Source organism: Phoenix dactylifera, unplaced genomic scaffold, assembly GCF_009389715.1.
Source record: "Phoenix dactylifera cultivar Barhee BC4 unplaced genomic scaffold, palm_55x_up_171113_PBpolish2nd_filt_p 000218F, whole genome shotgun sequence".
Taxonomy (NCBI): domain Eukaryota; kingdom Viridiplantae; phylum Streptophyta; class Magnoliopsida; order Arecales; family Arecaceae; genus Phoenix; species Phoenix dactylifera.
Genome location: NW_024067728.1, coordinates 578137 through 650225, shown reverse-complemented (window position 1 = coordinate 650225; position 72089 = coordinate 578137). Strand labels below are relative to the sequence as shown.

General features: G+C 42.7%; 1 non-coding gene and 1 pseudogene across 1 annotated transcript; one reads left to right on the top strand and one right to left on the bottom strand.

The window, feature by feature from the left end:
- Positions 1-19095: 19095 nt before the first annotated feature.
- LOC120105180 lies at positions 19096-19204 on the bottom strand. Its single transcript, XR_005507556.1, has one exon. It is a non-coding gene; the product is annotated as a small nucleolar RNA R71 (small nucleolar RNA).
- Positions 19205-27726: 8522 nt separating this feature from the next.
- On the top strand, positions 27727-27824 carry LOC120105181 (annotated as a pseudogene).
- The last annotated feature ends 44265 nt before the right edge of the window (positions 27825-72089 follow it).

The window sequence follows — 72089 nt, the reverse complement described above, 5'->3', positions numbered from 1 at the left end:
ATTTTCTGATTAATATTTCTATACATTTTCTCTAAGATTAAGAGAAAGCATAACTTGCTCTTGAAGGATTAGAAAGAGTAATTGCTACAAATTTTGAATAATACTAGATTACTCTACATTCTCGATATCATAGAATTTCAGTTTTATTCACGTTTATCATTAAAATCTGAAATTCAACAAAAGAAAAGAATGATTAAAGAAGAATGCATCTTTTGAGGGGGAGCTTTAGGTATTCAGTATCTTATCCAAAAGTTACTTTAATTTGATGCATACCTTGAATTTTATGGATTGATTTTGATGAACCTCATTGTGTTGCATGACTTCATGAATACATAATAAGCTTGTACCTTGAGATGAGTTGTATAAAGGTTGTTTTATCTCAAAATTTGAGCTTTATGGAAATAGAATATATTGAACATATATTTTCGAGTTTGACAATTTTATTGGACACTATCTTCAAATTTTAAACTCTTAAATGGAATGAATAATTAAGGGGGAGAAAGAAAATTTTAGAGGGAGAGATCATATGGAACTTAATCGCATAAATCCATAACTAAAGGAGAGAGAAAGAACACCGAATAAGAAGTGATCCTAATTGTAATTCAAACAGTTGATCTTAAGAGCCTCTAGCTTAAGAACACCGAATAATGTTGAACTTCATTGAGTAACTCTTAGAAAATCTATTTTGGAATTCACTAATGAGTTCTTATTGGCTTGCTCTTTAGAACTTCAATTTTGTGCCAATTCATTATTATATGTATCAAAATGTACTTATTTTTAAAGGAATAAAAGAACTTTGAAATCATACTTAATATATTGCTATTATACTCCAAAAAGAAAATTAGTTCAATTGCTCTCATGCTGCTAAAATACTTAATATATTGGGCAAAAGATCTTAAATGAACAAGCTTTCATACTTATTATTAAAGAATGATTAGATTTTCATTCGTGCTTTCTTTGAATATCATTCTTGGTACTTCTTAAATTAACTTGAGAAAGTTTCCACCTACACTTGATTTGAAAACTATCTTTGGAACCACATTCGATGTGTTCTCATTATAATTGGCTCTGATCTATGCTCATTAATCTTTTTCTAACATTATTGCCTTGAGTTATATTATTCATATTCTTGCAATAATTTGACATACAAATCAGAGTACAAAAAGAAAAAGAAATATTTGAGTATTCTTATCTTTGTGCTTAATGTTTCATTATCTTGCAACCTTTTTGATGTTGTCAAAAAGGGGGAGAAATATCTAAGTATATGCTCATAATGCTTTATGTTTTGAATTGAATACAAATCAGTTTAAATTGAAATATGTTGATTGTGTTAAGCTGATTAAATCTAAAGCATTATCATGAAGTATGTTTTAAATATATATGTTTTCTACTTCATGCAACTTAGCTATGCATTAGTTCTAGAACACAATATATTTTATATTGCACATACTCCAAGTTTTGTCATCATCAAAAAGGGGGAGACTGATGACCCAAAGATTGAGTTAAAGATTGATTTTGATGATCACAAAACCTTGAAGTATAATTACTAATATTTGTGTTGCAAGAAGAAAGATAATTTATTTTGCAAGGAACATAGCAAGTTGGAAAAATACAAAAAGGCCTCAAAAGCTCTCAAAAAAGTTGGAAGAAAGCTTCACTTCATTGGCCCAAGTTTCAAGTTCAAAGGATTCAAGTTGAAGGAGCAAATTCAAAGAAAGATTCAAAGGAATAGTCCTCGAGTCGACTCCGGAAAGTTTAGAGTCGACTCTGGCACTCTAGAGTTTCAAGAAACAGTGCTCGAGTCGACTCCGATACTCTACGAGTCGACTCCGACTGAGAACAAACAAAAAACAGAGAGTTGATTTTCAGCGCTACAGTGATCTCGAGTCGACTCCAACTTCAGCGCTACAGTGCGGAGCCGACTCCCAGCTACAGTGCCGACAGACTACTATTCACAAGTGACTCCTGTTTCAGCCGAGTCGACTCCAGCACGCTGGGAGGCATAACGGCTAGTTTTTTCTTGATTCCAACGGCTCTATTTTTGTCTCTAACGGCTAGATTTTTGTTTCCACTCCCTCTAAAGCTATAAAATCAAGAGGAGAGCTAGGGAAGAGGGTATGGAAGTGGGAGAGAATATTTAGGAAGGAGATTTCAAAGAGATTACAAGGAAAATCTTCCAAAAGCACAAAAGGGCCATTCAAAGCAAAATAGAGAGAAGAAGAGCATCCAAGCGAATCCCAAAGCTTCCTCTCCATCCGTGTGCTGCCTCGGTGATCCTCTACTTCGTGCAAAATCAGAAGAGGGTCAAGTAAAGAAGAAGCCGAGTTCCTCCATCTACAAATTTGTTTGAGGGCTTCTTCCCTTTACTTTACTTGTTTATATTTGCTATATTCGCTTATTTGAGAAGCTTGTACTTGATTTAAACTCTTGCTCTAAATATCTTGTAACTTGATTCAATCAAGGGATTGAATCAAGGGGTTAAGGTTTGTTGATGAGCCAAAGGGAAAAACCAACGTTGTAAGGTTGTGGTTGGTGAGCCTTTGGGAAAACCAACTGGGTTGATTGTGAACCCGAAAAACAATCGTTGTAAGGTTGTGGTTGGTGAGCCTTTGGAAAAACCAACTGGGTTGGATTGTGAGCCCGTGAAAACAATCGGTTGGTTCTAGTCGGTGAGCCTGTGAAAACCGACCGAGTTCGTTGTGATCTCGCAAAACAACAAGTTGGGTTGTGAGCTTGTAAAACAACCGACTGTAATCTGAGGGATTATAGTGAAATTTCCAAGAGGTCTTGGGGAGTGGATGTAGGTGCTGGGGTGCACCGAACCACTATACATCTTTGTGTTTGTGATGCCTTATTTCTTGCATTTCATGCCTTACATACATACTTGACTGTGTAATATCTCTTGCTTTATTTCCTAATTGAGTATAAGAGATTGTTTAGAACTTTCTTAGCTTTCACCCTATTCTTACAATTTACATAGATTAAATTGATCATACAACTATAAGTTAATTTAGGATCAATTGCGTTCTAAAGCCATAGTATAATTGCTCTAGCTTAGTTTGTCACTGCATTACTTATAATTACCTAGAGCTTAAGTAAGTAACATCTTATCATTCTGCTACATTCAATTTAAAGTAAAAAATTAGGAAACACAATTTTTAGAAAACCCAATTCACCCCCCCTCTTGGGTTGTCATCTTGGGCAACACCAGTGCATCGCCATGGGGAGCTCATGTCCTGTTTGTGAAAAAGAAAGACGGGAGTATGCGGCTATGCATCGATTACCGGAAATTGAACAAGATAACCATAAAGAACAAATATCCCCTACCTCGGATCGACGACCTGTTTGATCAGCTGCAGGGCGCCCAGGTCTTCTCCAAGATAGATTTGCGGTCAGGTTACCATTAGTTGAAGATTAAAGCTGATGATGTACCAAAAACGGCATTTCGAACCAGGTATGGGCACTATGAATTTCTGGTTATGCCTTTTGGACTGACCAATGCTCCGGCTGCATTTATGGACTTGATGAATAGAGTCTTTAGGCAATATTTGGATCAGTTTGTGATAGTTTTTATCGACGACATTCTAATCTACTCAAGGAGCAGAAAGGAGCATGAAGACCATTTGAGGATGGTGCTACAAACCCATCGAGAGAAAAGGCTGTACGCCAAGCTGAACAAGTGTGAGGTCTGGCTGGACAGTGTGGCATTTCTCGGCCATGTGGTCTCCAAGGAAGGAGTGGCAGTGGATCCCAAGAAGATAGAAGCGGTGGTGGATTGGCCTCGTCCTACCAACGCCAAAGAAATTAGAAGCTTCTTGGGATTAGCCGGGTATTACTGGCGGTTTCTAGAAGGATTCTCCAAAATAGCTACTCCCTTGACCCATTTGACTAAGAAGCGGGTCAAGTTTATCTGGGACGACAAGTGTGAAAGAAGCTTTCAGGAGCTTAAACAAATGTTAGTTTCTGCCCCAATTTTAACATTGCCGTCCTTAACTGGAGAATTTACCATCTACAGTGATGCTTCCAAGAACGGGCTAGGCTGTGTGCTGATGCAAGATGGCAAGGTGGTAGCCTATGCCTCGAGACAGCTGAAACCCTATGAACAGAATTACCCGACACATGACCTGGAGCTGGCTGCAGTGGTGTTCGCCTTGAAACTTTGGAGACATTATTTGTATGGCGAACACTGTGAGGTGTACACCGACCACAAGAGCCTAAAGTATATATTCACCCAGAAGGAATTGAATATGAGGCAAAGAAGGTGGTTGGAACTCCTGAAGGATTATGACCTGAGTATTAAGTACCACCCAGGAAAGGCCAACGTGGTGGCTGATGCCCTAAGCAGAAAGTCAGTAATGGGCTCCGCCGCATTACTCACCACTCAACCACAGATTCAGAAGGATCTCGATAAACTGCAGGTTGAGGTGGTTACCTGAACTACAAGAAGTCTGTTGGCCACTTTGAGTATACGACCAACATTGATCGACAGAATAAAAGTTGCCCAGCAGTCTGATGAGCATACCTGTCAGCTCAAGGATGAAGTGGAGAAGGGGTTACGACCCGAACTCCAAATCCACCCAGATGGCACCCTGAGGTTTGGCCACCGATTGTGTGTTCCGGCAGATGTTGACCTAAAGAGGGAAATCATGGAAGAGGCCCACCAATCCCGTTTCTCTATTCACCCGGGCAGCACTAAAATGTACCGGGACCTTCGGGAACATTACTGGTGGAAGGGGATGAAGAGAGAGATAGCTGAGTTTGTGGCCCGATGTTTGACCTGCCAGCTAGTAAAAGCAGAGCACCAGAGGCCAGCAGGGTTACTAGAACCAATAGAAATTCCAGAATGGAAGTGGGAGCACATCACGATGGATTTTGTTACAGGACTCTCCAAAACGGTAAGAAAGAATGATGCAGTGTGGGTGATTGTTGACCGCCTCACAAAATCGGCTCATTTCCTACCTTTTAGAATTGGAACCCCTTTGGACAAGCTGGCCCAATTATACATCGACGAGATTGTATGCCTGCACGGAGTACCAGTGAGCATCATCTCCGATCGCGACCCCCGATTCGTATCCAGATTCTGGAGAAGCTTTCAGAAGGCTATGGGTACCGGACTGAGGCTCAGTACAGCATACCACCCCCAGACTGACGGCCAGTCAGAGCGGACAATCCAAACTCTGGAAGACATGTTGAGGGCATGCACTGTGGACCTAGGTGGAAATTGGGATAGTCATATACCACTGGTGGAATTTGCTTATAACAATAGTTACCATTCCAGCATCCAGATGGCTCCATACGAAGCTCTCTATGGGAGAAAATGCCGATCCCCCTTACATTGGGATGATGTCGGGGAGCGAAAAATGTTGAGCCCCGAACTGGTCCAGCACACTAGAGACAAAGTGCTCCTGATTAAGCAAAGGCTTCAGGCTACCCAAGACAGACAGAAAAGATGGGCTGACAGAGGAAGAAGGGCCTTGGAATTTTTGGAGGGAAACTTTGTCTTCCTAAAAATTTCTCCATCGAAGGGTATCATCCGATTCGGAAGACACGGCAAGCTAAGTCCTCGCTACATCGGCCCATTCGAGATTCTTGCCAGGATAGGCAAGGTTGCCTACAAATTAGCCCTACCCCCAGAGCTATCAGGCGTACACGACGTCTTCCATGTCTCACTACTGTGGAGGTACGTCTCGGATCCCAGCCATGTGGTGCCACATGAGCCTCTGCAATTAAATAAAGATTTAACCTATGAGGAGGCTCCCCTGCGCATCATAGACAGAAAAGAGCAAATCCTCCGAAGGCGCACCATTCCCTACGTTAAAGTCCAATGGACCAACCACACTGAAAGGGAAGCTACCTGGGAATTGGAGGAAGAGATGCGACAATGCTACCCTCAGCTCTTCGAGAACCGAGGTATGCTTAATTTCGAGGATGAAATTTATTTAAGGGGGGAAGGATGTAATGTCCGGGCCCAATACAGACCGGGCCCAATACTGTAGGGCCCAGTTGAAGGGATTGGGCCAGGGTGAGGGGTTAACAGCCTTGCAGGCCCAGGAAGAACAGAATGCCATCTTCCCCGATGGCTGAAAAGACAGGACCACCAGATGGCCAGCGAAGAGACCCCCACAAGCATGCACAACCAGAGCCCGCCACCTCCTCCTCCTCGGCAGCTGAACCCTGAGCTGGCCTGAAGGGAGGGGCAGATGGTGGCTCCCGGGGCACTGAGGAAGGAGAGAATGCCACCTCTCCTTGTGGTCAAATCCTAAGCCAAGCTTTTATAGCCCAAAGCCTGCAAACCCCCCAACCTTGCATCTACCCTCCCTAACCTCTAACCCCCTGGAATTGCTGTACCAGGAAGCTAGGCCCAGGAGCTGGAGGTAGAAGGTACCCGCAGCCCCAGGAGAGGAAGGAGGGACTGTGAACCGAGGTGATACCCCACAGCTTCAACCGACCACAAAAAGGTAAGGCTCTGTAAGTAGGTCTCTAGGCAAGGACAGGGTGGAGGTACCCCTCTGTGGGGTATTCTCCCCTCTGTTTCACTGATGAAACAGAGGGGAGGAGACCGGCACAGAGAGGAGGAGACCGGCACGGGAGAGAGAGACAGGAGGAGGGCCGCGGGCCGGACGCACGGGCTGCAGGCCGGACCTACAGGCCGCGGGCCGGCCTGAGAACGGCCCAAGCCGAGCCCAACGCCACCCGGGCCGAGCCCAGCCGGACTCGGCCTGCGGGTGACAGGCCCCGGCCATGGCTGCCCTAGGGCTGAGGGGCAGCCAAGGGCCGCCGGGTCTGCCGTGCCGGCGACCAACGCGGCTTCAAGGCCGCCAGCCCCAGCCGAGCCCCACCTCTCCGCCGGCCGAGAGGTGGTGGCGCGACTTCCACAAGAAAAAGGGGGAAAAAGGGAGAAAAAGAAAACGGAAGAGAAAGAAGAACAAAAAAAAAAGAACAAGTACTTACCTCGGACCACGGCCTTACCTCGCCGTGGTCAGAGCCGGTGAAGACCCCCGGAGAAGGTCCAGCCTCGACCTCACCTCCCGGCCTTCCCCCTCTTCTCCGGCATTACTTCGGAGAAGGGGAGAAAGGGGACCAGCCTCCCGCCGCCGCTGCCCCGAGGGAGGAGCCCCGCTTCGGCCGGTGGATCGGAGGGCGCTCCATCTCTCCGGTTGCCGGCGAAGGAGGGGGATGAGCTGGAAGACGAAAGGGAGCCGGAGGAAGGGGGAGATGGGGAGGCACGGGCGAAGAAGGGGGCCGAAGCCTCTGGAAGCTCCCAGAAAGGGAGAAAAACAAACGAAAAAAAAGGGGCCTTAACGGGCTAGCGGGTCGGATCCAAGCCCAGATCCGAAACCCGTTAGGCCCAAATGGTTCAAATCGGTTTGGGTGAGCCCAATGTAGGGTTGATCCAAGCCCAATCGAATTAAACGAGTCAATTAAGCCTAATTGATGTTGGGTCTGAACCCAACCAAGCCTGAATGAACCCAAATTAAGCAAATTGGGCTAAATTTGAACCCAATTAAACTGGGTCCGAACCATGTTCATAACAGGTTGACCCCAGCAGGCCCAATTAGCCCTAAATCAGGCCCAGACCAGGCCCAATTGAATTGGCAGAAGGCCAAACTGGCTAGGAAAAGTGGACTTAACCACAAATCAGGCCCAACCTCTCCCATAGAGACCCAATTAGGCCTGGTAGACTCAAAGTTACTTTAATTGGGTTAAAATTTATGATAAATAGAGGATAATGTGAGTCTTATAATATGGTCCTAGGAATTAAAGACTCGTCCTCCGGACTCAAAGGATTGATAACAACTTATTGTAAGTAACCTGTTCTAATCCTGTTATGGATCATGTCATGTTATTAATGTTTCCTAAGCATTTATTTTAAGTATATATGTTTCATGCATGATATGTTACAATGCATAAGTAACTTGCATGATCTCAGAAGCTATGGCTATGTATGCAACATGATGATGCTGATATTTTAATCATGCATGTAAGTTTATAAAGTCTTAGCTAGCCAAGAGGCACTATAATGGGCTCAAAGATGCTACTGATCGAATGCAACTGAGCTGGCCTTGCTAGTAGCCGAGAATAACTTCGCTGGCCTTGCTAGTGGCCGAGAATGACTAGCTGGCCCCGCCAGTGGCCGAATGGACTTCGCAGTAGCATCCGAGAGAATGGACCACGGCATGCCGAGGGCACGGTTTCATATGCATGTTTTATGAAAATTTTTGTAACTTGCAATACTGCTTTGTTTAATTTGCATACATATTATGCCATGATGATTATCAGATAAACATGCATGTCAGCTTCTCAAACCCTATTATACATGTTTAGCCTACTAGTTGATCCGGTAGGATTATGCAGGATTACTTACTGAGCCGTGTAGCTCACATCTGTTTATGTTCCATTTTCTTTCAGATCCTAACCAATGATCACCATCAGATATATTTTTATTTTGTTACAGAGCTTCGTTATTTTTTGGAGAAGCTTATACATTTTGTACATTTGAATAGCATAGAAGTTCTGTATTTTTGGTATCAATCTTCAAGGTTGTAATGCACATATTTTAATATATGAAAGTTTGAAATCTATTGGCTACCTATTACCCCTGTATGAGGCTGCGTGCTATTGTGGGCGGTAGTCGGCAATAGTACAGCCGTGTCACGGATCCGGGTCCGGGGCGTGACAACAGCAGTCTTTGTCAAATGTAAAAACATGACCTTCCTGTGCTAGACATGAAACAGAAATCAAATTTCTGCTAGCAGCAGGTACATAATAGCAGTCTCTAAGTAATAAACTAAAACCAGACGGTAGTCGCAGAGAGTAGGTGTCCATAGCCACAGCAGCAACTTTTGCCCCGTTGCCAATCCGAAGGGTTACCGCACCTTCCGCCAGCCTTCAACTTTCCTTTAGACCCTACATGGTAGTGCACAAATGAGCACTAGAACCAGAATCTATAACCCAACTAGAAGTAGAAGAAACCGTTAGATTAGTTTCAATTATGAGCAAGTCTATACCTTCTGAAGGTATGTCACCTTTCTTGTTTTTCAGGCTCTCGAGGTATGAAGGACAGTTTCTCTTCCAGTGGCCGTCGACATTGCAGTGGAAACATTTTCCTTTGTCATTAGCCTTTTTCTTTTGAACTTCCTTCTTTGGCTTCTTGTCTTTCTTTTGCTTCTTAGCAGGCTTCTTTTTCTTCCAAGTAAACTTTCTCTTGGAACCATAAGTCAACTCAGCAGCAAGGACATTGCCCCTTGAACCTTTCAAGGCTCCCCCAGCAGTTACCAACATATTTATCAGTTCAGTCTTAGTGCATTCAATCTTATTCATATGGTTGTTTACTATAAACTGACCAAATGAATCAGGTAGGGATTGAAGGATCAGATCTACTTGCAATTCCTTGTGCATGTTCATACCGAGCTTCTCAAGCTCCTCTAGGTCCTTGATCATAGTCAGACCGTGATCATGGACAGACTGCCCCTCGCACATCTTTGCTTTGAAGAGCCTCTTGGACACTTCAAAACGAGCTGTGCGACTCTGCTCACCATACAACTCTTGCAGGTGTGCTAGTATGTCCCTAGCAGTCTTCATATTCTCATGCTGGCATTGGAGTTCATTTGACATGGATGCCATCATATAGCACTTGACTCTAATGTCATCATCCATCCACTTTTGATGCATCTCACGCTGAACATCAGTAGCACGTGTTGGTAGTGTGGGGATATCTGAATCGAGTATATAGCCTATTTTCTCACAGTTCAAAATAATTTTGAGGTTTCTTAGCCAGTCCTTGTAATTGGTTCCAGTCAATCGGTTGGTCTCAAGAATACGGGTCAAAGGGTTTGAGGCTGACATTATGATCTGCAGAGAGTAAAGATTCTAGTTAGACTTTTGTACTTGATCCTTAATCTGTTCTAAGGTCTTTTAGAACAAATGTACCTTCTACTATTTTCTCGAATTCCTCACACTCCCTTGGTAGGAAAACGGAAATCCTACACGACTAGGATTTCTAGTGGGTACTGCGGTCCCACCGATTTACATGCCACCTCACCTAACAGTTATTAGGGACACATAAACAGATGAGTGTACAACTCTTGTACAATGTTTCTTAAGCATGTTGCAGTGCTACTTGGTCTCTAAGTCATGAAGACCTCACCTAACAGTTATTGGTCCTATTTCTTAGTTAAGTCAGACCCACCGTATAACCGTAGAAATAAAGTCGTCATTGGGTCCTCACCTAACAGTTATTGGTGCCCAACCCCACCTTTACCCTACAACATCTCATATCTATAGAGAGGTCCAGTCCCCCGATGCAACTTGCCCACTGTATCCAGCGGAGACAAATCAACATCAGAAAGACCTTAGCAGCTCTACTACAGTGGAAGACCTATTGACTTAATATTGGTTAATCAGGTCTTAGTGTTTGCAACTTGAGCTCTTCATAAAAGATAATCGAACAATTGGCCAGGTAAGCAGGTGGGAGGCTTCCCTTACTCAGAGAGTAAGGTCCTAATTAAGTAACCATCTTTCATGCTTTCCTAGACACCAATTAGATCAATTAATCTAATATGACTTGCTCATGTTGGTTCACTCTCGACTTGATTGAGGAGATTTTAATTTAGGTCTCAATTGGGTTTACTACATCACATGTAAACCTATCTACCCCGCTCTCATTCATATCACATGCAAACGGCACATCACAGGCAGTTATAATTGCAGCATCAAATAAAGCCAAACTTTAAATAGGTGGCGATCATGGATTCTAATTAGATCGTATTACAAGCACATGCACGTCAATCGATCAATTGGTCTTCAACTCTTGAATTGGTTCCAAGCCTCCTTGATTCGATCTTTGATCAACTCTTGATCCCATCGCCATCAACCGCTTGGATCGCCGTTCATCTCATGCCTTGTCTTCAACTTGATCGTTGACGTACATCACATCACAGAAATACAATCAGATATAAAATAAAAATAATAATAAATTATATCTCCTTTTAGGAGGCACGCAGGCCTCTCAAAACATCAAATAAGATGCATGCAAGCATCTGAAAAATTACATGACATTACAGATCACATCGCAGGTCATTATATTTGATACCAAAAGGGTTTGAATCCTATGATCATCACCACATGCAGCAATTATAATTTTCAGATCTGAAATCTAATTGATTATCTCATGACATAGGTTGCTGATCATACTAATCATGATTCTAAATTTTGTAATCCTATTAACAATGCAATTAGAATCATCTTTTTATTACATAAAAATCAGCATGCAAAAATTAGCACCCTAGAAAAAATCTGCATGCAGAAAATTTTCAGCATGCATAATCATTTAAATTTCAGATCTAATAAGCCTATTAATAATTAATCCTTACCTTAATCTACGATGCCTAGGCTCTGATACCACTGTTAGTAACCCGCCCATGCCGCAGAAAAACTTCAAAAATTTCAGATGCAGTGGAAGAGGCATGCGCGGGATCAACTGTTCATCGCATGAACGTTGTTTAAAACTGTTCGTAGATAGATAAGGATTAAAAACTTTTTAAAAACATTAGAAGATCAGATCTTCACCTTGTGCGGGTAGATGATCACCGCAAACTGATGATCGTGGTTTTTGGATGAAGGTTCGCTTGAAGCCGTTCAAGTGTCGGGCCTCTACGGGTATCCACACAAAGCAGGAACCGATCAAGCTTCTTTGTCTCCCCGGGGTGCTAGCTCCCTTGTAGAGATAACTTTTAATGGCTGATCTCCTCTCTTTCATTCAACTCTTGAATGTGCTTGAGAGGAGGAAGAAGAAGGATGAAGAATAGTAAAGGAACAAAACCCCTGCAGCCTTCTTTCTTTTCCTTGCGTTGGAAGGAGGAAGGGAGGATGAAGAGGCCACCTTTCTTTTTCTTCCTTTGCTTGCGGCTGAACAAGGAAAGGGGAGGAGAGGGGGCCACGAATTGGAGAGGGAGAGGGCTTCAATGATACCCTAGGTCAGCCCCCACGCCTCCTCTTAAATAGCATGTGGAGCTCCTACAAGTAGGAGCTCCTTGATAAACTTCCAAGAGGGGCGCCGGCCACTCTTCTTTGCCGCACGAAGCAAGGAAAAGGAGGAGGGGCGTGTGCCCCTCCTTCATGGTTAACCTAATCCTCCTTTAAGGAGGATTAGGAAGGTCACTCATGGTTAGATCCTAATCTAATTAGGCTTGGACCAAGGGTGAACCAATTTGGGTTTAATCTAGGTAAGTCCTAATCCAAATAGAACTTAATGAACCATGACTCAATTGAACCCTTCAATCCTAATCCAATTAGGAGTCTTGTTGATTCATTAGATTAATAATTAATTAGGACCTAAGAAATCCTAATCCAATTAGGACTTATTTAATTTTGGTCCTAATCCAATTAGGACTCTGATAGGATTTCCAGTCCTAATCCAATTAGGACTCTAGGAATCCTACTCTAAGTAGGAATCCTAGTCCTACTCCAAATAGGATTTCCAGTCCTAATCCAATTAGGACTCTAGGAATCCTATTCTAAGTAAGAATCCCAGTCCTACTCCAAATAGGATTTTCAGTCCTAATCCAATTAGGACTCTAGGAATCCTATTCCAAGTAGGAATCATATTTAAGTCCAATTAATTAATTTTCTTTATTCCTTCTTCAACTGTTTATCAATCGAATTGATTATTTGTGATTCCTAATCATGATTCAACCATCGGATCGGTCAGTGCTTCTAATATGTGTGACCCCATAGGTTCTATTCTGACTGGTAGTGAGATATAATGTGATCTCTATCACAATACCATTGAAAACTCCTTTTCAATGGGTTGGAATGATTCCAACTCTACTCATCAGGATTTATCGATCATCAAGATAATCTCTATGAGTCCCACCATCCACCAGTGACACCTAGCAGCATGTAGTGGCTACCCAGCAGAATAGAATGATGAACCTCTAGGTGCAGTTATCATGTGATACAGTCCTTCTATCGTGGATCCCTACAAGACGGAGGTCATGGATAACTCGTCAAACTCCTTCGTCTGTCATATGTCAAGATTTATTCGACTTAAGTTCGAGAGCGGAGAACTCTTTCTCCACTATGCAATCTGCCCCGGCCGAGGTCTTACGAACTCAGTCTTATAAATCACATAGGATCTCTTCTTATCTATCAAGGTCGATAGATTTCTTATAGGTGCATACCCTATTCCTACAGTGAACCTACTGCAGCCAATCTACACTGCATGGACCCATATGGCTAGAGACCATGTATATGTGCAGTCAAACTACAATAACCTCACTGTGAGTAGCCGAAGCATCGCAGGTCAAAGGACCAGTCACACTACTGCAACATCAAGCTAGTCACTGACGAGTGGATAGACATCCAAGTGACTTCTTATCTTGGTCACGCTCAGTACCCTTATTCTTAACAAGCACCTACACTATTACTTCAATGTCGCCACACTGTGGACTCGAGTCTCGTCCATCCATAAGGAAAGCAATGTGTGCACTGATCGGATCGATCACCGTCCTTGTGATGATCCATTGATCAGGAGCATTCAGAAATTAATCACCAATGATGCATGGCTCAAATTCTTAACTCTTAAGAATATGCATCATCATCGTATTAATTCTTGGACGATTCATAGACACATAAACAATATGAATAAAAAGATGCCTTTTATTTATTCAATAATCAATAGTCAAGTACAAAATTATGTCCCTAGAATTAACAATGTGTCAGCCAGATTGGCTTATAGGGCATACATCTAACAAATAGCCATCGAGAAAATAATAGAATTTGTCCTGCAACTCTTTCCAAAACTTGGTCTAGGAAGGATAGGAAAAAGTGATATTTCCTAGTGACCAAATTCAATTTTTGGTAGTCAACACACATGCGCCAACTCGTCGAAACACGAGTTGGGACTAGTTCATCCTGCTCATTTTTGACTACCGTAAGATCCGACTTCTTAGGAACGACTTGAGTAGCACTTACCCACTTGCTGTCGGAAATTGGGTAAATAATATCCACGTCAAGCAACTTGAGGACTTCTTCTTTAACCACATCTCTCATCGTAGGATTCAACCTGCGTTGCATTTGCCTTGTGGTTTTGGTGTTGTCCTCCAAATATATTCGGTGCATGCAAATTAAAGGGCTAATCCCCTTCAAGTCGGCAATAGACCACCCTAAAGCTCCTTTATGATTCTTTAGAACATAAAGTAATTTTCTTTCTTGGGCATGATCAAGATCAGATGAGATGATTATAGGAAAAGTGCCCTCGGGTCCAAGAAAGGCATACTTGAGTTCCTTTGGTAAAGGTTTCAACTCGAGCTTAGGTGCTTGTTCATGGGATGGTACTATCTTTGCTTCTCGAGGTGACAACTGTTCAAATTTCTCTATTCTCGGTCTCCACCCATTGACCATCATAACATTCGAATTATCTAAAACAGGTGGGACCACATCATCAGCAGTACCTTCGGAACACCAATCTATTAAACCATTATCGGCCGATTCAGTAAATGTTTCTTTTAACAGATATTCTTCCGCAATGGTTTCAACCCATTCAACTTCCTTACTTTGTTCATGATCACTGGGTTGTTTGCCTACACTAAAGACGTTCAGTTCCAAGGTCATATTGCCAAAAGAAAGCTTCATGACACCATTCCTACAATTAATCAATGCATTAGAAGTTGCAAGAAATGGACGTCCTAAGATGACCGGAATCTGAGATGGTGAATTGGAAGCCGGATGTATGTCCAGTACGATAAAGTCGATAGGAAAATAGAACTTATCTACTTGGACCAACACATCTTCGATAATTCCTCTAGGAACCTTCACTGACCTATCAGCTAATTGTAAGGTCACAGTTGTTGGCTTCAACTCACCCAAACCGAGTTGCTCATATACCGTATATGGCAACAAGTTCACACTCACTCCTAAATCTAGCAATGCTCGCTCAATCCTAAAATTGCCAATGATGCACGAGATAGTTGGGCAACCTGGATCCTTATATTTAGGAAGAATGTTATGCTGTAAAATTGCACTCACATTTTCAGCCAGAAATGCCTTCTTCTTGACATTTAAACGACGCTTAACAGTGCACAAATACTTCAAAAATTTTGCATATGAAGGCACTTGTTTGATTGCATCAAGAAGAGGTACATAGATTTTTACTTGCTTAAAAAGCTCAAGAATTTCAGAGTTTGGTTCAAGCTTTTGCAAGGGCTTTAATCTTTGTGGAAATGGTGCTAGAAAAGGACATTTAATTTTTTCAGTAGATGTTGGTACTTCAGTTTCTTCGTTATCCTTTTCTTTTATCTTGGGAGGGTCAGAATCAGGTATGACTTGAGTTTGTTCTGGGACTGGTCGGTCAATAACCTTTCCACTTTGCAAAGTTATTATACTCTTCGCTTGTTCTTTATGCGAAGTTGAAGATGATGCATTGCTACCGCCATAGACTTGAGGGTTAGGTTGTGGTTGAGCTGGTAGCTTATCCTTCTCTTGAGCACTTAAAGCAGTGGTCAGCGTTGTCAGTTGATTCTTAATTCATCATTGATTTTAGCTTGACCTTGCATGAAAGATTGCAAAGTTTCTTCGAGACTGGATTTTTGAGGGGGTGCGTGTGCATAATGAGGTTGCGGAGGTGGAGGAGTTGGGTTATATACTTGTTGAGGTTGGTCATTGATGAGAGCACAAAAGTGCGATCTACACACAGCTTAAATTAATATTATTTCCAACAAATAATGATAAAAGAGCTGCATTAATTTCATATTTTTTTTATTTGGCACAAATCAGAGATAAAATGCACATTTGGTATAATTGGGTTCAGAAAGATGCATAACCCCAAATCATACGCACCCAATCTCACTATGGCTTGGTCAAACCTATCATTCATCGAGCTAACAACCACGAGTAGCAGCCAAGCCTAATCACACTGGAGCAACACTTGGTGACCATTCAAAGGGAACGATCACAGCCATCCACCCTTTTGGCAAGCGATCAACTCTCCCATCCTTGCAGCCCGTGAAGCTTCCCAGCCGCCGTCCGGAGGAGATCGCGATCCGTGACCTGCGCCCATCTCACGCTTCTCCCAGCCACCCGTGAAACCCCCAGCATCCCGTTGATCTCGCCTGCAGCCATTCATGACCATCTCGGCGACCTCCCCAACAGCCCGTGATCGTCTCCCAGCTTCCTCCATCTTCGTTCTTCAGCGTGCAACCACATATCCTAGCGTCCACCCGAGCCTGTGAAGCCGCCCAGCATCCCGCATCGTTTTCTTTCCCCGTTTCAAGCTTCCGCAGTCAACGTCTTCCCTGATCCCAGCCTTCGCGATTCATCCGGCATCCATCTCGTCCGCGTTGTCCTCTTCCACAGCGTCGCACCCGATCGGCTCCAGCGCCCGAGCCTGTGAAGCCTCCCAGCATCCCGTCTCCATCGTGTCCGCTTCTCCCGTGCTCTCAGCCATCTGCCGGACCAGCATCAGACCCCCTCAGCGCGAGCAATCTGCCGTGATCCAGCCTCCCACGATCGCTCCTCCTCAGCCCCAGCCCGCGCCTCCTTCCTTCCGCATCCAAGGAATCACGCAGCCAGCTTCCTTCCCGCAATCACCTCCACAGCTACCTCCCGAGATCCCGCACCCGCTTCTCCTCCACTCCATGCTCCGGCGATCTATAAGAAGGGGAGGAGGAGGAAGAATAGGGGAGCTGATTCGGAAGAAAAAGGGAGGCGTCGGGCTGCTGCAGGGGAAGAAAACAAGAAAGAAGAAGAGAAAGGGAAACAGGGGATGCCCTGTTTCCGAAAATAAAAAAGAAGAAAAAAAAATATAGAGAGTGAGAAAGGGAGGGATGTTGATATTTGTAATGTCTTGCTAATTCCTTTGGCAAAGGGTGATGGATGAACCCTTGTCATGTTGCTTTCATCAAGTACACTCTAAACTTTAATTCTAATTGTTTTATATCCATTGGTATATTTTGGGTTCTTGCATATTTATTTATTAGATAGATCTTGCATGGTTTATATATATTGATGCATGGATTATTTCGATGCTTGATTTGTCGTAGACGTAACCGGCACGATAAATACTTGGATATTTAATTCATGTTTTCAGATTGTATACTCCATGATTAGAACTACCCCATCTTGTTAATCCTTAATCAAGAATCGCCGAGTTTATTTGTTGAAAGTAATATTGTCAAGGAAGATTCCGGATCCCTAGCCTTCTCTATATTCTTGAACGTTGTTTAATCACATATTATTCTCTGCTTTTAATTTCTAAAGATCGACTAAAAATTACATCGAAAGATTACGCTAATAATCCATAGATCGTTCCCTGAGGAATCGACCTCGGACTTCCGAGTTATACTACTTGTGCGATTCTCCTGCACTTAGGAGAACAGTTTTATTTTTGCACCAAGTTTTTGGCGCCGTTGCCGGGGAACGGCTGAGTTATTAGTATAATTTTAGATTTAATTTTTACCTTAGTAGTTAGTATTTTTCTTTTGAAAAAAAAAAAAAAATTGCATCTTTACTACTATTTTTAATTCCCTGCACAGTTTGCATCAAACTCTGATATCATAGAAATGAGCAGTCTGATTTGACTCAAATTTGGTCAGCTAGTGCACGACACATTGTTGAATAATCTGAACGGTCTGATTGACATTTTGAGACTTTTAAGACCATTAGATTAATATAAAATCTTGCTGATTTCTGTTTTAAATTTTCTGCATTTAATTTTTTTAGAATCAGAATTTATTGTTATTATATCTCATTAACCCTTGTTGCTAATTAAAAATTGAAGAAAAGAAACCTTAAGAACAGATCAAGGGTGATTATTCAAAAATAAAAAAAAAAAAGGGAAAACCTAAAATTTCAAATTTCAAATTTCAGAATTCAAATTTCAAACTATAACTCACAAAATTTTTTTTAAAAAAATAAATAAATAATTTGCTTGATCACCTATTCAATGAAATTTAATGTCATGTCATAAAATATTAAAAAAAAAATATCTTGATTGTTGCATATAGTATAAGGCATCAGCATAAAATATTCTAAGGGCTGAACCCATTTAAAAAGATAAGGTCGGGATTTCATCGCTCGTCTTTAGCCCAAAAATCACCCCAGTGCATAAATGTCCCAAGCTTAACTAAAATCAACTAGACATTGGCCCCTAAGGACATTCGAGCTCAATAGGACGAAGATCACCGAAAGTTGCACCAATTTCGCTCTGTGGCTTAGTTGATGTCTAGGCAAGCTTTGTCCCTATAAGGGAGACAGTTCATCTGTTCGAGGCAAGTGGGTTTTAAGTGGGACCTTTGCGAACGCATCGTGACCCCTCCACTTACCTGGGAGCTTACCTGGTCAACTCGGTTCATTAGACCGGATTGGAGGCTTAGGTGTCCTCTTCAAACCAGTTAGGAGCTGTCTAGAAATTTAAGAAAAACATTAGAAATTGAGGTGTAATGTTTTGTTGCATGTTTGATTGTGAATAGGATTTTTGTTTTAGGATGTCGTTTTAGGGTATCTTTAGTTGGTACTTATATTATTTTTTTTTAAAAAAAAAGAAAAAAAGAAAAAAAAAAGAGGGGGAAATATTTTGCATGCTAGAGTGGAATAGGGATGACACTGGTCGATTAAGTCGTACAACTTTAGATCATCCCTTAGGACATACCTCTGAAATTCCTTCGCAGTATCTCACACCTTGTGAGATGGCTGATTTAAATGAAGATGCGGGGAGTCACCACAATCGAGAACGAGAACCCCATGTTATGACTCTAAGACAATACCTACAACCGGCTAGGACTAGTCAGCCTTCATGCATAATTTTTCCTGATAATGTAGGACATTTTGACATCAAACCCGGGGTAATCCAATTGCTGCCCAAGTTCCACGGGTTAGAGTCCGAGAGTCCGTATCTTCATTTAAAGGATTTTGAAGAACTGAGCATTACATTTAGAGTGCCAAATGTCACCGAGGATGTCCTCAAGTTGACATTGTTTCCTTTCTCTCTAAAGGATAAGTCCAAAACATGGCTAAACTCTTTGCGACCTAGATCAATAAGAAATTGGCAAGATATGCAGAGAGAATTTTTAAAGAAGTTCTTCCCCACACAAAGGACTAACTTTTTGAAAAGACATATCAGCAATTTCCAACAAAAAGATAATGAAACATTTTATGAATGTTGGGAAAGATTTAAAGACCTTCTTCTCTCATGCCCTCATCACGGATTTGAAACTTGGAGAACCATTAGCTTCTTTTATGAAGGTTTATCTCCACAGTTGAAACAATTTGTAGAGATGTGCAATGGTAGATTCTTAGAAAAACAACCTGATGAGGCATGGGAGTATTTGGATTCCCTTGCTGAGACTGCCCAACTTTGGGATAACGGGGATAGAAACAATAAGTCTTTGCCTAAGCCTACTAGCTCTGTACAGGGAGGCCTTTACAACCTTAGAACTGAGGATGATCTTCATGCTAAAATGGCAGCCCTCACTAGGAAGGTAGAAGAAATTGAGCTTAGGAAGGTTGAGCCTGTCAAAACTATAGAGCTTAGAAACGAGTGTTGTGGTATCTGCGATATGTCGAGTCATACCACTACAGATTGCCCCACCATACCGGCATTCGAAGAAGTCTTGCACGATCAAGCAAATGCTATGAACTCCTACCAAAAGCCTTATAACGATCCATACTCGAATACCTATAACCCTGGTTGGAAGAATCATCCAAACTTTAGGTGGAGAAACGATCATCCTCAACAGTCACACCATTCAGCTCCTCCACCTGCACATCCTACTTATGCACCATCACCTTCTCAAAAGCCAAATATCGAGGATACCTTGCAATCCATACAAACTTTTCTACAAGGTCAAGCTAATATCAATGCTCAAAATACTCGAAATTTTGAAGACATAAGGAACCAATTGTCAATGTTGACTACCGTCCTAAGTACCCAAGAGAAGGGTAAGCTTCCAGCTCAACCCCAACCTAACCCACAAGTGCACGGTAGTAATAATACGGCTCCTTCTAGTTCGCATACAGAGCATGCAAAGAGCATCATGACTTTGCGTAATGGGAAAGTCATTGATCAAACCGTCCCATCAAGACCGCAAGTCACTTCTAATTCTGATGCTCCCAAAGTCGATGAAAGGGACAAAGAAGAAGTTGAGGTCCCAACTTCTACCAAAAAAGTTGAATGTCCTTTTCCTCCATCTTTTCCACAACGGTTAAAGCCGTTACAAAAGCTCGAACCTAACTCTGAAATTCTTGAGCTTTTTAAACAAGTAAAAATCAATATACCTCTTCTTGATGCAATCAAACAAGTACCCTCATATGCCAAATTTTTGAAGGACTTGTGTACTGTTAAGCGCCGATTAAATGTTAAGAAGAAGGCATTTTTAACTGAAAATGTGAGTGCTATTTTGCAGCACAATATTCTCCCTAAATATAAAGATCCAGGTTGCCCAACCATCTCATGCATCATAGGTGACTTTAGGATAGAGCGAGCATTGTTAGATTTAGGGGCGAGTGTGAATTTGTTGCCATATTCTGTCTATGAGCAACTTGGTTTAGGTGAGTTGAAGCCAACCTCCGTCACTTTGCAATTAGCTGACAGATCAGTTAAAATTCCAAGGGGAATTATCGAGGATGTATTAGTCCAAGTAGACAAGTTCTACTTTCCTGTAGATTTTATTGTATTGGACACACATCCGGCTTCGAACTCACAATCTCAGATTCCGGTCATTTTAGGACGTCCATTCCTTGCGACTTTTAATGCATTAATTAATTGTAGAAATGGCGTCATGAAGCTTTCTTTTGGTAACATGACCCTAGAACTGAATATTTTTTTTGTGTGCAAACAACCCAATGATTTCGAAGAGAGTAAGGAGGTTGATTGGGTTGAAACCATCGCAGAAGAATATTTGTTAGCTAAAGCAATTAAAGACCCATCCGATGATAGCTTAATTGATCAATGTCTTAATGGAACTAATGATGATGATTTGTCAGTCACACCTATTGTGGATAATCTGGATATTAAGATGGTCACTGGGTGGAGACCGAAAGTAGGAGAATTTGAGAGGTTGTCGCCTCAAGAGGCGAAAATAGTACCATCCCATGAGCAAGCACCCAAGCTCGAATTAAAACCCTTACCAAAGGAACTTAAGTATGCCTTTCTTGGACTTAATGACACTTTTTCTGTAATTATCTCGTCTGGACTTGATCATATCCAAGAAAGAAAATTACTTGGTGTTCTAAAAAATCATAAGGGAGCTTTAGGATGGTCTATTGCCGATTTGAAGGGAATTAGCCCCTTAATTTGCACGCACCGGATATATTTAGAGGACAATGCCAAAACCACAAGGCAAATGCAACGAAGGTTGAATCCTACGATGAGAGATGTGGTTAAGGCAGAAGTCCTCAAGTTGCTTGACGTGGGTATTATTTACCCAATTTCCGACAGCAAGTGGGTAAGCCCTACTCAAGTCGTTCCTAAGAAATCGGGTTTGACGGTAGTAGAAAATGAACAAGGTGAATTAGTTCCAACTCGTGTCCCGACGAGTTGGCGCATGTGTGTTGACTACCGAAAGCTGAATTTGGTCACACGAAAGGATCACTTTCCTCTACCCTTCCTAGACCAAGTATTGGAGAGGGTTGCAGGGCATGATTTCTATTATTTTCTCGATGGCTATTCGGGATATTATCAAATTGAAATTTCACCGGAAGATCAAGAGAAGACTACCTTCACTTGTCCTTTTGGCACATTTGCTTTCCGACGAATGCCATTCGGGTTGTGTAATGCACCTGCAACATTCCAAAGATGCATGCTCAGCATCTTTGAAGACATGAACGAGAAATTTTTGGAAGTGTTCATGGACGACTTCTCCGTTTTTGGCGACACATTTGATGATTGCCTGTCACATTTACAAGCTGTCTTAGCTCGATGTATGGAAAAGAATTTGATACTGAATTGGGAGAAATGCCACTTCATGGTGCCAAAGAGAATTGTCTTAGGACATATTGTTTCATCGAAGGGCATGGAAGTAGATAGAGCTAAGACTGATTTAATTGCTAAGCTACCTGCACCCAAGACGGTTAGAGATGTTAGATCATTTTTGGGTCACGCCGGATTTTATAGGAGGTTCATCAAGGACTTTAGTGTCATATCTCGACCATTATGTAATCTCCTATCCCTAGATACACCGTTCAATTGGACTGAAACCTGTCAGGAGGCATTCGAAAAGTTGAAGTCTATGCTTAGCACTGCACCCATTGTGCGACCACCCGATTGGTCATTACCTTTTGAGATTATGTGCGACGCTAGCGACTATGCGATAGGAGCTGTCCTAGGACAATGCAAGGATAATAAGCCATATGTCATTTACTATGCAAGCAAAACCTTAAACGATGCTCAAATGAATTACACTACCACCGAGAAGGAATTGCTTGCAGTAGTATTTGCCTTAGATAAATTTCGCTCCTATATCCTTGGTGCTCCTATTGTTATCTTCACGGACCATGCGGTACTAAAATATTTGTTGGATAAGAAAGAAGCCAAACCACGCTTAATACGATGGATACTTCTACTCCAAGAATTTGACATCACTATCAAAGATAAAAAAGGAGTAGAGAATGTGGTTGCTGACCATTTATCACGATTAGTTTTTCATGATTCAGTGCCACAATTTTCCATCAAGGACTCATTCCCTGAAGAGCAGTTGTTTGCACTTTCTAGTATACCATGGTATGCAGATATTGTAAATTTTCTTGTTACAAGCCGGATGCCGGAACATTGGGGGTCGACAGATAAAAAAATTTTCTTGCGCAAAGTAAAGAATTATTACTATGACGAACCCTATTTATTTAAATATTGCAATGATCAAATCTTTAGATGATGCATACCGGATCATGATATACAAAGCGTACTCTCTTTCTGCCACACTGATGCTTGCGGTGGACACTTTGCCTCTAAGAAAACTGTTGCAAAAGTTTTGCAATGTGGTTTCTATTGGCCCACTATGTTCAAAGATGCCCACGAGTTCTGCAAGACATGTGATCCATGTCAACGTATTGAAAGTCTAACTCGTAGGCAAATGATGCCTCTTCAACCCATTACTATTATCGAAATTTTCGATTGTTGGGGTATCGATTTTATGGGCCCATTCCCACCGTCTTTTGGATATGAGTACATTTTAGTCGGTGTCGAATATGTGTCCAAATGGGTAGAAGCTGTTGCTTGTAAGACCAATGATCACAAACCTGTCCTGAAGTTTTTAAAAGAAAATATTTTTTCACGATTTGGGATGCCCAAGGTTATAATTAGTGACGGTGGAAAACATTTTTGTAATAAGCCTTTTGAGACATTATTAAAAAAGTATGGTGTCACCCACAGAGTTGCTACCCCATATCACCCGCAAACTAGTGGCCAAGTAGAATTAGCCAATAGGGAAATCAAGCGTATTTTAGAAAAAACGGTAAATCCATCACGAAAAGATTGGTCCTTAAAACTATCAGATGCATTATGGGCCTATCGGACTGCATATAAAACCAATCTTGGCATGTCTCCCTACCGGCTAGTCTACGAAAAAGCGTGTCATTTGTCCGTAGAAATAGAACATAAATCGTATTGGGCAATTAGAAAATTGAATTTTGATTTACAAGATGCCGGTCTAGCTAGAAAATTGCAATTAAACGAGCTTAATGAGATTCGCAGAGATGCTTATGACAATGCTAAAATTTGCAAAGAACGAATGAAGATCTTACATGATAAATCAATTTTAAAAAAATCTTTTGAACCTTTGCAAAAAGTTCTTTTATATGATTCCCGCTTACATCTGTTTCCTGGTAAGTTGCGATCGAGATGGACAGGCCCTTACATTATAAAAACTATTTTTCCACATGGGGCGGTTGAGATTGAGAATCCACGGGATGGTAGAATTTTTAAGGTAAATGGACATAGGTTAAAACCTTTTCTTGAGAATTTTGCAGATGAAGAGAACTCCTTTTCCTTGGGGAAGCCTTCTTATGACTGAGCATGAAGGCAAAGGTATGTGTATATTAGTTAGGATTATTTTTCTAGTTTTGTAGATTTTATTTTCTGGATATCAACAGTTCAAGGTATTCTTCTTCTCTTCAATATTATTTTCTCTACTGTCTTTCATTATAGCTTTCTTGTATCTATTACATTGAGGACAATGCAATGTTTAAGTTGGGGGGAGGGAAGTATTTTGAAAAAAAAAAAAAAAAAAGTTTTTGCATTCTTTTCTAAGCAAATGCACATGTATTTTCATATTGAGTTTGTGCAACTATTAAGGCAAGGAATACATGCGTACTATGACGGATTAGAGACCTATTATTAGATCCCCGCACATGTATTTAATGATTATAGGAAGGCCTCAGGAGTTCACATTTGTTTAATGCATTTTTATTAAGCCATATCTGTAAAAGAAGTACGAGTATCCTTGTCCGTACTATAAGGTTCTTGATTTGGTTTTCACATAAAGATAGAGGTTGAATACCCCGGCTAGATCATCTAAGTGCCTTATGTTCCGATCTTGGTTGACCTATAGTCACGTTGCAGTCACATTATATGGTTCAGTTTACCTTCTCTATTTTGAAAAAAAAATAAAAAAAATTAAATAAATAAATAAATGAGGAGATGACAAGTCCAACCTCGTGGCGTAGTTTGGTTCGAGTAATTAAGCCTGAGGGGTGTTTTCACCTAATGCCTTGAGCCAACTGGATCAAGAGTCATTGGCCGAAAACTCGCTACATGGACCTTGCTAGAGCCTAAGGGGGTTGGACTATTGTAATCACCATATTGGTTAAAAAAAAAAAAAAAAAAAAACATGAATAGGGTTGGTCGGGCTGAACCCAGTGACATGTGGTAATGGCTGGTTTGACTCCATTGTATTGGACCTTTGTGTACTTTGGATACTTAGTTGGGATTGATAGCTCTTTCTTTACATACGAACCATTCTTGACGAATGTAGACAACATGTGATATTCTGAAAATTTGATAGATCAGGTTCTAATAAACTGTAGTAAACACTTGCGAACTTGAGTAGTGCACCTAAAATTCAAGCGGTACCATGTTGTGGTGGAGGTATTAGTGCTCTAAGAAAGTCATTCTGTTTATGCATACTACACTTTAGTATTCCCCTTGCTTTGATAGTTGCTAAGCTTGAAAAAAAAAAAAAAAAAAACATATATCACATGTGTATTGACTTAGATTTCATTGTATATCATTTTATGAATGATGTTTGTGGGTAACATCCCTGAAAATCCTCACGAGACAATACTCGTCCACTAGGGTAACCTAGGGGTTTAACGGCTTGTTGCACGTGCTAAGTGCAATCGTGATACCCTACGAAAGTGGGTACATATCTTAGTTTTATGTCTTTAACTTTAATAAAAAGTCAAATGATTGACCAACACTTTTTGTACTCTCATATTATTATTTGCTCGTTAATTGCTAGAGACTAGCAATAAGCTAGTTGGGGGGTGTGATGAGAGCACAAAAGTGCGATCTACACACAGCTTAAATTAATATTATTTCCAACAAATAATGATAAAAGAGCTGCATTAATTTCATATTTTTTTTATTTGGCACAAATCAGAGATAAAATGCACATTTGGTATAATTGGGTTCAGAAAGATGCATAGCCCCAAATCATACGCACCCAATCTCACTATGGCTTGGTCAAACCTATCATTCATCAAGCTCACAACCACGAGTTGCAGCCAAGCCTAATCACACTGGAGCAACACTTGGTGACCATTCAAAGGGAACGATCACAGCCATCCACCCTTTTGGCAAGCGATCAACTCTCCCATCCTTGCAGCCCGTGAAGCTTCCCAGCCGCCGTCCGGAGGAGATCGCGATCTGTGACCTGCGCCCATCTCACGCTTCTCCCAGCCACCCGTGAAACCCCCAGCATCCCGTTGATCTCGCCTGCAGCCATTCATGACCATCTCGGCGACCTCCCCAACAGCCCGTGATCGTCTCCCAGCTTCCTCCATCTTCGTTCTTCAGCGTGCAACCACATATCCTAGCGTCCACCCGAGCCTGTGAAGCCGCCCAGCATCCCGCATCGTTTTCTTTCCCCGTTTCAAGCTTCCGCAGTCAACGTCTTCCCTGATCCCAGCCTTCGCGATTCATCCGGCATCCATCTCGTCCATGTTCTCCTCTTCCACAGCGTCGCACCCGATCGGCTCCAGCGCCCGAGCCTGTGAAGCCTCCCAGCATCCCGTCTCCACCGTGTCCGCTTCTCCCGCGCTCTCAGCCATCTGCCGGACCAGCATTAGACCCCCTCAGCGCGAGCAATCTGCCGTGATCCAGCCTCCCACGATCGCTCCTCCTCAGCCCCAGCCCGCGCCTCCTTCCTTCCGCATCCAAGGAATCACGCAGCCAGCTTCCTTCCCGCAATCACCTCCACAGCTACCTCCCGAGATCCCACACCCGCTTCTCCTCCACTCCATGCTCCGGCGATCTATAAGAAGGGGAGGAGGAGGAAGAATAGGGGAGCTGATTCGGAAGAAAAAGGGAGGCGTCGGGCTGCTGCAGGGGAAGAAAACAAGAAAGAAGAAGAGAAAGGGAAACAGGGGATGCCCTGTTTCCGAAAATAAAAAAGAAGAAAAAAAAATATAGAGAGTGAGAAAGGGAGGGATGTTGATGTTTGTAATGTCTTGCTAATTTCTTTGGCAAAGGGTGATGGATGAACCCTTGTCATGTTGCTTTCATCAAGTACACTCTAAACTTTAATTCTAATTGTTTTATATCCATTGGTATGTTTTGGGTTCTTGCATATTTATTTATTAGATAGATCTTGCATGGTTTATATATATTGATGCATGGATTATTTCGATGCTTGATTTGTCGTAGACGTAACCGGCACGATAAATACTTGGATATTTAATTCATGTTTTCAGATTGTATACTCCATGATTAGAACTACCCCATCTTATTAATCCTTAATCAAGAATCGCCGAGTTTATTTGTTGAAAGTAATATTGTCAAGGAAGATTCCGGATCCCTAGCCTTCTCTATATTCTTGAACGTTGTTTAGTCACATATTATTCTCTGCTTTTAATTTCTAAAGATCGACTAAAAATTACATCGAAAGATTACGCTAATAATCCATAGATCATTCCCTGAGGAATCGACCTCGGACTTCCGAGTTATACTACTTGTGCGATTCTCCTGCACTTGGGAGAACAGTTTTATTTTTGCACCAGTCATTCCTCCACCTGAAATTTGGATGGTTCTTCCATCCAAGGTTGTAAGTACCCGAAAAAAGATTATTGAAAGATTTTTGATAGGTATTCATAACATTGGCCTGATCGTGCAAGACTTTCTTGAATGCGGGTATTGTGGGGCAATCAGTGGTGAGATGGCCAGGCATCTCGCAAATCCTACAACACTGGCTGTTATGTTCTACGGTCTTGACGGGTTCAATCCTTCTAAGTTCAATTTCCTCTACCTTCCTAGTAAGGGCTGCCATTTTAGCCTGAATATCATCCTGAGTACTAAGGTTGTAAAGGCCCCCATGTCCAATGCTAGTAGGCTTAGGTAAAGGTTTATTCACTCTATCCCCTGTATCCCATAATTGTGCAGTCTCTGCGAGAGAATCTAAATAGTCCCATGCCTCATCGGGTTGCTTTTCCAAAAATAGACCATTGCACATAGTCTCTATAAATTGTTTTAACTGTGGAGACAACCCTTCATAAAAGAAACTAATGGTTCTCCATGTTTCAAACCCATGATGAGGACAAGAGAGAAGCAAATATTTAAATCTCTCCCAGCATTCATAAAATGTTTCATGGTCTTTTTGTTGGAAGTTACTAATGTGCCTTTTCAAAAAGTTAGTCCTTTGTGCGGAAAAGATTTTTTTCAAGAATTCTCTCTGCATATCATGCCATGTTCCTAGCGATCTAGGTCTCAAGAAGTTCAGCCATGTTTTGGCTTTATCCTTTAAGGAAAAAGTAAACAAGGTCAATTTAAGGACGTCTTCCGATACATTTGGCACTCTAAATGTGATGCTAATTTCCTCAAAATCCTTAAGGTGAAAATAAGGGTTCTCGGATTCCATTCCACGATACTTTGGCAGCAATGGAATTACTCCTGGTTGATTTCAAAGTGTCCTACGTTTTCAGGAATAATCATGCATGAAGGTTGACTAGTCCTAGTGGGGTGTAAGTATTGTCGAAGTGTCATAACTAGAGGTCTACCTTCATCACCATGGTGACTTCCTACATCATCATCAGCCATCTCACTAGATCTGAGATTTTGCGAAAGAGTTTCAATATTTTGATTTAAGGAACTGTCAAAAAATTTTCGATTCAAACGCCCAGTGTTGTCCCTATTCCAACCTAGCATACAAAATTTAATTAAATTTTTTTTTATATTTTTTTTTAAAAAATAAATATAAATATAAGTACCAACTAAAGATATCCTAAAACGACATCCTAAAACAAAAATCTATTCACAATCAAACATGCAACAGAACATTACACCTCAATTTCTAATGTTTTTCTTAAATTTCTAGACAGCTCCTAACTGGTTTGAAGAGGGCACCTAAGCCTCCAATCCGGTCTAATGAACCGAGTTGACCAGGTAAGCACCCAGGTAAGTGGAGGGGTCACGATGCGTTCGCAAAGGTTCCACCTAAAACCCACTTGCCTCGAACAGATGAACTATCTCCCTTATAGAGACAAAGCTTGCTTAGACATCAACTAAGCCACAAAGTGAAATTGGTGCAACTTTCGGTGGTCTTCGTCCTATTGAGCTCGAATGTCCTTAGGGGCCAACGTCTAGTTGATTTTAGTTAAGCTTAGGATATTTATGCAATGGGGTGATTTTTGGGCTAAGGACGAGTGATGAAATTCCGACCTTATCTTTTTAAATGGGTTCAGCCCTTAGAATATTTTATGCTGATGCCTTATACTATATGCAACAATCAAGAGATTTTTTTTTTAATGTTTTATGACATGACATTAAATTTCATTGAATAGGTGATCAAGCAAATTATTTATTTTTTTTTTTAAATTTTATGAGTTGAAGTTTGAAATTGGAATTCTAAAATTTGAAATTTGAAATTTTAGGTTTTTTCTCTTTTCTTTTTTTAATTTAATTTTTGAATAATCACCCTTGATTTTTTCTTAAAGTTTTTTTTAAAATTTTCAATTAGCAACAAGGGTTAATGAGATATGATAACAATAAAATTCTGATTCTAAAATAATTAAATGCAGAAAATTCAAAACAGAAAGCAGCAAGGTTTCGTATTAATCTAATAGTCTTAAAAGTTTTAGAATGTCAATCAGACCGTTCAGATGAAAGAAACATAGGTCATGCACCTGAAGACCAAATTTGAGTTCAATCAGACGGTTAATTACTTCGATATCAGAGTTTGATGCAGACTATGTAGGGAATAAAAAAACAGCAGTAAAGAATTTTTTTTTTTCGAAAGAAAAAGACTACCTACTAAAGTACTAATTAAATATAAAATTATACTAATAAATCAGCCGATCCCCGGCAATGACGCCAAAAACTTGATGCGTTCGCAAAAATGCTTTCGCGAAACTAATCTCCCAAGTATAGGAGAATCGCACAAGTAGTAAATTCTCGGAAGTCCGAGGTCCAATCCTCAGAAAACGAAATATATATGAGGTTATTTAATATAATTTTAGATTAATTAATTCAATGAATTTACGGCTTAAGATAATATTTTGCAGATAGAAAATAAATCAGTAAACAGAGAATCGAAGTTGGATAGATTAAGATGGTGTAGGGATCTGGACTCCCCCTTGATGATATTATTTTCAACAATTAAATTCCATGATTCTTGATTAAGGATCAATCAGATAGAATAGTTCTAATCATGGAGTATATAATTTGAAATCATGAATTCAAGATCTAAGTATTTATCGTGCCGATTACGTCTACGACAAATCAAACATCGAAACAATCCATGAATCAATAAATATAAACCGTAAAAGATCTATCTCATAGATAAATATGCAAGAATCAAAAACACATATATAGATATAAATCAGAGAGATCAATCGTTCAGAATTTACTTGAAAGAAAATAAAATATCAAAGGTTCCTCCATCACCCTTCACCTAAGGGATTAGCCGGCCATAAACATAAAAGAAACTCCCCTGTTCCTCTTCCTTCTTTTTTTTCTTTTTATTTTCGGAAACAGGGCATCCCCTTTTCCCTTTCTCTTCTTTTTTTTTTCGGATGGCAGAGGCCCTCCTCTATTTTTCAATGGGAAAGAATGAGCGCCCTCTCCCCCACCGAGAGAGCCCTTATATATCCCCCTTGATGGATCTCTCATGCCAGCTGCAAGATACCTGGATGCGGAATCATGGGAGCTTGGACGTGGACGGCTGGATGTGGGATCGACACTCGGATGAGAGCTGATCGCGGAAATCCCGAGATGCTGGGATCTCATGCTGAAGATGAAGCTTGGACCGCTGGCGTTTGGGATTCGAATGGCTGGATCGAACGCAGGAGATGGAGCGCGGACGAGTGCTGGATCACAAGCGGAGAAGACGGACACAGTTCCTTGGGGTCGCAAATCTGGAAGACGCTCGGGTGGATCGCGATCTTCCACACTGGTGCTGGAAAGCTTCACAGGGTGCTGGGATTTGCACACGGAGGGCTGAGGGAAGTTGAGACGCGGCTGGAAATTCTGCTGGGAAGATTGCACGCAAGTGGATCATGATCACGGAGCTGGGATCTCGGGATGGTTGTGTCTTGCACGCGGGAACACAGGAGAAAGCTCCAGAAGAATCAAACGTGGAGGATGCTTCCCGTGTTGCTAGGATGCACTGTGAACTGGGATGACATGGGGAGGAAGGAGATCCGAGAAGAGCTGGGATGCGGACGTGGGAAGCTTCACGGGTCCTGGGATCACGGTTGGCTGCTTTGCGGATGGCTGGGAAGAAAGACTTGATCTGGGTTCCAAGAGCTGGGAGAAAGGCTGATGTGGCTGGAACTTGGGAGAGCTAGCTCACGGATGCGGCAAGGATGCTGAGGTGCTTGCGAATGGCTGATTCTGGGCTCTGTTCTGCAGCTAGGAAGAGATGAATTTATATAATGATAAAAATTATAATAAGTGCTAAGGATAAAATATTTAATCATGTAAATGTTAACACCTATTATTTATCATTATTTTGCTAACATTAGGCTAAGTTAATTTGTACTTAGATCGCACTTTTGTGCTCTCATCAATCTTTATAACTTAAGGAATGATTTGATGACCATAGACATGAAATCCTATATCCAATATAAGCTAATCATCAAAATCAATGAATTATAGGGGAGTATCACAAGAATGGATCAATCACTCCTAACCCTCTTCTAAGAACACAAAATCGATCTTCACTCAAGGGTTTTGTAAAGATGTCAGCAAGTTGATCATCAGTGCAAACAAATTCAAGCATTACATCACCATTTAGCACATGATCTCTTATGAAGTGATATCTTATCTCAATATGTTTAGTTCTTGAGTGTTGAATTGGATTTTTAGTTAGGTTTATGGCACTTATATTATCACAATTTATGTGAATCTTATTTTGTTTAATGCCATAATCTTCAAGTTGTTGCTTGATCCATAAAATTTGAGCACAACAACTTCCGGCAGCAACATATTCGGCTTCAGCCGTAGATAGTGCAACCGAGTTTTATTTCTTGCTAAACCATGCTATTGCTGGTGGTCCAAACCGAGAACGATTGGCACAGCGGTGTGAACGGGGTTCCCTTGGAGTTGGGTTGATTGCGCTCCACCTTCCACCGGGAAACCTGCAGGCAAGCCTCGCACCACCACTGGGGTAGTGGGGGCTCTCCGACGATCAAGTCAGAGGAGATTGAAGGAGAAGGAGAGATAGTAGTAACGGATAAGAGAATACTCTGGAAAACCTTTGCTTACCCTCCCCCTCCCCCCCCAGCCCCATATATATCAGGCTGGGGGGTTTTTCCGGGGATTCGTCATCGTGTGGCACGATGGGGCTGCCACTGACATGGCCGTTACAGGGCGTCGTGGGGCAACGCTGGGTACGGCCCTGGCAGGGCATAGTGGAGCTCCGCTTTGTACGGCTGTTACAGGGGATCGTGGGGCAGCGCCGGATACGGCCGTTGCAGGGAGTAGTGGAGCAGGGGGCCGCGGCGTGCCTCAGAGGAACAGTCTGTTGTTGTCGAGAGATTGCCGACTCGGGGTCGGATGACTGGATCAGGGGGCAGCCGACTCGGGGTCGGGCTGCGGAGCCGAAGATATCCGACTCGGGGTCGGATTGCTGGATCAAGGGGCAGCCGACTCGGGGTCGGGCTGCGGAGCCGAAGATATCCGACTCGGGGTCGGATTGCTGGATCAAGAGGCAGCCGACTCGAGGTCGGGCTGCGGAGCCGAAGATATCCGACTCGGGGTCGGATTGCTGGATCAAGGGACTGCCGTAGTCTTCCTGGGCGCGCGTGCCGGTCACGTGGGGCATGGTGGCTAAATTCCTCCGTAACAGTAGCCCCCCACTTCCGAGCCTGGAACCAGGAGGGGAACGGGTGAAGGGAGTGATGCTTCGAGATTACCGCCATCCCTCGGAAAGGCGCGCGCGCTTCGAGCTCCCCGCCTCCTTTATGGCGTATAGCGGTTGTCGCTGATCTGGCAGTCTGCGGATTTTGGCGGACATCCTTCCTTAATGGCGTCGATTCGCCTTTGGGGCGCGAGCGATCCTTCGGCGGCCAGGCGTCCTCTGGCGTCACCGAGGCGTCACCCGCCCTTCCGCCTATTTAACCGGGGGCCCTCCCCCGTCCGCTTTTCTCTTCGCAGGCATCTTCGAGTTTCTCCCTTGCGCTGCTGTCGTTGCCGTCGGACTGTTTGCTCGCTCCTCCTTTGACGCCCTCGGAGCCGTTCTTCCTTCCCTTCCGGTGAGTTGCCCCATTCTTCAATTTAGGGCTCTCCATACTTTCTCCTTCCGTATTAGTGTACTTCAGTCGTTCCGGTCCTTTCCCCCTTCTTGGCCCTGTCCTGACCGTAGATCCACTGGCCATTAGGTATGGACGAAGTAAGAGCGGACCGCATTCAGTCGGATCTGGTCCCCGAAGACCTAGATAGGTTCGTGGCCCGGTACCACCTTCCCGAAGCCTGCAACGTCACGCTCCCGGGGCCTGAGGAGAGGATGTCCCATCCTCCTCCGGGGAAGGTCGCCATCAACGAGGACATCCTTCGGGCCGGGTTCCGCTTTCCCCCCTCGGACTTAGTTGTGCAGGTGCTTCGGGGTTTAAGAGTGGCGCCGACGCAACTGGTGCCGAACTCATGGCGCGCCCTGACGGCCTTCCAGGTTCTCTGCCGCATGCACGAGGTTCCCGCCACCCTGAATGTCTTTTGGAAATGCTACGGCCTGAATGGCCACTCCCAGGATAGAGGGTGGTGGTGCTTTGCGGCGCGGCGAGGGTGCGACCTCGTCAAGGAGGCTCCTTCCTCCATTCACGGCTGGAAGGAGCGTTTCTTTTTCATTGACGTAGATCCCTCTTGGGGAATCAGGGCAACCTGGGAGACGCCGATGAAGTCCCCGATCGGCCTATCGAGGTTGTCGAGGGAGGAATCCGATGGCGTCGCCATCTTGAAGGGGTTGGTTGCCGAGGGCCGGCTCCCCCCGGTGTCTCGCCTTATTTCTGAGGACACCTTGGTGAACGTCGGTCTGAGCTCGGTCCCCGCTGACCGTGAGCCCGCCACCACTTCTTTTTTAGCTTTTTTCTCCTCTTTCGTTTCTTCTTTCCATCAGCTTCTCAGTCTCCGACCATCTCGTCCTTTTTGCAGAAATCGACGACGTCATGCGGTCGGACAAGGCGATGGCTGTTGGTAGGACGTCCCTACTGGAAGCGGTCCGGAGGAAGAAACGGACTCCTCCGAGCGGGGTCCCACCGGCGAAGAAGTTCCGCCTGCAGGCGACTCCGACGCCGACAGACGGGTCTGGTCCCACCGATCAGGGGGACGCCGCGGGCTCGGACCGACAGTTGGCGTTGTATCAGCCCTCCGGTGATGAGACTACCGTTATTCCGGAGGTGTCATCCGAGCGCGCCCGAGACGGCCGGGTTGGACGCGATCGGTCCCCAACCCGGCCTTCGACTCGGTCGGCTTCGGATGACACGAGAAGGAGGGGCGCGCCGAGGCCCCGGCCGAGCGGGACCCTGTCGATTCCTGGAGCGGCCCCCGCCCCGAGCACGGTCAGCATGACTCTTCCCCAAGCGATGGGCAAGGGTAAGGCTGTAGAACCACCGTCCGGCTCCGGGGCGAAGTCGGGGTCGGCCTTCACTTTCGCCGGCGCCCGAAACCTCATCGAGACGGTGCTGCTGGAGAAGGACCGTAGGCAGGTCCGGCAGATGAGGATCCCTGACGTCGGGGCTGCCAGCTGCGTCTGTCTTATGTCGGTGAGTGTTCTTTTGGTCGCTTCCGCCACTCATAAGCTCTATTGATCCCCGTCTGACGCTCTCATTTTTCCTATCTTTTAGCTCGCCCAGTACATGATTCGTCTGGAGGAGAGCCACGAGGAACAGGCGAGGCTCCTGGCGAGGGCCGAGAGCCAACTGAAAGCAGTAGAGGAGGGAGGCCAGGCTGCGGCGGGGAGGACGACCAGGGACCTCGAGACGAGGCTCCAGGTGGCCGAAGAGCGGGCACTCGGCTTCGCCGCCCTCGAGAGGCAACTGTTGGAGGCTCAGGAGCAACTCAAGGTTGCCTCGGGTCTCGAAAGCGAGGTCAGAAAGGCGGAGGAGCGGGCCGAAAAGCAGTCCCGGAAGGCTGCTGACTTCCGGGAGAGGTGGGAGAAGGCCCGGCAGTCAGCCGACAACGCCCGCAACCGAACCCGGTCTCTTGAAGCCAAGCTGGGCGAATTGGAGTCGGTCTTGGAGGAGTCCCGCGCGAGCGACCAGGAGCTTCGTTCGCGCCTGGAGGAGGCCGAGGCTGCTCGCATTGCTGCCGAGGCGAAGCACAAGGAGGCTCGGGCTGATCTGCTGAGGGTCTCCTCTGAGGCGGACGACCGGATTGTGGCGAAGGTCATGGAGGCAAAAGCTCAGATTACGGAGCGAGCAGAGGCGGCGCTGGCCGAGAAGAGCGCGGAAATCGGGCTTCTGGCGGTACAGGCCTATCGTCAGTCCGCCGAGTTCATCCGTGACATGTCGGAGGTGGTACAGGCCTATCGTCGGTCCGATGAGTTCGTCCGTGACATGTCGGACGCGGGGTCCGACTCCTTTGTCTTAGGCTTCGATGAAGGCTTGGCAAGGGTGTCGGCCAAATACCCCGGGATTGACCTGAGTGGGGTCTCCCTCCTCGACTCCCCTCCGGCGCCATTGCCTGCTGATTCTCCAACTGCCTCCCTACCCCTTGCGGACGTGCCCGGCGTTCCCGACCCAGGGGTTCTTCCAAGCTGACCCTCTGTACCTTTCTTTGTCCTTTTCTTTGTATGTTGGCGTTTTGCCAAGTTGTACGGGTCTCGGCCCTGAAACAATGAAAGTTAATGCAAATAGAGTGTTTCTTCATTTCACTTTTGTCCTTCCTCTTTTTAACTCTTGGTAACGTCTCGCCGACTCCTAACTCTTGAAGTTCTTCCGGCGCTAGGCCAGGCATCCGAGGGTTAGGCCTCAGGAAATTCTTCCGGCACTAGGTCAGGCATCCGAGGGTTAGGCCTCAGGAAATTCTTCCGGCGCTAGGCCAGGCGTCTGAGGGTTAGGCCTCAGGAAATTCTTCCGGCGCTAGGCCAGGCATCCGAGGGTCAGGCCTCAGAAAATTCTTCCGGCACTAGGCCAGGCATCCGAGGGTTAGGCCTCAGGAAATTCTTCCGGCGCTAGGCCAGGCGTCCGAGGGTTAGGCCTCAGGAAATTCTTCCGGCGCTAGGCCAGGCATCCGAGGGTTAGGCCTCAGGAAATTCTTCCGGCGCTAGGCCAGGCATCCGAGGGTTAGGCCTCAGGAAATTCTTCCGGCGCTAGGCCAGGCATCCGAGGGTTAGGCCTCAGGAAATTCTTCCGGCGCTAGGCCAGGCGTCCGAGGGTTAGGCCTCAAGAAATTCTTCCGGCGCTAGGCCAGGCATCCGAGGGTTAGGCCTCAGGAAATTCTTCCGGCGCTAGGCCAGGCGTCCGAGGGTTAGGCCTCAAGAAATTCTTCCGGCGCTAGGCCAGGCATCCGAGGGTTAGGCCTCAGGAAATTCTTCCGGCGCTAGGCCAGGCATCCGAGGGTTAGGCCTCAGGAAATTCTTCCGGCGCTAGGCCAGGCATCCGAGGGTTAGGCCTCAGGAAATTCTTCCGGCGCTAGGCCAGGTATCCGAGGGCTAGGCCTCAGGAAATTCTTCCGGTGCTAGGCCAGGCATCCGAGGGCCGAGCCTCGGGAGATTCCGCTCGTTGGTCGGCCAAGGCTGGCGCAAGCCGAGGCGACCGGTCGGGGCTTCAGGCTAGTCTGCTCCCGAGATGATCATCGGGTTAGCCTGGCATCCGAGGGCCGAGCCTCGAAAAATTCCGCTCGTTGGTCGGCCAAGGCTGGCGCAAGCCGAGGCGACCGGTCGGGGCTTCAGGCTAGTCTGCTCCCGGGATGATCATCGGGTTAGCCTGGCATCCGAGGGCCGAGCCTCGAGAAATTCCGCTCGTTGGTCGGCCAAGGCTGGCGCAAGCCGAGGCGACCGGTCGGGGCTTCAGGCTAGTCTGCTCCCGGGATGATCATCGGGTTAGCCTGGCATCCGAGGGCCGAGCCTCGGAAAATTCCGCTCGTTGGTCGGCCAAGGCTGGCGCAAGCCGAGGCGACCGGTCGGGGCTTCAGGCTAGTCTGCTCCCGGGATGATCATCGGGTTAGCCTGGCATCCGAGGGCCGAGCCTCGGAAAATTCCGCTCGTTGGTCGGCCAAGGCTGGCGCAAGCCGAGGCGACCGGTCGGGGCTTCAGGCTAGTCTGCTCCCGGGATGATCATCGGGTTAGCCTGGCATCCGAGGGCCGAGCCTCGGAAAATTCCGCTCGTTGGTCGGCCAAGGCTGGCGCAAGCCGAGGCGACCGGTCGGGGCTTCAGGCTAGTCTGCTCCCGGGATGATCATCGGGTTAGCCTGGCATCCGAGGGCCGAGCCTCGGGAAATTCCGCTCGTTGGTCGGCCAAGGCTGGCGCAAGCCGAGGCGACCGGTCGGGGCTTCAGGCTAGTCTGCTCCCGGGATGATCATCGGGTTAGCCTGGCATCCGAGGGCCGAGCCTCGGAAAATTCCGCTCGTTGGTCGGCCAAGGCTGGCGCAAGCCGAGGCGACCGGTCGGAGCTTCAGGCTAGTCTGCTCCCGGGATGATCATCGGGTTAGCCTGGCATCCGAGGGCCGAGCCTCGGGAAATTCCGCTCGTTGGTCGGCCAAGGCTGGCGCAAGCCGAGGCGACCGGTCGGGGCTTCAGGCTAGTCTGCTCCCGGGATGATCATCGGGTTAGCCTGGCATCTGAGGGCCGAGCCTCGGGAAATTCTGCTCGTTGGCCACTCGCCTGTCGCTTGCCGCTCGACGGGATTTCTCCGTGGCCAGCTACGATCGTGTTTCTCCTCCTCTCCAAGCGTCGCCTGGGGAACACTGGAAGGGCATTAAATGCTAATTGAAGCGTTACCTGGGAAATCGGATCGCCAGTTGCTGCTTGCAAGGAGTGTCAGTTAAGCGGCCGCGGTACGCGCGCTCTTCGAGGCGGATGCGGCCTGGGCGCGAGCGGAGATACGTGGGCCGCGGGATACACGCTGTCCGGAGTGTCCTGCATGAAGAATGCAATTAAGGAGAACGACTCTTAGGAGATCGTGGGAGGATACGCCTCGAGAGCCGGAACGGCTCCGGATTCGGTGCGCCCGCCTTTATTGGAGCCGCCCGCATCGGAACGACCGGGGGGCCTCAGTTTGGCTATAAATATAAGTGCAGGCGCGGTGGAGCCTGCCAAGCCGGAGCTATTCAGGTTGCCATGGTTCGTGAACCTCCTCTCCGGCGTGTGGCTGGAAAACCCCCGCCGGAGGAACGGGAGGCGCGCCCCTCGCGACTTCCGCCAACTAGCCGTTTCATCTGGGATCAACAGGGAGGTTCTCCTCGGCGGAACTCCGCTCTAGGCGTTTCATCCGGGATCACATCCCCCCTCCTTTCAGCCCCGCCTCCCGATTGAGCTCTGCGCCAGACGCTTCATCCGGGTTCGCGCCTCGTCGCGCTCTTCTCCCTTGTGTTCCTTCCCTCCCCTTCTCCTGGGGAGGACCGGAATATCCCTTGGAGGTGGCGTTCCTCTGGAGGCAGCGGGAACTCCTCCTTCGTCCACTTCTTCTTCGTCCGCGCCGGCTCTTCGTCTTTTGCGTGAGGCGTCGATGGCGCCTCCGGGGAGAAGCACCCACGCCCGGTGGGATTGCAGCTGCTTCGGATGGAGGGTTCGGGATCCCAGATCTTCAGCTCCACGGAGTCTCCACCTCTTCCTTGTTTTCTTTACTCCCCAATTCCCCTCTGGGAATTCTTTGTAATCACACGAACACACCGTTGTAACCAGGAATTATTGAAATGAAAAGAATTGTACATTTTTCGAACTGTCTTCCTGGCTTTGTCGTTCTACTGGTAATACACCCGCAGGTTAGCGGAATTCCAGCTCCTCGGAATTTCTCGACCATCTAGGGCCTCCAACTGGTAGGAGCCAGGTCGGTTTACCCAGCGAACCCTATACGGGCCTTCCCAATTTGGCGCCAGCTTCCCACCTTCCGCAGGTTGAGATGCTTTGGCTCGCCTTAGCACCAGATCTCCGATTCTGAAAAGTTTCGGTCGGACCTTGGAGTTATAATATCGGGCCACCCTCCGCTGATACATCGCCATCCGAACCTGCGCCATTTCTCTTGCTTCTTCCAAGAGGTCCAGGTTCCCTCGGAGTTGCTCCGAATTGGCCTCGGGTCGGTGCGCGGCGACCTGGGGCGAGGGGAGTCCGAGCTCCACGGGAACAACCGCTTCCGTGCCATAGGTTAGGCTGAAAGGCGTCTCCCCGGTAGGGGTCCGATGCGTGGTCCGATACGCCCAAAGGACATTCTCGAGTTCTTCGACCCAAGCTTGCCCCGTCCGACCGATTCGCGCCTTAATTCCTTGGAGGATTGTCCGATTTGTGACCTCGGCCTCACCGTTGGTTTGGGGATGCGACACAGATGTGAACCGATGCTCGATCCCGAACTCCTCGCAGAAGTCACGGAAATGCTTGTTGTCGAACTGTCGACCATTATCCGAGATGAGTCACGGAAATGCTTGTTGTCGGACAATGATATTTTTCTTCACGAACTTCCGGACTTGCGCCTCCGTGATAGTGGCCAGCGGCTCTGCCTCCACCCACTTGGTGAAGTAGTCGATTGCAACAATCAAAAATTTCCGCTGGGCTGAAGCGACGGGGAATGGTCCGAGGATATCCATTCCCCACTGTGCGAAGGGCCAGGGCGCGGTGATTGGTGCCAAGGGGACAGAAGGGACTCTCTGGACATTGGCGTGGCGCTGGCAGGCATCGCATTTCCGTACGTGATCCTTCGAGTCCTCCAACAAGGTAGGCCAATAATAGCCTTGCCTCATGATCTTGTGCGCTAAGGACCTAGCCCCCAAGTGCGATCCGCAGACGCCCTCATGGACTTCGCCGAGGACGTAGGCCGCCTCCGAGGGGCGGAGGCACCTTAAGAGGGGGGCGGTGAACGAGGTCCGATACAGCCTCCCTTCATAGAGTACGTAGTGGGCGGACTTCTTGACAAGTCGCCGAGCTTGATCTTCGTCTTCAGGGAGGATCCCTTCGGCGAGGTAGGCGACGAGCGGGTCCATCCAAGACGGCTCCGGATCAATCGCCATCACCGCCCCAGCCTCGCCGATGCTCGGGGCATCCAGGGTCTCCAGGTAGATTGCCCTCGACAAGTTGTGGGCCTCTGTGCCCACCAAGCGGGACAACCTGTCGGCCCTGGCATTTTCGCTTCTGGGGACCTGCTGAATGTCGACACTGCCGAGGTCGGGAATGAGTGCTTGCACCTTCCGGACGTAGTTCTGCATGGTCGGGCTCCGGGCCTCGAACTCCCCACGAACCTGCCCGACCACCAGCTGGGAGTCGGTGAAGACCTTCAAACGCCGAATGCCGAGCTCTCTGGTGAGTTTGAGTCCCGTGACTAGGGCCTCGTACTCCGCCTCGTTGTTGGTCACTGGAAATCCAAACCTCAAGGCATACTCGGCTATCACTCCATCAGGACTGGTAAGGACCAGCCCGGCCCCTCCACCCTCGGGGTTCGACGACCCATCGATGTGAAGCGTCCAAATCGGGAGGTCGAGGCTGGGCGTTTCTGGCGGTCTAGGTTCCGCCTCCTGCACCGTGCACTCAGCGAGGAAGTCCGCGAGCACCTGGGCCTTGATGGCGGGTCGAGGCTGGTAGCGGATGTCGAACTCACCGAGTTCTACTGCCCACTTCACCAGTCGTCCCGCATTCTCGGGGTTGCTGAGGATCTGCCGTAGTGGTTGATCGGTTAAGAGGGTGACCGAATGAGCCTGGAAATAGGGGCGAAGCCTCCTGGTCGCGGTCAGCAGCGCGAAGGCGATCTTTTCAGCCTTCGTGTACCGCGTCTCGGCATCCCGTAGGACCCGGCAGATGTAGTACACAGGCTTCTGGAGCTTTGCCTCTTCCCGAACCAGCACCGCACTGACCGCGGTTGGGGAGACCGCCAGATAGAGGTAGAGCATCTCCCCTTCTTGCAGCTTGGACAGTAGGGGAGGAGACGCCAGGTATTCCTTGAGCTGGTCGAATGCTGCTTGACATTCGGCCGTCCAGAGGAAGTCTTTCGGGCGTTTTAACACCTTGAAGAATGGTTGGCAGCGTTCGGCCGATTTTGCCACAAATCGTCCAAGCACGGCGACCCTTCCAGCGAGCTCCTGAACCTCCTTTACTTTGGTCGGAGGGGACATACCTTGGATGGCCTTGATTTTGTCTGGGTTGGCTTCGATACCCCGCTGGTTGACAATGAAACCGAGGAACCTCCCGGCCGAAGCGCCAAAGGCGCACTTCGCTGGGTTCAGCTTCATGCGAAACTTCCGCAAGGTGGTGAAAGTCTCCTCCAAATCCGCGATGTGCTGGTCTGCATGGCGGCTCTTCACCAGCATATCGTCCACGTACACCTCCATGTTCCGGCCGATTTGCTCTTTGAAGATTTTGTTGACGAGGCGCTGGTAAGTGGCGCCAGCATTCTTCAGACCGAAGGGCATTACCTTGTAGCAGTACAGCCCCCGGTCTGTTATAAAGGCAGTTTTCTCCTCGTCCTGTGGGGCCATCATTATCTGGTTGTAACCGAAGAAGGCGTCCATGAAAGACAGCAGCTGATACCCGGAAGTCGCGTCGACCAGTTGGTCTATTCGCGGAAGCGGAAAGCTATCCTTAGGGCACGCCTTGTTCAGGTCGGTATAGTCGATGCACATCCTCCACTTCCCGCTCGCCTTCCGGACAAGTACAACATTTGCCAGCCACTCGGGGTAGCTTACCTCCCTTATGAATCCTGCCTCCAAGAGCTTGTCTACCTCCTGGTCGACCACCCGGATCCGATCCGGGGCACAGTGTCTCTTCTTCTGCTTTATTGGTCGGTGGGTCGGGTCGACGTTGAGGGCGTGAGAAATGACCTCCGGGTCGATCCCAGGTACATCGGCCGCCGACCAGGCAAATACATCGGCATTGGCTCGGAGGAATTCCACCAACCGGGCCCGAGCTCCCGAGTCGAGATTGGCGCCGACCCGGACCGTCCGGTCCGGGCGGCCTTCCTCGAGGGGAACTTCGACCACACCCTCGGCTGGCTCCCCCTGCCGCAAGGCCACCTCGTCTCTGGCGTCAAGGGACTCGACGCTTAGGGCTTCCACGGGCTTCTTCCCTTTGAGAGTCGCTAGGAAACATTGCCGTGCGGTCGGTTGGTCACCTCGGACCTCTCCGATCCCAGCCGCCGTGGGGAACCGCATGAGCAAGTGGTACGTAGAGACCACCGCACGAAGGGCGTTCAGTCCGGGTCGTCCGAGGATAGCGTTGTAGGCCGAGGGAACACGGACGACCAAGAACCCGAGTCGCACCGTGGCTTCTGCGGGTGCAACGCCCGCAGTCACAGGCAGCTCGACGACTCCTTCGGCCGGGACAGCGTCACCAGTGAATCCGATGAGGGGGGTGGATGTTTTGTGCAACAACTGTCTGGACAAGCTCATCTTTTGGAAGGCCTCGTAAAACAAAATATCAGCTGAGCTTCCACTATCCATAAGAACACGTCTTACATCATAGTTTGCCATAGTGAGGGAGATCACCATGGCGTCATCGTGGGGAGTCTGAACCCCCTTTACATCCTCATCAGAAAAGGTGATTACATTGCCGACCCTCTGCCTCTTTACAACGGCCGTCCCTGACGCTTCCGTCGAGCCCCCTGCGTTCCTCACGGGCCGAGAGCAGCCCCCAGTGATAGTGTGGATCACGCCCGCAACGGGTCGATTCTGCTCCCGAGGCTCCGGAGGAGCCGGGTCGGCCGGACGCGGGTCTGCGGGGGGACGTCGGTCGCTCACATACCGACCGAGACGCCCCCGACGGATGAGAGCCTCGATCTCGTCCCGAAGCTGGAAGCAGTCCCTCCGTGTCGTGGCCGTGGTCTCGGTGGTACTCACAGTACGCCCGAGAGGGCCTCTTCCCAGGGATCTTCCGCATCTGTCTCGGAGCCGGGAGATCCTCCCGCCCCTTGATCTCCATAAGGATCTGGGCCCGGGGAGTCAGGAGAGGGGTGTACCGGTTGAAACGTCGGGGCGGAGAACGAGGGCGTGGGGCGCCGTGGTTCTTGCCGGCGACGGGCTTCTGCGCCGACGCCGGGGGCGTCGGGCTCCTCCTCTGGCGTGCCTCTTTCGCCTTTTCTTCCCAAGCTTTTGTGGGATCTCGGCGGCCTCCTTGCTCCGGTGGGCGGCCGCCTCCTCGGGCGTCCGCATACTGGTTCGCCCGGGACAACAGCTCTGGGAAGCTTCACGGCAGGCGTTTGTCCAGGGAGAAGGTGAGTCTGCCCTTCCGGAAGCCACGCTTGAGGGCTGAAAGAGCTACCTCCTGACTCAGGTTCCGGACCTCCAGCGTAGCCCTGTTGAAGCGGGTAAGATAATCCCGCAGGCTTTCTCCCTCGTTTTGCCGGACATCAAAGAGGGAGTCGGAGACCAGTCGCCGCCGGCTACTGACGGCGAAATGAGTGATGAAGAGGCGAGTGAACTGGTCGAAGGACCGGATTGAGTCAGCCTCCAGCCCGGCGAACCATGCCCTCGCCGGGCCACGGAGGGTTGCCGGGAAAGCCTTGCAGAGAAGGGGATCTGATGCTCCGTGGAGGAGCATAAGGGTCCTGAAACTCTCGACGTGATCCCGCGGGTCCGCCGCCCCGTCCATAGGGCTCGATCGCCAGCATTTTGAAACCCGGCGGATTCGGGGTCCGCAGGATCCTCGAGGCGAGCGCCGGCTGGGGAGGAGATCTCTAAGTCGGCGAAGGGATCTTTGGAATGGCCCTTCAGGACCTGGAGTTGTCAGTGGAGATCGTCCACCCGCCGGTCCAGGGAACGCGACCGGTGTGGTGGGAGACAAGGAGCGGCGAGAGGGGGATCGACCGGAGCGCGGGTTCCTCGAGGACTGGGGGGTCTGGGAACGCGCCCGGGCCCGCCTCTCGTACCCGCGCAGCTCCGGTGGGAAGGTCCCGGCAGAATGGAGCGTGCTCGAGAATCCTCCTCGCGTCGGCGCTGCCTCCCCATGGAGAGGAAGGGAACGCGGGTTAAGGAGGACAGGCGAACGCTCAGGCAGCGGCGGCTCCTGAGCCTGCTGCGGCGCCCGGGACATCGCGCCCTGCAGATTCTGCACCGCCTCCGCGAGGGTGCGAACCTGCTGGGTTAGCTGGTCGAACTGGGCGGCTTCGACCATCCTGAATGGGCGGTGGGGCGGTGGAGTGTTGCTGAGAGCGTGTTGGGGATGCAGCGGCCTCCCGGCCAGTGGCGCGAGAGGCCCCGCGACCGGAAGCATTGGAAGCTCCACGACCACCTCGCCGTGCCATTACGATCGCTCTGAGATCCGGCCCTTCCTCTAGCGCCAACTGTTGCTGGTGGTCCAAACGAGAACGATTGGCACAGCGGTGTGAACGGGGTTCCCTTGGAGTTGGGTTGATTGCGCTCCACCCCTTCCACCGGGAAACCTGCAGGCAAGCCTCGCACCACCACTTGGGGAGTGGGGGCCCTCCGACGATCAAGTCAGAGGAGATTGAAGGAGAAGGAGAGATAGTAGTAACGGATAAGAGAATACTCTGGAAAACCTTTGCTTACCCCTCCCCTCCCCCCCCAGCCCATAATATATCAGGCTGGGGGGTTTTTCGGGGGATTTGGTCATCGTGTGGCACGATGGAGTGCCACTGACATGGCCGTTACAGGGCGTCGTGGGGCAGCGCTGGGTACGGCCTGGCAGGGCATAGTGGAGCTCCGCTTTGTACGGCTGTTACAGGGGATCGTGGGGCAGCGCCGGATACGGCCGTTGCAGGGAGTAGTGGAGCAGGGGCCGCGGCGTGCCTCAGAGGAACAGTCTGTTGTTGTCGAGAGATTGCCGACTCGGGGTCGGATGACTGGATCAGGGGGCAGCCGACTCGAGGTCGGGCTGCGGAGCCGAAGATATCCGACTCGGGGTCGGATTGCTGGATCAAGGGGACTCGAGTCGGATGACTGGATCAGGGGGCAGCCGACTCGGGGTCGGGCTGCGGAGCCGAAGATATCCGACTCGGGGTCGGATTGCTGGATCAAGGGGCAGCCGACTCGGGGTCGGGCTGCGGAGCCGAAGATATCCGACTCGGGGTCGGATTGCTGCATCAAGGGGCAGCCGACTCGGGGTCGGGCTGCGGAGCCGAAGATATCCGACTCGGGGTCGGATTGCTGGATCAAGGACTGCCGTAGTCTTCCTGGGCGCGCGTGCCGGTCACGTGGGGCATGGTGGCTAAATTCCCCCGTAACACATGCAATTAGGTTTTCTCCTAAAAATTGACAAGATCCGCTGGTGCTTTTTCTATCAAGTTTACAACCAGCGAAGTCTGAATCAGTGTACCCTATTAAATTTATGCTTGATTCTTTAGAGTACCATAGACCTATATTTTTTGTTCCTATGAGATATTTAAAAATTCTCTTAACTGCAATTAGGTGTGATTCCTTAGGATTAGATTGATATCTAGCACACATGATTATACTAAACATAATATCAGGTCTACTTGCTGTAAGATATAGTAAAGATCCTATCATACCTCTATACAGCTTTTGATCTACTGATTTACCAGATTCATCTTTGTCTAGTTTGCATGATGAGCTCATGGGGTGCCAATTGACTTATTTCCATCCATGTCAAACTTCTTTAGCATTTCCTTGATATATTTAGCTTGATTGATGAAAATTCCTTCCTTGGATTGTTTGATTTGAAGTCTAAGGAAGTATTTCAATTCTCCCATCATGCTCATCTCAAATTTACTCTGCATTAACTTAGCAAACTCTTCGCAAAGGCGATTGTTAGTAGCACTGAAATAATATCATCTACGTAAATCTGCACTACCAACATATTTTTGTTTTCCTTTTTCAAAAATAGAGTTGTATCAACATTTCATCTAGAAAATTCATGGTCTAATAGAAATTTGCTAAGTCTTTCATACCATGCTCTAGGGGCTTGTTTTAGACCATAAAGTATTTTGTTTAGTTTATAGACATGATTGGGGTATTGATGATTCTCAAAACTAGGAGGTTGTTCTAAATAAACCTCCTTATTAATATACCCATTCAAGAAGACACTTTTTACATCCATTTGGAATAATTTGAAATCTTTATTGCATGCAAATGCTAATAACAATCTAATTGCCTCAAGTCTAGCTACAGGAGCAAAAGTCTCATCAAAATCTATATCTTCTTCTTGATTATAGCCCTTTGCTACTTGTCTAGCCTTGTTCCTAATCACAATTCCATTTTCATCAAGTTTATTTTTGTATATCCATTTAGTTTCTATTATTGAGTATTCAGTGGGTTTTTCAACTAAGTTCCATACTTTATTTCTTGCAAATTGGTTAAGTTCCTCTTGCATAGCATTTATCCAATTTACATCACCTTCAGCTTCTTCTATATTTTTAGGTTCTAAATGTGAAACAAATGCAAGACGATTATTTAAGTTCCTAAGAGAGGCTCTAGTTCTAACAGGTTGAGATGGATCATCTAAGATTAATTCTTTAGGGTGACCATGAGCATACCTCCAAGCCTTTGTAAGCCGATGATCAACAATTACCTCTTGGTTTGTTGATGTGTCTCCAGTCTATTTCGGTTCATTTTCTTGTAATGTCATGTCATTCATCTTTTCCTCAAGTATTCCTGCATCATCATCAAGAGCTACTCTCTTGCTAGAAGAGACATCATTAGTATCATCAAAACAACATGTATAGACTCTTCAATAACAAGGGTTCTTTTGTTGAAGACTCTGTAAGCTTTACTTGATGTAGAATATCCCAAAAAGATACCTTCATCAGATTTGGAATTAAATTTGCCTAAGTTATCTTTGCCATTATTATGAATGAAACACCTACACCTAAAAATATGAAAATAGTTTACTTTGGACTTTCTATCTCTCCAAAGTTCGTAAGGTGTTTTCTTTATAATTGGTCTTAATAGAACTCTATTTAATATATGACATGATGTGTTAATGGCTTCTCCCCAAAAATACTTTGGGAGGTTACTTTCACACAATATGGTCCTAGCCATTTTCTCTAGGGTTCTATTCTTTCTTTCTACCACTCCATTTTGTTGTGGTGTCCTAGGTGCAGAGAAATTATGAGTTATTCCCTTTTTACTACAAAATTCATCAAATAGATGATTTTCAAATTTCGTTCCATGATCACTCCTAATAGCTATAACTGAAGCATTTCTTGAGTTAGTTACTTTCTTATGAAATTTCTTAAGTACTGAAAATGCTTCATCTTTATGAGCTAAAAATATGATCCATGTGTATTTAGAAAAATCATCTACAATGACAAGGCCATACTTGTTTCCACCAAGACTTGTGGTTCTAGTTGGTCTAAAAAGATCCATGTGGAGTAGTTCAAGGAGTCTAGTAGTAGAGACACAATTTATGGATTTAAAGGAACTTCTAGATTATTTACCATATTAATATGCTTCACAAATTTTATTTTTTTCAAATGTTAGCTTTGGCAAACCAATCACAGAGTCTCTTTTAACTAATTTTGATATTGTATCCATACTTGCATGACCTAATTTACTGTGCCATAACCAACTGGCATCATTGACTTTAGAATCACTAGCTACTAAGCAACGGCTATTTTTGGTAAGATCTTCAAGATCTACTACGTACATATTGCCACGTCTTATTCCTTTGAAAAAGCTATTGTCATATGAGTTGGTTATGATGCATAGAGATGGCTTAAACAGAACATCAAAACCTCTATCACATAATTAACTAACGCTAAGTAAGTTATGCTTAAGACCATCTACAAATCGTACATTATCAATGAAGGTTGAAGAGATGATTTGTACTTTACCTATACCAACGATGTGACCTTGGTTATCATCTCCAAAAGTCACAGCACCTTCCTTTTTAGGCTCTAGGGTGAAGAATAGCTCCTTCTCACCCGTCATGTGTCTTTAGCAGTCACTATCCAAGTACCAACAGTTTTGTCGACCTTGGCTGCAAGACACTCCTACACAAAGAAATCATATAATTTTAGGTACCTAAGTTTTCTTGGGTCCTTCAAGGTTAGCTATGTTGGTTTCTTTTGGAACCCAAACCTTTTTAATTTTTCTTTTAGCTTCTATTTTTCTATGATCACACACATTAGCTTTATGTCCTATTTTTCCACAATAAAAGCAAGTTATATTTTTAGTTTTACTTTCCCCAGCTTTTACAAAAAAGTTTTTAAGAAACTTTTGCTTATTCTTAGATTTATACCCTAAACCAGCTCTATTAAACACAACTCGTTGACTATTAAGAATCATCTCCAATTTTTCAGAACTATATGTAAACTTTTCTACAATAGGTTTGTATTTTTCAAGTTCTTTTGTTAAGTTCAGTTTTTCTGTTTTTAGTAAGTTTAAGTCTTTTGTAAGATTATCTTTTATAGTTTGATTACTGTTTTTATATTCTGAAATCTCTTTAGTTAATCTTTCTTTGTCGTTAATCCAGGTACAATTCTTTTGAGTTAATAAATGGTTGCTTGTTTTAAGTTCTAAGTTTTCTTTAATGATGGAGTCCTTTTCCTTAATCAGACTATCATTTTTATGACTATAAGATTTATTAGTCAACTTCAATTCTTTGTTTTTAAGAGTTAAGGATTTATACTCATCCATTAGTTCATTAAAGGCATCATACAATTCATCAAAAGTAAACTCTAACTGAGTTTCAGATGTTACCTCATTATCATTTGTCATGAAGCAAAAATTTGCTTTTTTCTCTTGTTCCTCATCCGATGATGATGATGATTGATCGGAGTCTGTCAAGATGGAGACAAGAGCTTTCTTCTTTTTGTATTTGCTGCCCTTCTTCAGCAAGGGACAGTCGATTCTGAAATATCCCGGCTTCTTACATTCATAGCAACTTATTCCCTCACTTTCCCTTTTCTTACCTTTGTCCTTGTTGTAGGAACTTGAGGAACCTTTCTTCTGATGAAAGGACTTCTTCCGGTTGATGAATCTCCTGAACTTTCGCACGAGAAGAGCCTCATCTTCATCTCCCTCATTGTCTTCTTCTTCACTGCTGCTACTGCAAGAGGGATCCTTGTTAGAAGAAGTAGACTTAAAGGTAATTACCTTTTTCTTGTGGGAGGACTCTTCTTCACTGTGTTGCTTCATTGTGAGCTCATGTGTCATCAAGGATCCAAGGAGCTCCTCGAGTGCCAGCTTGTTCAAGTCTTTAGCTTTTTAGATCGCCGTTACCTTGGCTTCCCATGACTTTGGTAAAGATCGAAGAACTTTCCTAACAAGGTCACTGTTAGTATAACTTTTGCCAAGGCTTTTTAGGCCATTGACAATATCAGTAAATCTAGTAAACATGCAAGTGATAGTTTCATTAGATTCCATTTTAAATAGTTCATACTTATGAACTAGCATGTTTATTTTGGATTCCTTGACTTGATTCGTGCCCTCGTGGGTCACTTCAAGTCTGTCCCATATCTCTTTTGCAGAATTGCAAGTAGAGATTCTATTGAATTCATTATGGTCTAGGGCACAATAAAGTACATTCATTGCTTTGGCATTTAGTTGTGCCTTCCTTCTATCATTGTCATTCTAATCTTTTTCAAGCTTGGGTATAGTAATGTTATCTACATAAATAGAAGGAATGTATGGTCCATTAACTATGATGCTCCAAACATCATAGTCTTGGGCTTGAATAAATATCCTCATCCTAGCCTTCCAATAGTTGTAGTTGGTTCCATTGAAGAATGGAGGCCTATTGGTGGATTTCCCCTCACTAAGAGAAGATCCAAAAGGAGTTGTCATTTTGATCTTTTACTCTTTTAATATAAGAGCTCCTGCTCTGATACCACTTATTGCCCAAGAGACAACCCAAGAGGGGGGTGAATTGGGTTTGGATTAATTCTCGACAAGTTAAAAACTATGATTAGTAATTAACTAAATCTATTGCAAGCAAATTAGTTAAGTTACTAGATGAAGTGAATGAAGAGAGAGAGAGAGGATAGCAGCCAATACAAACACAAACCAGTTTATAGTGGTTCGCAGCTAACCCTTGCTCCTTCGTCCACTCTCCAAGCTTCACTTGGGAGTTCACTATAATTCCTTGGATTACAGCCGGTTGTTTTACAAGTTCACAACCCAACTTGTTGTTTTCGCGAGATCACAACGAACTCGATCGGTTTTCACAGGCTCATCGACTAGAACCATCCGATTGTTTTTCCGGGATCACAATCGAACTCTTACACCGTTGGTTTTAACTTCGGCTCACCAACAAACCTTACAACCCTTGATTCAATCTTCTGATTGAATCAAGTAAGAAAATAGTTTGGGAAAAGATGCAAGGAAAGCTTCTTAACAAGCAAATAGGAATCAATATGAATAGAGTAAAGTTAGAAGCCCTCAAACAGATTTTCGAAAGAGGAAGAGAAGGGCTTCTCGAACTCTAAGTCTTCTCTTTGAGTGCACTGAAGATTTGATGTCAGAAGAAGAGCCTTGAATGCGAAGAAAAGACTTCTAGGAATGTATTGAATGCGTTTCTTCCTTCTTTTTCTTGTCTTTTCTCTCAATAGACTCTTGGTAGTTGGAAAACACTTAATGCACAGATGGAGTAACTCTCTTTTTTTTTACTACTGTTTACTCTGGCTATTTAAATAGTCCCCCTTGAAAAATAGCCGTTAGACACTGATTTGTGGCCGTTCTGCACAGTCTACACTTCCTGATAATGTATCCGTTGGGGTCGGAGTCGACTCGCTCGATCTGGAGTCGACTCGGCTGTTGCTGGAGTCGACTCATGCTTTACTGAAGACGACTTGCCCACTGTTCAGAATTTGAATTAAAGTGATGTCCCATCCTAAGGTCGACTCGGGCCAACCCTGGAGTCGACTCTCCAAGATCTGGAGATGACTTAGTATTTCGGAGACGACTCGTTCTCAGGATTCCAGAGATCTATTTTTCTGCATTTCTCTCTCGAGTCGACTCGGATCATCTTGGAGTCGACTCGGCTCTCAGAGACCGAAAAACTGATCCTCTGTCTTTCGAGTTGAACTGCCTCGGAGTCGACTCGCACTTTGTTGGGGTCGACTCGGCTGACTTGAGGTCGACTCTCGAATTCTTGGTGTCGGCTCGGCTCTCAGAGTCACTGAGTTTGGTTTTCTGCCTTTCAGTCTGCTTTCCTTTGAGAGTCGACTCTGGCATGTTTAGGAGTCGACTCGCCAAACGTTGGAGTCGACTCGCATCCTTCTGGAGTCAACTCGATAATAGTATCTAGAAAATACTTCTCTGTCTTTCTGTCTGTTACTCCTTGGAGTCGACTCGAAACTGTCGGGAGTCGACTCGGCAAGCATCGGAGTCGCCTCGAAATCGTCGGAGTCGACTCGGTGACAGGGTCTGAAATTCATCTTTCTGTTCTTCTGTCTGTTCTCAGTCGGAGTCAACTCGTAGTGTACCGGAGTTGACTCGAGCTTGTGCCAGAACCTCTGAAATACTTAGAGTCGACTCGCAATCTTTCGGAGTTGACTCGAGCTTCAGACTTTGGCTTAATTGAGTTCAACACTTAGCCAAATGACTTTGAACAAAAGCTCGATGCTTTTAAAGATAAATTCACATATATTTGCCTGAAACACTAGATTGAATTCATTAGTACAATATGAAATATACTCAAATGCTTTGAGCTCATCAAAATCAAATAGGGGTATAGTCAATCACTCCACATATTTTATATCATTAAGAAGATCAGATCTTCACCTTGTGCGGGTAGATGATCTCCGCAAATCTAATTTATGTGGATTTGTTGAAGGTTCGATGGAAGCCGCACACGCGTCCGGCCTCTATGGGTATCCACACGAGGTATAGCACCGATCGAAGCTTTTGGATCTCCTCGGGGTGCTAGCTCCCTTGCAGAGATGGCTTTTGATGGCTGATATCCTCTCCTTTGAATCAACTTTTGATTGCCTTAAGAGAAGGAAGAAGAAGGAGGGATGTAGGAAGAAGAATGTAAAGCCCGCAGCCTTTCCTTTTTCCCTTCATGTTGGAACCAAAGAATGGAAGAAAGAAGGGCCACGCCACAAGCCTTTTTTTCTTGCTTTCTTGTGGCTGAAAGGAGGGATGGAAGGAGGTTCCTTGCTGCCAAAAATTCCAAGGAAAAACCATGAAAAATTCGTAGCCCCTTTGAACCCCTCTTTTATGGTGTGTGGATAGAGATGAGCTCCTAAATTTTAGGAGCTCATCTTTATCCCTTTGTGAATTCAAAATAGGAGGGGCATGGCCCCTCCATTTTCCTTCATGCCACCAGCCAAGGGAGGGGCGTAGGCCCCTCCCTCTTCTCCCATTTGGTTAGTGTTGCCCAAGGAGACAATCCAAGAGGGGGGGTGAATTGGGTTTTAATTAACTATGACCAATTAGAAACTATGATAAGTAATTAACTAAATTTATTGTAAGCAAATTAGTTAATTTACTAGATGAAGTGAGTGTAGAGAGAAAAGGAGACAACAGCCAATACAAACACAAACAAGTTTATAGTGGTTCGGAGCCAACTCTTGCTCCTACGTCCACTCCCCAAGCCGCACTTGGGTTTTCACTATAATTCCTAGGATTACAGCCGGTTGTTTTACAAGCTCACAACCTAACTTATTGTTTTTCCGAGATTACAACAAACTCGGTCGGTTTTTACAGGCTCACCGACTAGAACCACCCAATTGTTTTTCCGGGTTCACAATCAAACCCAGTTGGTTTTTTCGGGTTCACCAACCAAAACCTTACACCGTTGGTTTTATATTTGGCTTACCAACAAACTTTACAACCCTTGATTCAATCCCCTGATTGAATCAAGTAAGAAAAATAGAGTTTGGAATTTCACAGAGAAAGCTTCTAAACAAGCAGATGTGAAAACAATAATGTGAAGTAAAGTTAGAAGCCCTCAAACAGATTTTGGATTGGAAAGTAGGGGCTTCTCGATTTCTGTGTCTCTTCTGAAAGAGCTGAAGATTTGAGGATAGTAGGAGAGCCTTGAATGCGAAGAAAGTACTGGTCGAATTGCCTTGAATGCACTTCTTCCTTCTTTTGCTAGTATTTTCTCTTGAGAAGTTCTTGGTAGGTGGAAAATGCCTTTTTACTTGAATGGAATAGCTCTCTTTTTTCTGCTACTGTTCACTATGGCTATTTAAGGGCTTTCTTTTGAAAACTAGCCATTAGGAACAGATTTCGAGCCGTTCTGTCCAGTCTGCATATCCTGACAATGTGTCCGTTGGGATCGAAGTCGACTCGTGCGATCTGAAGTCGACTCGGCTGTTACTGGAGTCGACTCGCCCTTTATAGGAGACGACTCGCCCACTATTCAGGATTTCAATTAAAATGCTTGTCCCGTTCTGGAGTCGACTTGGACCAAACTGGAGTCAACTCGCCAACATCTGAAGATGACTCGGGCACTTAGGAGTCGGCTCGTTCTCAGGGTTCCAGAAACCCATTTATCTGCTTTTCTCTCTCGAGTCGACTCGGGTTCTCTTGGAGTTGACTCGGCTCTCAGAGTCCGAAAAGCCGATCCTCTGTCTATTGATCTGAACTGCCTCGGAGTTGACTCGGACCTTGTAGTGGTTGACTCGGCTGACTTGGAAGTCGACTCTGGAGCACTTGGAGTCGACTCGTTCACAGGGTCTTCGAAGTTGGTTCTCTGCCTTTCAGACTTGCTTTCCTCTGGGAGTCGACTCGGACACAACTGGGAGTCGACTCGCCAAACTTCGGAGTCGACTCGTAACCTTCTGGAGTCGACTCGGTAACAGGGTCTAAAAATATCGTTCTGTCTTTCTTCTGTTACCCTTTGGAGTCGACTCGGAACCGTCGGGAGTCGACTCGGCAAGCATCGGAGTCGACTCAAAATCATCGGAGTCGACTCGGTGATAGGGTCTGAAATTCATCTTTCTGTCCTTCTGTCTGTTCTCAGTCGGAGTCGACTCGTAGTGTACCGGAGTCGACTCGAGCTTGTGCCAGAACCTTTGAAATACTTAGAGTCGACTCGCAATCTTCCGGAGTCGACTCAAGCTTCAGACTTTGGTTCAATTGAGTTCAATACTTAGACAAATTACTTTGAACCAAGGCTCGACGCACTTAAACATAAATTCACATATATTCACCTGAAACACTAGATTGAATTCATTAGTACAACATGAAATATACTCAAATGCTTTGAGCTCATCAAAATCAAATAGGGGTATAATCAATCACTTCACAATCTCTTCCTTTTTGATGATGACAAATATTGAGTATTTGTAAAGTGAATTGCTCAACCAAGAGGTGATTCATAGTAAAGTTTTGAAATGAATTTAAATGTCTAGTTATTTAATTTATCCAACATTGAAAGGTATGAATCAGTAAATCCTGAAATTAAAGCTCCCCCTTTTATTTGGAATTATATAAGCCTTCAAACCATGCAATCAATTATTTGGCTTATATGTGTTTAATGAATTTGCTTTGTTAAGATTTCAGATTCTCCCCCTCAACATGTGCATTCAATTTTGTTTAAGTCTAGTTCAAGTTTTCTGAATTTTCTTTTAATATTTTGAAACTTTTGAGCTTAAATTCTTATTTTCAGAGGAAAAATCTGATAATTTGTCCTTGAGTATAATTCAACTAATCTCCGAATATTCCTTGAATAGATTCTGGAGATTACTCCTTGAGGAGCCCCAACAGAGGGATAATGAGCCTCAAGGTATCGAATCCACTAAGAACAAATTACATTTTGCTTTAACAATTTTTTTTGTTTAGTGATTCCATTTACATTCAATACATCATATTTTCTTCCTCTTTTTGTCATCATAGCAAAAAGCACATAACACAGAAAGAAATAACAAGTCAAATTGCACAGTTTTTTGAAAGAAAATCTCTATTCATTTTATTAAATTCAAGATTGAATACATTTCAAAAAGTCCACAAAGGACTGTACATCATAAAAATAGAAATGCAACTAGGGTCATCTAGTGGAGGAGGATGAGGCTTCCAAATTTAGTCGCTGAGATCGGAGGACCAGGCTCATCCCTCAGATACATTTCCTAGTTGTGTGATGATCTCTGAGGTTGCCTTAGCCTGTGTCTCCGCTAGTTGGGTCATACTTTCTTGGATGGAGTCAAGTTTGAAGATCACGACATTTGCAAGCCTTTCCGCTCCTTTACTCTGCCTTCCCATCTCTTCTCTGATGCTATCTTGCATCTGCCTCGTGTCTTCCTTTATGGCTGTAAGGCTCAAGTATTGACCCTGGACTAGGCTCCTCATGTTTGACATTTTCTCCCTAAGTTCTGCTATCATCATGGATACCGCTGTTGTGGAGGGAATGACGTCAGTAGAGGGTGCACTGTGTGAACCTCTCAGCTCCCTCACTATCTCATCTCTCAGCTCCCGGAGCTGCTCAGTGCTGATCCTGACTTCTAGGGCTACTGAGGTGGTGGTATGGTAGAGGGTCCAGCTGAAGTAGATGGCTCAGCAGGGACTGAAGGACCAGATGTGGATGGAAAGATAGAAGGATCTGTGGAGTGGTCTGGGTCATGATCAGAGCTAGGTGAATGATGAGTAGTGGGGTCAAATGGTGTGGATGTGGATGTCCTCCTAACCCAGACACCCTCCATCTTATGGAAACCCATTCTGTGGGAATCCCCTCACCCATGTGGTCAGTGTGTCTGAGGGAGCGAGAGGGTTCTCCTCAGGGATAGGGACTTCTAACTCCCTAAAGATGAGTGTGAAAGCATGCCATACGAGAGACTCAACCTAGGTTTGTCTAGGGGTTCACAGATATATCTATAGATGAGTTTGGGGAAGTTCAGGGGGATGTCCTGTAGAATGTGGAACATCAAGCCTAGGTCTCTCTCAGAAATGAAGTCAAACCTTCCAATCTTAGGAAAGAGGTCCTAGAGATGATACTTAGGAGGAGTCGCATTTCAGCTAAAAGCTGATTTGCAAACATCTCCTCTATGGGGGATTGAGGTGGGCTCCCTAAGATGGTCGTAAGGGCCTCAATCCTATCAGATGGATGTGTGGGAGCAATCCCCTCTCGGGAGAGATGGAGGACTCGAGCAATAAAGTCCTCCGAAATAAAATAGGGACACCTGCTACAGTCCTTGGATACCACAACCACCCGTGTGACGGGTCCCGTAAAATTTCCTAACTAACCCTGGGTATGTAGGGAGGTCAAGTGACAAAAATACTCTAACCCTGGGCCCTAAGACGATGCCCTAAGGTGAACCCTTCCCGGGAGAGGAAGTCAAGTTGACTTTCCTCCCGGTAGAGACAACCCTCCCGGCGCACAGACGCGAGGGAACCGGCCTAGGCGGAGAAGGAATCGGAGGTGTTGGCTCACGGGTTCGTTACTTGCCTTGGATTGTCTCTCGGCACCGCTCGCGGTGGAGGTCTCTTCCGATTCGGGACAACAACTTTTTAGGCATTTTGACCTAAACCGAGGGAAGGACAGAAAAATGGGAGAAAACATGAGAGAAGGGCAAAAAATGGGTCGGCGCGATGTAGGAGATGACTCTAGGGCTTTTGAACAGTGGCGGCTGAAAATAGAAGTGGAGAAAAAATATTTCGCTTAGGGTTAAAAGTCGGATTTTCGACCTCGAGTCGACTTCTAAACATGCGCGAGTCGACTCGACCTCGCGTCGACTCCTAAACATGCGCGAGTCGACTCGCCACGAGCCGACTCTAAAATCTATTCGAGTCGACTCGAACTCTAGCACATAACCAAAAACTTAGTTAATTTCGTGCCAAAGAAGAGAGATATGAAAATCTTTAGAATTTAAGAAATGATTTGATGACCATAGACGAGAATTCTATATCCAACATAAGTTAATCATCAAATCTGTTGCCCAAGGTGACAACCCAAGAGGGGGGGTGAATTGGGTTTTCTAAAATTATGTTACCTATTTTTACTTTGAATTGAATGCAGCGGAATGATAAGATGTTATTTACTTAACTCTAGGCAATTACAAGTAAAGTAGTGGAAATTAAGCTAGAGCAATTATACTATGGCTTTAGGGTGCGATTGATCTAAAATTAACTTATATTGTATTATCAATTTTAATCTATGTGTATGGTAAGAATGGAGAGGAAGCTAAGCAAATTCTAAACAATCACTTAGAACTCTATAGAAAACAAAGCTAGAGATATTACACAATCAAGTATGAATGTAAGGCATGAAATACAAGAGATAAGGCATCACAAACACAAAGATGTATAGTGGTTCGGTGCACCCCAGCACCTCCATCCATCCCCAAGACCTCTTGAAAATTCACTATAATCCTTCAGATTACAGCCGGTTGTTTTACAAGCTCACAACCCAACTTGTTGTTTTGCGAGATCACAACGAACTCGGTCGGTTTCACAGGCTCACCGACTAGAACCAACCGATTGTTTTTTCGGGTTCACAATCAAACCCAGTTGGTTTTCCCAAAGGCTCACCAACCACACCTTACAACGATTGTTTTCCGGGTTCACAATCAACCCAGTTGGTTTTTCCAAAGGCTCACCAACCACAACCTTACAACGTTGGTTTTCCCTTCGACTCACCAACAAACCTTAACCCCTTGATTCAATCCCTTGATTGAATCAAGTTACAAGATATTAGAACAAGAATTTAAAACAAATCAAAGCTTCTTAAACAAGCAAATATAACAATATAAACAAATAGAGTAAAGAGAAGCCCTCAAACAAGTTGTGTAGATGAGGAAACTCGGCTTCTTCTTTACTTGACCCTCTTCTAATTTCGCACGAGGTAGAGGATCACTGAGGCAGCATACAGTTGGAGAGGAAGCTTTGGGATTCACTCGGATGCTCTTCTTCTCTCTATTTTGCTTTGAATGGCCCTTTTGTGCTTTTGGGAGATTTTTCTTTGAGATCTCTTTCCTAAGTGTTTTCTCCCACTTCCATCCCTTCTTCCCTAGCTCTCCTCTTGATTTTATAGTTTTAGAGGGAGTGGAAACAAAAATCTAGCCGTTAGAGACAAAAATAGAGCCGTTGGAATCAAGAAAAAACTAGCCGTTATTGCCTCCCCGTGCTGGGTCGACTCGGCTGAAGTAGGAGTCGATCGGCTGAAACAGGAGTCACTTGTGATAGAGTGTCGGCACTGTAGCTGGGAGTCGTCCGCACTGTAGCGCTGAAGTAGGAGTCGACTCGAGCACTGTACCGCTGAAATCAACTTTCTGTCTTTTTGTTTGTTTCTCGGGTCGACTCGTAGACTATCGGAGTTGACTCGAGCACTGTTTCTTGAAACTCCAGAGTGCCAGAGTCGACTCTAAACTTCCAGGAGTCGACTCGAGGATATTCTTTTGATTTTTTTGAATTTTCCTCCAACTTGAATCCTTTGAACTTGAACTTGGGCCAATGAGTGTAGCTTCTTCCAACTCTTCTTGAGAGCTTTTGAGGCCTTCTTGTGTTTATCCAACTTGCTATGTTACTTGCAAAACAAATTAATTTTCTTCTGCACACAACTTAGTATTATACTTCAAGATTTTGTGATCATTCAAATCATCTTTAAATCAATCTTTGGGTCATCAGTCTCCCCCTTTTGATGATGACAAAACTTGGTATATGCAAGAATTATTTGTGTTTAGAAGTAATGCATAGCAAGTTGCATGAGTAGAAATATATTCTTTAACTTTATCTTTGATAATGCTTTAGATTTAATCAACTTACTAATCAAACATAAAGCATATGAGCATATACTTCATGTATAATGCTTTTAGATTTAATCAAACTTAACATAATCAACACATAAAGTTTGGCTTACTTAGTATTTCTCTCCCTTTTGACAACATCAAAAGATAGTGACATTAAGCACAAAGATAGAATACTCAATATTTTTTGTACTCTGATTTGCATGTAATTATTGCAGATGAATCATATAACTCAGGCAATAATGTTGGAAAAGATTAAATGGCATAGACCAGAGCCAATTAAGTAATTTCAGAGCAGAACAATCGAATGTGATTCAATGTAGTTTTCAAATCAAGTGTAGTGGATCTTTCTTAAGTTAATTCAAGAAGTACCACAAATGATATTCAAAAAAGCGACGAATGGAAATCTAACCTTCTTTAATAATAAGTATGAAAGCTTGTTCATTTAAGATCTTTTGTCCAATATTAAGTATTTTGCAAATGAGAGCAATTTAACTAATTTTCAGAGTATATGAGCAATATATTAAGTATGATTGCAAAGTTTTTTATGATGTAAAAATATTGTGGATAATACCAAAACATAATTCATGCAATTTTTATATATCTTTAGAGCATACATAAAATTTAAGCTTTGAAGGTTCTTTAAAGCTCTTTTAAAGACTTTATTCCTTAAAAAGAAGCCATTTCGGTACATTATGTTAATAAATTGACAAAATTGAGTTTAAAGAACAAGCCATAAGAACTCATTAGTGAATTCCAAAATAGGTTTCTAAAGAGATACTCAAGAAAATTCAACACATTATTCTCTCCTTTTTTATTAAATTAGAGGCTCTTAAGATAACTATTTGAGTTGCAATTTGGTTCATGATTGATGCATAAAGATATCTAACCAAATAACAAGCCTCAAGGTTATCGTAAAGATTTTCAGATTAATTTCAGATGAACATATTGGAGGAATATTATGATCACTTTTCATTTAGTATATTTTCTCTCTCTTTAGTTATGGATTTATGCGATTAAGTTCCATATGATCTTCCTTCTGAAATTTTCTTTCTCCCTCTTAATTGATCGTTCCATTAAGAGTTTAGAATTGAAGTTAATGTTCAATAAAATGTCATCTCCGTGAAAATATTTTTCTATAGTTTCACATATTTTCATAAGACTCAAGGTTTGAGATAAGACAACCTTTATAGAACTCATCTTAGGATATAACTTTTATGTAACTAAGCAAGTCACGCATATAAGGGTTCATCAAAATCAATCCATAAAATATTCAAGATATTCATCAATGGATGTAGCCTTTTGCATTTAGATTGAATATCTAAAGCTCCCCTCAAAATATGCTTCTTCTTTAATCATTTTCTTTGTTGAATTTCAAATTTTGATGATAGCGTGAATAGAACTGAAATTCTATGATATCGAGAATGTAGTGATCTAGAATTATTCAATTTGTAGCAATTACTCTTCTAATCCTTCAGAACAAGTTATGCTTTTCTTAATCTTGAGAAATGTATAGAATATTAATTAGAAAAATGATTCATTTGAAGCTCAATTTCTTTCAAAAGCATTTACATTTTTTCTTTTAAGAATCATTTGAGTGAGTTGAAATATTTCTAGCTTTAAGATCATTCCCTTTTTTTAAAAAATATATATATATATTGATGGAAGTCTTTAAGAATATAGGAGAGAAAATTATAGATGATCATTGAAGTATGATATATTTATAGAACTCAATTTTTATCTTTTTTCAGCAATGTATACATGAAGCACATAAATTTTTTCAATATCAAAGTAAAATTAATATATAAAATATTTGTTTGCAATCAGGATCATCGAAAGACACTCATTTAGACCAAATATTAGTACACTTTAAAGATAAGAAATGATATGTTCATATGCGTATCGGGGCAGCAATCAAGGCTCAGAATTATTCTATTTTCTTAAACTGTAGTTTTATCTAGAAATTCATATGAGCTAAGTTTTTATACAAAATCAGATTCTGAATTTCATAAGATTCTCAAGGAGGCTTTCAAAGTTGTAATTTGAGATTTGTATCTTCCACATTATAGCTCATCTTAAATCATTACGATTGAAAACAATATTTCAACATATTAGAGCTATTGATCTTTGTATTTAATGTTGAGTTTTGGTATGAATTAGAACATCATATACCAAATTTAGGCAAGTTGAAGGATATACCAAATTTGGCAAGTTGAAGGATAAAACAATCAAATTCATTTTGCCTAAATAGAGATATCTTCTCTTCTCCTTTTTACAAATTTATTCAACTTTCATGATTTTAAAGATGATTGTGAACGACAAATCTGAAATTTCTTTTCAATAATACCAAAAAAAAATTTATGTAGTATTTCAAACATTCAATCAAATTGTCCAAGCATGGAGCATTACAAAATATTGAGAACCCATAATTCAAGACATCATGCCACATGCAAAATATATTATGTGTTAAGTCATGCATTAAAATATTAAGAACAAGCATGTCAATGATCAAAATCAATTCTTTTCAAATAAAACTCCCCCTATTTAAATATAATCTTGGACTGATTTCATCCTTAAAGTGTGTTTTCAAGTGATTAAAAAATTTGACTTGATTCTTCTTATATACTTTCATTTACTTTGTCTTTCATTTTTACTTTCTTATGCTCTATATCTATTTGCTCCCTATCCGGTGGAGTTGGAAGGGGCACGAGGTACTACCACTAGCCTCCCTCTTGTGCCGTCCCTAATATACCCTACACCGAATAGTTGGGTCAAATAGTGCCGGGTACTACCACTAGCCTCCCCATTGGCACCATCCCTATGATGAGCAATATAGAAAGGTTAAAAAGTTCACTTCAAACTCTCCCTGTTTAAGTGTAATTAATTACGGATTTTATCCTTCCAAAAGAATGCTCACACAAGTCTCACAAATGTGCCGAATATATTATGCTTGTTTTGCTTTTCCTTAAGATTGGAGTATTTGCCTTTACTTAGATTTTACTTCTCTTGAATAATATCCATTTTCTTTTCTTTATCTCTCTCTCTTTTTGTTATTCTCAAGTAATTTACATGAAAGAGCAGAATAAAGAAATAATCTTATGTATCATATAGATGTATATCATGCAAACAACATTTTCATTATGCTCAAGAATTCATAGCTTCTCACAAGTCATTTTAAATCAACATTTTAAGCATTATACTTGTGTATTTCATGTTATGATATAGTCAAGAAATATTTTAGTTTGAGCAACCATGAACAATTTCTAAAAGCATAATAATTAATACATATATGGACATGATATCAAAAGATTAATAATTAAAGATTTTAATCATGCCATAATAAGATTTAAGTTATTGACTTTGCTCAGCTATTTATGAGAGAGGTATCTAAAATTACCGATACATTCTGTTCTTCAAGTCAATACCTACTAGATTTCTTAGTGTAAACTTTTGGCTGAAGAAGGTCCTCTCTCTTGTTTGCATGTGAATGTATATTGTATCTTACGTGGAGTGTCCTTCAAGTGAAATCTCTTTTCTGCTCAAGGATCCTGCATTATTTACAAACTCCTTTCTTTCTTGAAAGAAGTCATTAGTTTCTTCAAGATACAACACTTCATCCAACATATTTTTAACTAGATGACTCAATATAAGATATGACAATAGTTGAATGTTGAGTCACTTTACTCAAGAGATTGGCCTAATATAAGCAAGTACATATCACTTGAACTAAAGAGATAGTTTCATTAACCAAGATGGTTCAAGGACAAGCATGTGAGGCAATAGAAAGATTCATCAAGATCAAATCAATTTCTTATTTTCAAAATTAATTTAAACTTCGATTCTATTTGCTTAAGATATTATCAATAAGGCATGCTAGCTAAGTTTTGATCAAATTGCCCTTAAACATTATTTCTATCAAAATTAGATTATGATTCATTTGTTATCATAAAATATGATTCATTAGAGTTAGATTGAAGTCTTGCACAAGGCACATAATGAGCATACAATCTGGTCGACTAGCTGTATGATAAATAATTATTCTATCATGCTTCATACAGCTTTAAAATAATAGATCTACATTGCTCATCCTTTTCAAATTCTATAAGATGGGGTCATGACATACCTTCTTCATGCCAATCTTCTATAAGAGTTTTCTTGTGGACTAACTTTGGTCAATGAAGATCCCCTTCCTTGTTTATCTTAATTTGGAGTTCGAGAAAAATGTTAATTCATTCATTACACATATTTCAAACTCACTTTGCATGAGCTTAGTAAAATCTCCATATAAATCTTCATTAGTAAAACCAAGATGATGCCATCAATGTATGCTTTGAGCAAGCAAGATATCACAAATTCTTCTTTTTTAATGTATAGATTTATCATTATTACTTTTTATCAAAAGGTTACTCAGCTTTTATATATCATGCTTTTGATGCTTGTTCCAAATCACATATTGCTTTATCATATTTGTAATGAGTGTTTTCAATAAGGTGGTTATTTACATAGATCTTTTTTAATGAAATAACCACATAGGAGTGCATTCTACACATTCATTTGACAGAATATAAGCTCATAAGCAAGCAAATGATAATGGTGATCTTTACTTCTAATCATGCCAAGAATTTCATCAAGATCTATTTCATCTTTTCTTGATTTAGTCTTTTAGTAGTTATCAATTTTTCTTCATTAAGTGCATTTCTGAAAACTCATTTGGTTCTAATTATTAACAAGTTTTCAGATTGTTATATGTAAAGATTAACCATATACATATATAATTTGATTTTAGTATCTTGATAATAAATCATTAGTCTCATAAGAATAAAATGAATTGATATTTCTACAACTAGAATCTTTTCATTGAATGTTCTATATGCATTGCTTGATGATGATATCCAAAGATAGAGATATCTTTATCTGATTTGGCTTATTTCAAAAGATTATATCAAGCATAACATATACTACTGAAATATGCAATAGATTATTTTTTATTTTTCAGAAGCTTAAATGGAGTTTTCATCAAAAATAGATCTAATAGAACCATATATATGACAAGCAATGATGATAGCTTTTAAAAAAAAATTATTTAGTAGATGATATCATACAACATTGCCTTTTTATTTCTTCAGGATTCTATTAATCCTATTTTACTTATGGTGTTCTTGGTGCAGAACAATTGTATTCAATATTATTTTCTGTGCACAGCTTAATACAAAATTGGTTTTCAAAACTATGCCATGATACTTCTTTATTTTCATAGTTTGCAAACCTTTTTCATTGAACCCTTTTTGTGAGTTTGTGCCAATGTAGAAAATATTTCAATTTGAGTGCCAAGAACAAACTAATGTAAGCTTTTGAAAACTTAGTAATGGAAACATCTTTAGATTTAGAAATTGATTTTTGTTTGTTTCCTTAGTTAACATGCATAGTAAACTTTGACCTTTCAGAAGATACTCTATATAGCCAATGGCAAGGTCTTTGAGATTTAGTACATACTAGCATGAGTTGATTTTATATGCCAAAGATGGTTTCTTTAATCTTGGTATTCATAGTGCATATATTCAAAGGTTATACCAAGTACACATTTCATATCTATGATCGAATAAACAATAATGCCATGGATAAAAATCTCAATCAAGCATATAGAGAATTCATAGAGTTATCTTAATAAATTGATTAATCATTTAGCAACTTATCCAATAGTGAGTAAAGTATACTATAAAATGAAGTGATTTGATTATATTTCTAAAAGTATTTTCTATATCACAAATTGATCAATACTTGCAATTCATATTTTAATCAAATACTAAAGCAAAAATATGATGAGATGCAAGGATTACTGATTTCATTATTATTATTTTTTAATACTTTTCATAAGTATATTTAAGTTTCATTTTTTTGACGTGTGTCTAGAACACCCATTTGTATGAAAGTTCTATTTGTTCCATGGGTATCTTGGCACACCTACATCTACATCCTCATATTTTCATTTTGGGTACCCAAGCTTGCTTGGGTCCTTGAGAGTTAGGATATATGGTTCCTTTTGGAACCCAAATTTGTTTAATTGTAATAACTTTACCACTTGATTTAATTATATTAGAACGATAGGTAAAGTTGTTATGCCCATTCTTTTCATGTTTGAAATAAGTTATCTTATTTAATGGTTTGCTTGGTGAATTGATAACATTTTTCTCTAGAGATTTATTGTTAAGTAAAGGAGTCAAGCCAAGTTTTGATTTATCATAAGCAACATATTGGCTTTCAAACATCATTTTTAATCTTTCTGAACTTACAGTGAATTTGTTAATAAAAGATTTTAATTGGTTAATTTTTTATTTAAGTTTTGATTTTCTTTAATTAAACTCTGATTTTTTTGAATCAATTGTTCTAAATTTAACCTTAAGCTTTCATTTTCAGAATTTAGTTTATCTTGTATTTCATCACTAGAATTTCTTTCTTTTGAAATTTTCAGATTTAGTTTCTTAAGATTTTTATTCTTTATAGCTAATTTTCTACATTCACCATACAAATCATGAAAAGCATTTAATAATTCATCATAAGGGAATTCTTCTTGAGAATCATTTGATATAAAGGTAGATTCAGATTTTACCTTATCTTCTTGTGCCATGATGCACAAGTTAGTTACCTCTTGTAGTTCTTTGGAGCTAATATCATCATTGTTGCTCCTAGCTTTCATTTTCTTGTTTGACTCTTCCTTGGTCAAGGCTTTCTTCCTTTTTATCTCTTTCTTTCTTTCATCTAGCTTCCTCTTCTTCTTTGTCTTTAGGAAGCTTTTGAATTTTTTTGTTGTTCTTCTTCCTCGAGTCGACTCGGGTTTACTTGGAGTCGACTCGACTGACTTGAGAGTCGACTCGAGATCTTCGGGAGACGTCTCGCTCTCAGAGGCCTAAAAGATGATTCTCTGTCTTTTGAACTGTTCTGCCTCGGAGTCGACTCGGGCCTTGTTGGAGTCGACTCGGCTAACTTGGGAGTCGACTCTGAAATACTTGGAGTCGACTCGTTCACAGGATCTCCAAGACTGAGTCTCTGCCTTTCAGACTGTTTTTCTCTAGGAGTCGACTCGGACAAACTGGGAGTCAACTCGGCTAATGTGGAAGATTCTGCAGTCTGATTGTTAGTATGCAATTGAAGCACATGTGAGCTAATCTGAGATTTATCATAAATATTTCTTAAAGTATCCCAGATTTCTTTAGCAGATAAGCATGCAGAAATCTTATGAAATATAGATTCATGGATAGCACAATATAGAATGTTCATAGCATTAGCATTCAATTGTGCTAGGTCTTTTTCATTGACAGCTTGAGAGAGTGTGTGAGGGCCATTTATAATGATATTCCATATTTTATAGTTTTGTGATTGAACAAAAATTTTCATTCTAGCTTTCCATTGAATATAGTAAGTTCCATCAAAAGGTGGAGGTCTGTTTATGGAAAGTCCCTCGGCAAATAATGTATTATGTGGGGTTGTCATAATCTTTAGCTCTAGTTGGTTAAGACTATAATTAATAGAAGAGCACCTGCTCTGATACCACTTGTTGCCCAAGGTGACAACCCAAGAGGGGGGGTGAATTGGATTTTCTAAAAATTATGTTACCTAATTTTTACTTTGAATTGAATGCAGCGGAATGATAAGATGTTATTTACTTAAGCTCTAGGCAATTACAAGTAAAGTAGTGGAAAATTAAGCTAGAGCAATTATACTATGGCTTTAGGGTGCGATTGATCTAAAATTAACTTATAGTTGTATTATCAATTTTAATCTATGTATATGGTAAGAATGGAGAGGAAGCTAAGCAAATTCTAAACAATCACTTAGAACTCTATAGAAAATAAAGCTAGAGATATTACACAATCAAGTATGAATGTAAGGCATGAAATACAAGAGATAAGGCATCACAAACACAAAGATGTATAATGGTTCGGTGCACCCAGCACCCACATCCACTCCCAAGACATCTTGGGAATTTCACTATAATCCTTCAGATTACAGCCGGTTGTTTTACCAAGCTCACAACCCAACTTGTTGTTTTGCGAGATCACAACGAACTCGGTCGGTTTTCACAGGCTCACCGACTAGAACCAACCGATTATTTTTCCGGGTTCACAATCAAACCCAGTTGGTTTTCCCAAAGGCTCACCAACCACAACCTTACAACGATTGTTTTCCGGGTTCACAATCAACCCAGTTGGTTTTCCCAAAGGCTCACCAACCACAACCTTACAACGTTGGTTTTTCCTTCGGCTCACCAACAAACCTTAACCCCTTGATTCAATCTTGATTGAATCAAGTTACAAGATATTAGAACAAGAATTTAAAACAAATCAAAGCTTCTTAAACAAGCAAATATAACAATATAAACAAATAGAGTAAAGAGAAGCCCTCAAACAAGTTGTGTAGATGAGGAAACTCGGCTTCTTCTTTACTTGACCCTCTTCTGATTTCGCACGAGGTAGATGATCACTGAGGCAGCATACAGTTGGAGAGGAAGCTTTGGGATTCACTCGGATGCTCTTCTTCTCTCTATTTTGCTTTGAATGGCCCTTTTGTGCTTTTGGAAGATTTTTCTTTGAGATCTCTTTCCTAAGTATTTTCTCCCACTTCCATCCCTTCTTCCCTAGCTCTCCTCTTGATTTTATAGCTTAGAGGGAGTGGAAACAAAAATCTAGCCGTTAGAGATAAAAATAGAGCCATTGGAATCAAGAAAAAACTAGCCGTTATGCCTCCCAGCGTGCTGGAGTCGACTCGGCTGAAGTAGGAGTCACTTGTGAATAGTAGTCTGTCGGCACTGTAGCTGGGAGTCGACTCCGCACTGTAGCGCTGAAGTAGGAGTCGACTCGAGCACTGTAGCGCTGAAAATCAACTTTCTGTCTTTTTGTTTGTTCTTAGTCGGAGTCGACTCGTAGAGTATCGAAGTCGACTCGAGCACTGTTTCTTGAAACTCCAGAGTGCCAGAGTCGACTCTAAACTTCTAGGAGTCGACTCGGAGAACTATTCTTTTGAATTTTTCTTTGAATTTGCTCCTCCAACTTGAATCCTTTGAACTTGAAACTTGGGCCAATGAAGTGTAGCTTCTTCCAAACTCTTCTTGAGAGCTTTTGGGGCCTTCTCGTGTTTATCCAACTTGCTATGTACCTTGCACAAACAAAATTATTTTTCTTCTTGCAACACACACATTAGTATTTATACTTCAAGGTTTTGTGATCATCAAAATACAATCTTTAAATCAATCTTTGGGTCATCAGTACTCCCCCTTTTTGATGATGACAAAACTTGGAGTATATGCAATATAGCATATATGTGTTTCTAGAGTAATGCATAGCTAAGTTGCATGAAGTAGAAAATATATATCTTTAACATATACTTCATGATAATGCTTTAGATTTAATCAAACTTAAACTAATCAACACATAAAGCATTATTGAGCATATACTTCATGATAATGCTTTAGATTTAATCAAACTTAACTAATCAACACATAAGCAGTTATGAGATATACTTAGATATTTCTCCCCCTTTTTGACAACATCAAAAAGATAGTGAAACATTAAGCACAAAGATAGAATACTCAAATTATTTCTTATGTGTACTCTGATTTGCATGTCAAATTATGCAAGAATATGAATCATATACTCAAGGCAATAGATGTTGGAAAAGACTAATGAGCATAGACAGAGCCAATTAAGATAATTTCAGAGCAGAACACATCGAATGTGCATTCCAAGGATAGTTTTTCAAAGTCAAGTGTAGGTGGAATCTTTCTTAAGTTAATTCAAGAAGTCCACACAAATGATTATTCAAAGAAAGCACGAATGGGAAATCTAACCCTTCTTTAATTAATAAGTATGAAGCTTGTTCATTTAAGATCTTTCTGTCCAATATATTAAGTATTTTAGCAACATGAGAGCAATTTTAAACTAATTTTCAGAGTATATGAGCAATATATTAAGTATGATTGCCAAAAGTTCTTTTATGATGTAAAAATATTGTGGCATAAATACCAAAACATGAATTCATGCAATTTATGAATATATCTTAGAGCATACATAAAATTTCAAAGCTTTGAAGGTTCTTTTAAAGCTCTTTTAAAGACTTTATTCCTTTAAAAGAAGCACATTTTGGTACATATAATAATAAATTGGCACAAAATTGAAGTTCTAAAGAACAAGCCAATAAGAACGCATTAGTGAATTCCAAAAATAGGTTTTCTTAAGAGATACTCAAGAAAAATCAACACATTATTCTCCCCCTTTTTATTAAATTAGAGGCTCTTAAGATTAACTATTTGAGTTGCAATTTGGTTCATGATTGATGCATAAGATATACTAACCAAATAACAAGCCTCAAGGTGTATTGTAAAGATTTTCAGATAAAATTTCAGATGATACATATTGGAGAATATTATGATCACTTTTCATTTAGTATTCTTTCTCTCTCCTTTAGTTATGGATTTATGCGATTAAGTTCTATATGATCTTTCCTTCTGAAATTTTCTTTCTCCCTCTTAATTGATCGTTCCATTTAAGAGTTTAGAATTTGAAGATAATGTTCAAATAAAATTGTCAATCTCGAAAATATATTTTCTATAAGTTTCAACATATTTTTCATAAGACTCAAGGTTTGAGATAAGACAACCTTTATAGAACTCATCTTAAGATATAAACTTATTATGTAACTAAAGCAAGTCACGCAATATAAGGAGGTTCATCAAAATCAATCCATAAAATATTCAAGATATTCATCAAATGGATGTAGCCTTTTGCATTTAGATTGAATATCTAAAGCTCCCCCTCAAAAGATGCATTCTTCTTTAATCATTCTTTTCTTTGTTGAATTTCAGATTTTGATGATAAGCGTGAATAGAACTGAAATTCTATGATATCGAGAATGTAGAGTGATCTAGAATTATTCAAAATTTGTAGCAATTACTCTTTCTAATCCTTCAAGAAACAAGTTATGCCTTTCTCTTAATCTTTGAGAAAATGTATAGAAATATTAATTAGAAAAATGATTCATTTGAAGCTCAATTTCTTTCAAAAGCATTTACATTTTCTTTCTTTTAAGAATCATTTGAGTGAGCTGAAATATTTCTAGCTTTAAGATCATTCACCCCCTTTTTTTAAAAAAAAATATATATATATTGATGGAAGTCTTTAAGAATATAGGGAGAGAAAAATATATAGATGATCATTGAAGTATGTATATTTATAGAACTCAATTTCTTAATCATAGTTTTTCAGCAATGCATACATGAAGCACAATAAATTTTTTCAATATCAAAAATAAAATCATATATTTAAAAAATATTTGTTTGCAATCAAGATCATCGAAAGACACATCATTTAGACCAATATTAGTACACTTTAAAGATAAGAAAATGATATGTTTCAGATGCGTATCGGGGCAAGCAATCAAGGCATCAGAATTATTCTATTTTTCTTAAACTGTAGTTTTATCTAGAAATTCATATTGAGTTTAAGCTTTTATACACATTCAGATTCTGAATTTCATAAAGATTCTCAAGGAGGCTTTCAAAGTTGTAATTTGAGATATGTATCTTCCACATTGTAGCTCATCTTAAATCATTACGATTGAAAACACATATTTCAAACATATTAGAGCATATTCAGAATCTTTGTATTTAATGTTGAGTTTGGTACGAATTAGAACATTATATACCAAATTTAGGCAAGTTGAAGGATAAAACAAAATCAATTCATTTTGCCTAAATAGAGATATCCTTCTCTTCTCCTTTTTACAAATTTATTCAACTTTCAGATTTTAAAGATGATTGTGAACGACAAATCTGAAATTTCTTTTCAATAAACCATGAGATTAAGTTTTCTCCTAAGAATTAACATGATCCGCTGGTGCTTTTCTACCAAGTTTACAACCAGCGAAGTCAGAATCAGTGTACCCTATTAAGTTTATGCTTGATTTTTTTGAGTACCATAGACCTATATTTTTTGTTCCTATTAGATATTTGAAAATTCTCTTAACTGCAATTAGGTGTGATTCCTTAGGATTAGATTGATATCTAGCACACATGCATACACTAAACATGATATCAGGTCTACTTACTGTAAGATATAATAATGATCCTATCATACCTCTATACAGCTTTTGATCTACTGATTTACCTGGTTCATCTTTGTCTAGTTTGCATGATGAGCTCATGGAAGTGCCATTGACTTGTTTCCATCCATATCAAACTTCCTTAGCATTTCCTTGATGTATTTAGCTTTATTGATGAAAATTCCTTCCTTGGATTGTTTGATTTGTAGTCCGAGGAAGTAGTTCAATTCTCCCATCATACTTATCTCGAATTCACTCTGCATTAAATCAGCAAACTCTTTGCAAAGACGATTGTTAGTAGCACCGAAAATAATATCATCTACATAAATCTGCACTACTAACAAATCTTTGTTTTTCTTTTTTAAAAATAGGATTGTATCAACATTTTCTCTAGAGAATTCATGGTCTAATAGAAATTTGCTAAGTCTTTCATACCATGCTCTAGGGGCTTGTTTTAGACCATAAAGTGCTTTATTTAGTTTATAAAACATGATTGGGGTATTGATGATTTTCAAAATCAGAAGGTTGTTCTACATAAACCTCCTCATTAATATACCCATTCAGGAAGGCACTTTTTACATCCATTTGAAATAATTTGAAATCTTTGAAACATGCATATGCTAGTAACAATCTAATTGCTTCAAGTCTAGCCACAGGAGCAAAGGTCTCATCAAAATCTATATCTTCTTCTTGATTATAACCCTTTACTACTAGTCTAGCCTTGTTCCTAACTACAACTCCATTTTCATCAAGTTTATTTTTGTATATCCATTTAGTTCCAATTATTGAATATTCAGTGGGTCTCTCCACTAAGTTCCATACTTTGTTTCTTGTAAATTGGTTTAATTCCTCTTGCATAGCATTAATCCAATTTACATCATTTTCAGCTTCTTCAATGTTTTTAGGTTCTAAATGTGAAACAAATGCTAGATGATTATTTAAGTTTCTAAGAGAAGCTCTAGTTCTAATAGGTTGAGATGGATCATCTAAGATTAACTCTTTAGAGTGACCGTGAGCATACCTCCAAGCATTTGTAAGCCCATGTTCAATAATTACCACTTGGCTTGTTGAAGTCTCTTCAGTTTGCTTCGGTTCATCCTCTTGTAAGGTCATGTCATCCATCTTTTCCTCAAGTATCCCTGTTTCATCATCGAAAGCTACTCTCTTGCTAGAAGAAGCATCATTAGTCTCATCAAAAACAACATGAATAGATTCTTCAATTACAAGAATTCTTTTATGAAGACTCTATATGCCCTACTTGATATAGAGTATCCCAAAAAGATACCCTCATCAGATTTGGAATCAAATTTTTCTAAATTATCTTTGTCATTATAATGAACAAAACACCTACAACCAAAAACATGAAAGTAGTTTACTTTGGGCTTTCTATTTCTCCAAAGTTCATAAGGTGTTTTCTTAATAATTGGTCTCAATAAAACTCTATTTAATATATAACATGATGTGTTAATAGCTTCACCCCAAAAATACTTTGAGAGATCACTTTCACATAACATGGTCCTAGCCATTTTCTCTAGGATTCTATTCTTTCTTTCCACTACTCCATTTTGTTGTGGAGTCCTAGGCGCAGAAAAATTATGAGTTATCCCCTTTTTACTACAAAATTTTTCAAATAGATGATTTTCAAACTCCGTTCCATGATCACTTCTAATAGCTATAACTGAAG